The following is a 62,920-nucleotide window of genomic DNA, read 5'->3' on the forward strand; positions in this document are numbered from 1 at the left end:
CCATAGGGATGGGACACAACTCTGGGATTCTCTGACCCTGGAGCCTGTATTCTCTTCTTTATACTGTCCATGTTCCCCATTTTGCTAATAGAGTCTGAGTAGTTCTCCAGTTTCAAAGTGCATAGAAGTCACCTGGAAAAATTGCTTAAAAAAAAAAAAAGATCCATCCTCAGTCCTACAAATTTTGATTCACTAGGTCCAGGGTGAGACTTGGACACCTTGAGGAAGACCTAGTCCTTCACAAATAACAGCCCTTCCTGCCACTCCAGGTACTGGGCTCTGAAAGTCAACTCTCAAGCATCGCCCTGTGTGTCAAATCTGTGTTGGCTTATTTCCTGGCCAAGCCAGCCCAAGTAAGGGCAGAGAGCCTCTTCTGGAGGGGAGAGGGAGACCTTTGGAGCCATCCTCAGCCTCTACCTCTTGCTGTTCCCGTGGCATTTTTTTAGCCCAGACCCTAAACTTCACCTCCTTCTGTGACCTCTAATTAGCTTTCCAGATCTGGCCGGAGGAAGCGGGAAAGCCCAGGCATGGATGTTGCAATGACAGATTATTTAACACGACTGAGTGCTCTCTGCATCATGAATTCCCCCACCGGAGACATGAGACATTCCTGGGCTGCCTGCCAGGTTGAGTCCCTAGCCAGGAGCGTTTTTACACAGAGATACAAATGGCTTTTTGCCCACCCGCTGTGGCTTGTCATGACTGCTTCCTCCCCACGGCAGAAGGATGCCACATCAAATGTTCGCCTTTAAAGACACTTACTTCACGGATCTGGGAGACTTCCCTATCTTCACCTGCCATCATGCAGGCCTGTTCCTTAGAGGCAACCCTTTTGGTCACGAGATAAAAAGGGAAAACTGCTTCTTCCTTCCTTTTCCGTATGTGAGTAATGACTGACTCTTTCTCGTGGTTCATATGTGGTGACAGGGTTTCTGCAGACAGAATCTAAATTTAATTAGAAGTTCAGGGGCTGTCTGTCTGCATTTTGTCTATTCCGTTGTGGAGAAACTGGACCAAAGGGTGTGTGTGACTTTAAACAAGATACCCAAGCCCTCCGAGGTCCAGTTCCTTCATAGTGAAATAAGGTTAACAATCCTGTCTCTTGGTTATTAAGCATCTGAATGAAGGCAGAGTGCAAAGGACCCAGAAAAATCGCAGACACGTAGTAGGGGTCTCTGGCTCTGTGTCTCTGCATGTGTTGTCATCACTTTCTCGGCATCTGGCTACATAAGGTGTGGTCCCCAAAGAAGCAGCACCTGCCTCCCCTGGGATCTTGATAGAAATGCAGGATCTCATACCCCACCCCAGACCTGTCCAATCAGAATCTGCATTTTGATAGGTTTAGGCATTGCAGCGAGGGGGGAGTGGTTAGCTCACTATCCGACAGGGTAAAGAGGCTGGGAAGGGGTATGGCAACAGATCTCTAACCATTTTCTATCTTTTTGCACTGTTCACCATCTCTGCTACGCTATGCCAGAATATATACTCCCCTGTGGGAGCGATCTCCTTCTATAGAACTCTGACCTCCTTGCCCTCCAAGTGTTGCCTAGGGATAAAAGACCAACTTCTTGGAGTGGCATTCAGGTCCCCCCTCAATCTGGACCAATCCAACCTTTCCGGCCATGGCTTCTGCAGACACTGTGTTCTATCCACCCTGGGCAATGTCTGTCATTTCTGAAGGGCAGACTTCACTTAGAGGCCTCGGCTCCTAATTCCAGAAATGATTCCCTATCCTCATGGGATACTGTCATTTCATTACCTTCACCCACTTACTCAAGCTCCAGCTCCTGGAATGCTCTTCTCCATCTCTTAAACCCTACCCAGTTTTCAAGGCTCAGGTCCATTGTAATTGTCAGAATATGTATAGGTCAAGGTCGTAAAGGGTGAGCATCTAACAGTCAAGAATGTGGGTTGTTCGTTCACCCACCAACAGCTATTTAAATCCCTTTGGGAAATTCTGAACTTCTGAGACGTGTGTACTCTGATCAACCCTGGTTGGGTAAAGAAGATAGTAAAGGTGTCAAATCAGAGAGTTGTGATGATTCCTTGGCAGGGGGTGGGGAGCTACTCTGCCTGGCCCAGTGATTGGCACATAGTAAATGTTCAACAGAACTTGAGCAAACCCACTATGGTGAAAAACCACTTCAGCATAAATTCTATTGAGATGAGCCTATGTATGGTTCCTTCACTACTGTAATCCTGGTACCTGGCCCAGCTTCTGATACACAGAAAATGTTCAATAAATATTTCCAAAAATAAACAAACATATAAATAAATTGTTAAATAATTGTAAAGCTCCGTACAAATAAATGTTGCTATTTTGTTTGTTTTTATTTGTTTTGTTTAGTTTATTTTATTTATTATTTATTCTTTTATTTATTTGTTTGTTATTATTTAGTTAACAGAATTTAGATAACCTGAGAGAGACGGAGATCCTGCATTTATTACTAATGTGACTGCTGACTTATGCTGTCTTCCAGGGCCATGGAAGTGGGCTATGGCTTCTTCACACACAATGCAAAGGTTATATACTGTGGGGTTTCCCCTCCTTATTTCAATGTCTTGTCCAATCTGCTTTCAATCTTTTGTCAGCGTAACATAACTGTACCCCTCCATAATAACTATTTGGAGCCACGATCGTCTCTAGACCGTTGGCATCACCAGTTAGGATGCGAAAGTTTCAACACTCAGACTGTGCCCACCTTTTCTAGGAGCCCATGTCTGTCCTAGATCATCATCCCTCAATCTCAAAAACAAAAAAGATGCTTTTTCTAAGAAATAATAGAGAGGTCTCAGCAAGATATGGACCACACACCTGAGTGAAGGACAGAGAGAAGGATAGCTCCAAAATGGCGCCCTCAATTGGAAGGTCAAGGACAGCCCAATAGGTTTGTGAGGTCATGCAGATCACAACTTCCCAGCATGATTGCCACCATCTGCTCTCTCCCAGGCCATCGGTGCTGGCCACACCCCTTCACACTCCACTCTTACCGTGTCTTCCTCAAATGCAGGGACTCCGGCTAACGAGGCCCCAGGTGGTCTCTCTTTGTATGCATATCTTGTCAAATGGCAGAATCACCTGCGGGTCCTGGGAAATTATGGATACTGAGTCAGTGGATCCTAGGTGGGGCCTGAGAGCCTGCATTTCTAGTAAGTCCAAGTGAGGAAAATGCTGGTGAGAGTGTCACACTTTGAATAAGAAGGGTGGACTCTGTTCCTGGACTATGGATTTCATCATTCTCCTAGGACCTTAGAAGCCCAGTCCTCTGCTAAATACATTTTAAGAAAAAAATTTCTTATAATTATATTTGTCAATTATACCTAAGTAGAACTGGGGGAAAAATGATTTCTATATATTGAAAAATACATTTGAAGTATGGAAAATTTCTTCTGTAGATCACATCATGCAAATTAATCATTGACAAATTGATGGATATGGAGTATTTTACATGAGAATAAAAGATGATGAGTTCCAATTATAATGTACATTGAATATTTACTACCCTGGTTTTTGCGATTGCTTAGTCCCTATCATAGAAATATAAGCTTCCCGATGTCAATAGCTTATTGACAACAGCTTATGAAGTACTTTGTTTGTTATCCTGAAGCCCCTTTTGTCTTTTTATGCTATCTTGCTACTAACACTGCTTTCATGATCTAAGGACTCTTCCTTCAGATAGCAATTAGGATAGATGATTAGTGGTTATCTGTCAGCGATGTTGATGGTGGTATATAAAATAACAGAAAACATTTACTGAGTATTTCCTAGGGGTCAGGCACAATGCTAAGTGCTTTATAAAAATTTACTTGACTTAATCCTCAAAATAACCTCATGGAGACACTGGTATCAATTACAACTATGAAAATAAGAAAATGAAGGTCAAGAAAAAGGAAGTAGACTTTCTTCTATTCCCCAGGGCTAGTAGGTTGTAGTGTGAGTACTTGAACCTGGGTCTGCATGGCTCCAAACCTCAGAGTGTTGACAGCTACAAAACATTAAAAAATAAAATAATGTCAAAAAATACAAAAACAATTTTTTAATTTTAAAGAAGTACAAGAAATTCAGACACTCTTTGGCTACCTATCCAATTAACAGTCCCCTTTAAGAAATATTGTGCTGGGGCACCTGGGTGACTCAGTGGGTTAAAGCTTCTGCCTTCGGCTCAGGTCATGATCTCAGGGCCCTGGGATTGAGCCCCGCATTGGTGTCTCCGCTCAGCAGGGATCCTGCTTCCCCTTCTCTCTCTGCCTGCCTCTGTGCCTACTCGTGATCTCTATCTGTCAAATAAATAAATAAAATCTTTAAAAAAATAAATATTATGCTAAAATTAAAAATTCACTTAAAATAATCCTGTTTCCTTTTGTGAACAGATGGCCAGAATTATATCCATGAAACTTTTTTTTTCTTTTTGTATTTTGGAAAAGTAGCATGCAATCATCGTAAGATGAGGCTTCCAAAAATTGCTCACATGCTGCATTGAACCAATTTAACAACATAACAAAGCAGTCAGGAGGATCAGATCTGGCTCTTATGGGCCAAATCAATCCTTCCCATATTTGTTTATTGGGCCTAAAACTTTGTTCATTTTTCATTCTGCACTTTCTAGTAAACCAAGTAAAATTTTCTCATTAGTTTAAAGCAGATGAAACCATCTTACGTAAATATTCTGAATTGTGATCAAAGCATTCACCAAGTCAAAAAAAATGTAAACATTGGTCATTTGGAAAGTATTGCTTTATGCAGGTAGGCAGACATTCAAATGTTGACAGATTTTATTACATAGTGTCAAATATTAGATTCACTAATCTCACCAGCAAAGTATTTTTAATTTATTTTTTTTCAAATCTTTTGTTTATTTACTCATGAGAGACAGAGAGAGAAGCAGAAGGAGAGGAAGAAGCAGACTCCCCGCTGAGTGGAGAGCCCGATGCGGGACTGGATCCCGGCACCCTGGGATCATGACTTGAGCGGAAAGCAGATGTCTAATGACAGAGCCACCATGCACCCATGAAACCTTTAAGTATTGGGAAACTATCAAGCTCACAGTGGTCAATACAAGTTTTTTTATGTTCTCATTTTGACGATAATTTTCCCCCAGTTTTCCTGAGATACAACTGATATGTAATCTTGTATTAGTTAAATTCGTAAGCATAATGATCTGATGTGTGCATGTATCACAAAATGATTGTCATGAGTCTACTCAACCTGTTTCATGTAGTTACAATTTCTCCCCGCCCTCACCCCTGTATGACAAACTTGTAATATCTACTTTCTTAGCAACTTTGAAACATACAATATTGCTAAGCATAGTGTCCACGGGGTCAGTGACAACCCCATAACATATTCATGTACTCACTGGAAGTTTGTAACCCTTTGACCACCCTCTGCTAAATACTTGTAACATTTATTGTATACCTACTGCGTGGCTGGTTACTAATAGACCTTCGACTGACTTAATCTGATGTCCTGTGTTCACATTCCCACTTTATAGAAGAAGAACGCAAGTTCCCAAGGGATGTGAGGAGTCTTCCAGTCCCGGGGACGGGGAATTGTGGGCTGGAGCAGCAGCTGGAGACCTTCCGTGCAGACAAGAACCTTCCGTGCGGATAAGAACCACCACCCTGAAAACACTAGATCGCTCTGGAGGTTTACTTTGTATATTTACATGTCTGCTCCCACGAGCCAGGCTCCACGATCTGTAAGTGGATTAGCACCCACCTGCTATTACCCACGCAGGTGTCTGTGGCTAAGTATTTCTCAAGAATATGGGCATCACGCCATCTTTGTTAGAGTTGCCAAGGATGCTTGTAGCAAATAACATGTATGTCCCCATCCCAGATAGTGGCTGGGTCTGGCTAACTTTTCACCAAGATCCCTTTCCCTTCTGGGCATTAGACTCTATTTCCCCGGGGCGCAGCATGGAGGTGTGGAACTAGTTCTCACGAATGGGAGGTGAATGGAAGTAACACGGTCACCTCTTTGCTGCAGAAATTAAGAGCAGGTGTGTCCTCTCTGCACCCCTTCATTTCATGCTCTTATCTGAGGACTCTGAAGCTACAAGGAAGGGTAGAAGCCAAGATGGAGGAGTCTGGGGTCCCAGAATAACCAGGAGAAGAATATGTCCAGATCAACTCCAGAGAACTCCACCCCACTAACTTATACTGGATTGTGGCTTGAGAAATGAATCATTATCTCGTTCAGGCATTGACACGGTGGGATGGCTGGTGTAAAATTTGTTTTCCCTGCTGCATATATCTACTGGATCTTGGCAGGAAGAGCCCAGAAATCTGCATTTTCAGAAAGCCTCCGGGTCATTCTGGAAAACCAGAGTTTCATGAAAGGGGTCAGTCTTGAGGGAGGATGGCAGTGCACCAGGGTGGCCCAGAGAGTTGTGTCAAAAACAACGATACCAGTTATGGTTTCTATCACACCTTGTCCTCCGTCAACCCCCTTTCTCATCCCTTCCTCTCTCATGGAACACTGACGTCAAAGCACATTCCTGAGAGGCTCTCGCGGTAACATGTTTTTTCTTGCAGATAGATAGGTTAATTTCTGGAACGTGAGCTTGTCCTGAGAGCAACCTGATGGGTTGGTTGCAAACAGCAGTCACAGATGGGAGCCTGCATGCACAGCAGGTATTTTATCGATCAAAAAAGCAAAATTTGAGGATGACTCATCTTTATTTTCGTATCTGTCATGTTGTCTGTCATTTCGAGTCAGAGACCAAGGCCTGGGGCTGTGTGGAGGTTGTGGGTAAGTGAAAGCAAATAATAACATACCCATTTTAGGGCATGGGAACGTTTGTATGGGTCCAGAAATTTCTCTCAACAGTTGGCCATACTCAAAAGCGCATACCTGCCCACCCAAAGACCTGGTCTCCAATGACTCTTGTTTCTCTGCTTTCTTCGGGAATCTACTGCAACAACAGCATGGTAGCTCTTTCCACTCCAACACACATGTGCACACACAGGTACAGAATATTCACATCAGACACCCAACAAAGGAGAGGGTCCCCTTCCTTCTATTCGTGCCTGGGGTAGCTACTGGCTGAACTGGGAACTGGTGGGGAGAACAGTTATTGTTGAGAAGAAATTAATCTCCCCCATACCCTTCATGGTGCAGAATGGGCTCCCATTCTGTTAACCATTCATGGTTCTCCTAGTTCCTGGTGAACTGCCCTTTCTCCAGAACTGTGTGAGACTCTATCAGACTCTGGGAGGGAGACAACAGGGCCTGGAGAAGGGATGGTCCCTGTCCAGCTCTGAGATCACAACATCAAACCTCTGGTACACACCATAGGCCAGATAGCCCCAAGGTGGCCTTAAAATCTGAGACAAGAAATCTGGAAATTCTGCTGTACTTGGAGCTCCAGACTAAAGGAAATTGGCCTCTGTCCCTTCTGAAGCCCAGTTGGCTTCCCTTTTTTTTTACCCCCTTCAACCACTTTATTGGAAAATCCTTCGTGATTTAACATCATGGTTCTTTCCTGTGCAGGTAAATGATCTGATGGGGCCTAGACATACTAGAAGTACCATCACAAGGCCCAAAAAGGCAGCCACAGCCACCACTGTCTTAAAGGCGACATCTCCAACAGTCCCAGGCCCCAAGTTCCCAACATCTCTGAGGGAGGAGCCAGGTGAGTCCCGGGAGACCTGTTACCCTGTTCTCTTCATCAGTGGGCTTCAGCTCAAGACAAAAGATCACCCCCTTTCCTGCTTCACCTGTCCCAACTGCCTACCTGTTTCTGGCTGGGCTGCAGTGGTCCCCTGAGACCATCTTGGCTCTACAGAAAAGAACTAGATCCTAGAGTAAACCCCTCTTCCATCGCAAAGGCCGTATCCAGGCTCTGAACATTTGTAACTGAAGTTTTCCTCCTTTGGCAGATTTGGATGCGGGGTTCTATGCAAACTTTCATTGCAGTAGGTGTAATGTTGGGATTTGCCAAGTCATTTGGGGGTCTGTAGACCCTGAACACCCTCCCTGAGGGCAGGGAGTTTTCCTCATTCCTCACAATAAGGGCAGGAGCATAATATGCATTCCAATAAATGTAAGAAGGAAGAAGGAAAGAAGGAAGGTCGGTCAAATGTTCCATTTTCTACATGCAGTTTATAAAACACAGCCCGATCAGAAAAGAACCATCTCCAAGAGAGGAAAAGACCCAATAACTAGACTCCTTGGCTCTAGAAGGCCCCAAACCCAACTTTGACTCAATACATGAATCATCAGTGTAAAAAGAGGTCACGTCCTACAGACCCAATGATCTGGTTTGAGGTTAAATTTACTCCTATGACCTGGCTCTTGTAAGTGGTTTCTGGAACTAAGTAGACCAAGCCACACCCAGTGACTTGGAGACATGGAAAAAGTAATAGATGCGTGCGTTGTATGAAAGGCTGCTATATACAGCTTACTACTTGTATTTCCAAATCAGGAAGTAGGGAAAAGTAAAAAGTAGGACATAGGCTTTGAATTGAAGCTGTTTTTCTGAGGCTGGGTGGTAGCCACCCAAACATGAGACAGGGCATTCTACACTTCTTTTCCAATCATATAGTCCCCTTCCTTAAGCTGCTCAGGTCTCCTTCTTCTGAGTTGACTGAAAGACTTACTCTCGATGCTTCGATGGCTCTGAGGTAGCCTTCACTAAAATGGAATGGAGAGTCGCCGCTGTAGAATGCTCTGGTGAAGGGATCAGTGTGCAGACGGTCTTGGGAGGAAGAGTGGAGGAGGGAACACAACTCTGGACTTTGCAGTCAAGCAGTCTTGGGGCACACTGCAAATAGGTCAGGTGTGAACCTGATCACCTCAGGCAAGTCACTGTGGCTCACTGACCATCAGGTTTAGCCTAATGAACAAAAGCAGAACACACTGACCGTGAACATTGCAAGGATTCAATGCGATGCCCCTTGCTAAGATGACACAGGCCAATCAGCTCGAGTCCTTCCCTCTTCACTCCTTTTCATCCCCAACCCTCCTCATCTCACTTCTTCTCTCTTCCCTCTGCTCCTTGTGAACACTTCACCCCATCCCTGATTGTCTTGTAGAGACTAAGGTGAGGATCAGTGAGTCTAAACGCATCCCACTGAACACAGTCAAAGTCAGTTCCCAACCTGGTCAGTTCCCTCCTCTTGAAGCCTGGGCTCCAATCCGTGGTTCAGCCCCGCTCAGTGTTGAGAAACCCTGGTCTGCACCAGGTACTCGAGGAAACTTCGAGAGTGGCCTTGCCTGGGTCCCAGGGCTGGTTCCGGTCATTGACAGTCTGGACAAAGGCTTAGGGGAAGAGAGAGATGCCCAAGCTGATCTTTGCAGTGTTTTGTACGTGGGACCCCCCTTCCTCTCTCGGTGGGCAAACCTCCATCTCATCACCATCTCTCTCCACACTGGCCACTGTACGTGGGATGAGGGGGTCCCCTTTGGGACACACAGCACCTCCCACGGGTGGTTCACAGCCTGTCACAGAGAATAGGTACTAGCGCGTTTGTCTTATCCTCCGCCCCCGCCCCCCACATGCACACACACACAGGAAGGTGACCGGCCGCCCCAAGACATTCTTCAGGTCATGCGGAACAGTGTTGTGACCCTGGACAGGCCCCTCACCGGCTGGGCAGACTCAAACCCTTAACCACCAACATTTCACTCTCGGCAGCTGCAGAAAGGATTTCTTGCAGGTACTGGGAGGAATAAAAAGAAAAGCAAATAGTGATCTTTTTTTTTCTTTGAACATTTTTTGCACCTTGTAGCCTCATACCAAGTGCCAGGAGCCCATTCCAGCTCGTCGTCCCTCACCCTGCACAGTGGGTGCAAGCCCAAACTTGGAAAGCACTGACAGGCTATCTGTCACCACCCGCTGTCCTCATCGGGTGCCTGGGCCCCCGCTCTGCACTAGAGTCCTTCCAGTTACCCATGCGGGGACTGTCCTGGCTGAGCTGCCCTGCACCCCCTCCCGGGAGCTGCAATTACACCCCTGCCCCCCCAGGCTGCCTAGCTCCCCACTGCCTCCCTCTGCCTCCCATCAGACCCCAAGAACTGAGACCCTGCGAACTCCAGATCAGGATTTTTGCCATAGATCACCCAGTATACCCAATATACCCAGACCCACTGCGGGGGAGCTCCAACACTCACATTTTGATGACCCTATCTTAATAAAGGGCAACATGCTGTTTCTATCATGGGAGCCCCTGGACACCGACTCCCACTGCATGTGCGTCACTGCCACTGGGGAGATGACAATATGGGAAGGGGATCCCCCGGGGAAGGTCATGGGACTGGGGTCTTCTAGGGTCATTTCCCACAAACGCCCTTGGCTCGGTTCTCTGCAGGGGGACAGAATGAAAGCGAGGCAACACCAGGGCCAAGATGCAGCCATACACTCGCGGCCCTACAGAGCCAGGGACGGAAGCTCAACCACAAGAGTGAGCTTCCTGACATTTCCTGCCCTGCTGCCCTCTCCTCATTGATTCCCAAAGAAGCCGGGGCCAGGCATCCAAGCCAAGCCCCAATTCCTCTGTGCATGTCCCTTACCCCTCGGCCCCTCGCCTCTCCCGATGTCCCCACTTCCAAAGGGCCAGAGTCCCTCTGTTTTCTCAGCCTTCAACAGAAAGTCTGGAATTTCCTCCCAGACCCTGAAATTGGGAAACTCCCATCTATGTTTATCATCCCTAAAAAGGAGAATCATCCCCATGAATAAGCCTGTCCTTTGAGCCTGAAGGCAGATCATGACCTTGGACTTTTTCCAGCCCCACTAGTGGAGCTGCCCAGTGGCCCAAGGTGAGGCCACCCAGCTACCCTGTCCCTCTTCCCAGCTGCCATCCAGGCCACCTGTTCTTTATGGCTTCTCCCCACCCAGAGCAGAGGATGAAGCCACTGCAGGCACTCTGATGGTCGGGGCCAGAGGGACCTCTGTGCATGAACACAACTTCACAGTTTCTGTCGCTTTGCCCCAGAAAGGGGGAGAGGAGTAGCTTCACAGAATGAAGGTAAAATGCATCAGGGCGTGGGCAGCGCAGGTCTGAGGGGTGGGGGTTGACCGTGATCTTATGCTTGTTAGAGGCACAGCCTCACCTTGTCCACAGTCCAGCTGTTCTTCAGAGGGAGGCCAGACCCCGTGCACATCAAGCCGGGTCTACGTTCCCAACCTGGAGGCTCAAGGTCTCTCCCCAGCTGTGTGATCTTCGGCGGTGCGGACTCTCTGGGCCTCCATTTCTTCCTGGGTTCACTAGAGATGATGAAATGGTGAGGTTAACAGGAGAGAATGCTTGTCTTACCCTCGCCTCCATGCCCAGCAAGTGGGGTTCCGTTGGCGTGTGCTGGCGTCTCCCCTCCCTGTGCTGCACGCGGACACCCCTTCTACCCACCGTGCTTGGCGGCCCTTCTTCTTCTTTTTTTTTTTTTTTAGATTTTATTTATTTATTTGACAGGCAGAGATCACAAGCAGGCAGAGAGAGGGGAAGGGAAGCAGGCTCCCTGCTGAGCAGAGAGCCCGATGCGGGGCTCGATCCCAGGACCCTGGGATCATGACCTGAGCCGAAGGCAGAGGCTTTAACCCACTGAGCCACCCAGGTGCCCCTTGGCGGCCCTTCTTCACCTCCCCTGCCCCACCGTCAGCATATCTCCTGTGGTTTTTCTGGGAAGTTTCCCTTCTCTTTTGTGAAATGCAGAGCAACTAGGGGCTGTTCTGTCCATTAGAAGAGGAAGTCCTTCAGCCCTGGGGCCTTTCCCCAAGGTTCACGTGAGGAGCTCTGTGCAGCCACCCAGAGGGCCTTTGGCCAGACTTTGCTTTCCCCAAGTCCCCTTCTAGGGGACAGCAGCCAGTTCCCCCCACTCTGATCCCCCAGAGTCCCCCTGGAGCCACAGCTGGGCAAATCGGATGGAGCCAAGTCTCCCTTGGGGCTTCCCCATCACCCATTAGCATCACCTCATCTCTCCAAGGACACCCTGCCCTCAGCCCACTTGTCCCCACACTCCACCTGGCCATTCGCCCTGGTGAGACCCAGTCAGGTGGCTCTACCCCATGGGGCCTCAGGAAGATGTGTGGGTCCTCAGTAGACCCCACTGTCAGGATATCAGCTCTGCGAGCCCCATGCTGTGTCCATGAGTGAGAGTCACTCTGCTAACTAGCCCAGGTGAGCCCCGAGGCAGGCAGGACTCCTGACCCACCGTTTTCTTAGACCAGAGCTTTCAAGAGCAGCAAGGCTCTCGTAGGGAAAGACATTCCCTTTTCAGCTGTCTTTTAACATTTTTGATCTGGTCAAGGAGAAAGCCTCAGCACTTACCAACCTCCTCCCCCTTCTCTCTGTCTCCCTCTCCCTCTCTTCAACAAGAGAGTAAGCTCAGAGCTCCGACATCAGGCAGGCAAGTGCATCCAGCTCCAATCGAAAAACAATGTTTATTTTGATGGCAAGAATAGCAAACAATATTGGTTTCACATTTATAGCAGTCATAAAATGTTTCCTTTCAAAACGCATGTATTTAAGTAAAAAAAAAATGTGAGTCATTTTAAAGAAAATCACTAGGTCTGTCAGAGAACGGTTTTACAAAGACATGTGAAAACATCGCAAAGGTAGAATGCCAAAACTCAGGATGAGCTTTAGCTGAATGACACACCCTAACAAGGAGAATTCCGGGCCCTTGGGATCCACTGATGGGTGAGGAGCTTGGATCCCAGCGTTTGGTCATGTGCACACAAACATCAGCGGCAAAGGTAGATTGTACCCCTAGGATGAATGCCCTCTTTTTCCTTCTGTCTATTCAGGTAAGGATGTTAAAAAAAAAAAAAAAAAAAATTCAAAACCCAAAGACTAAGATGAAATTTTTCTGAACACGGGGTCTCATCCAGCATCAGGTATGGACTCTGGGAGGTGAAGCTGGGGGGAGGAAGAGGGGGTGGCCAGGCCAAATCCCCAGAATTACAGGTTGGCTGGGGTCTGGGTTCACAGCTGGAGGTGGGCCAAGGTACACACGGGACTCCTGGGTTCCGGTAGCAAAGTTGCTTCTGGCGCACATGAGACATGTTTCGGAGTCAGGGTGATGTGCCCAGACATGTCTGCACAGTGTTAGACAGCTAGATAGTGAGAGCACAGGCTGTCACTTATCAAGACGGTGCCCAAGGCAGACCACACACGAGTCAGAAGCCCTAGATTCTAATTTCAGTTCTGATTTCAGCTGATTGTGTGACCTTGACCAAGTCGCTTTACCCCGCCAGCCCAGTTTTTTCATCTGCAGAGAGAACTAACAGAGGTGAACTTCACCAAGGCAGGAAGTACCCCTGTTTAATGGGTCCATATAGACCCAGTATCTATTCTGGTGGGACATTCTGATTATTTTCATGAATTAAGATGTAAAGCATCCAGCGGAAATATCCTACCTCTTCTAACTTCCTCGGAAGTGGTAGGCCTGCTGATAACTGTCATTCTCTCTACAGCACTTTTCTGCAAGGAGAATGAATCCATGGCAGGGCAGCAAGAAGGAAGTTGAAGAACTCACTGGCTCTCTCTAGATTCCAAGACATGTAACAGGTGGCAAGTCCACGGATCTCAGCTCCTGGGGCCAGCAAGACACCTGTGCACAGGGCTAGTTCTGCAAGCTCCAGCCCTAGAGTGGGAAGAACGGAATCATCCTAGATTGAAACTGTGGCCGTGGAGCAGAGAGCAAAAAATGCTGGCTAGCAAGAGGAAAAGGTCAAATAGCTTGTTATTTTCCTCTTGAAATCTGTCCAAGGACCTATGTTGTAGCGAAAAACCACAGGAAAGTGTGCGGACTTTCCCAGTTACAATGATTAACAGCTGCTCCTTCTTTTTGCCACATCTGTGGGCTTGAAAGTAACCCTTTTGTTCTCCAGAAAATCACAGACACATTCCTTCCTTCTGAGCTCCAGACACCCTGGAGGGTGGACCAAGTTGGCTGCATTTTGCAAGTGGTTTTAGAGCAGGGAGGATAAATAAGTTTCTGTCTTTGGAATTTCCCTTGTGTTCGTTCAGTAGAACATTATTAAGCACTGTCTTTGTCCAGGCATTATCTATGTCTTGGGGAACCACGGTCTCCCAGATAAATGGGGAGGGGGAGACTAGCAAGACCAAGAGAATAGATAAACTCTGAAATACATTTCTAAATGCTGTAGAAATGTAGAATACTGGCGTCTTTTCTAGCCTTGGCTTCCAGGAGGAAAGGGCCTCTGAACTGGGTTTTGCAGAATGAGTAGAAGTTGGCTGGTGAAGAAGGGTAAGAGTCTCCAGAAAGAGCAAATGGCTTATGTGCAAAGACCCAGAAGTGTGATCTTGGTAGAGGAGGGAGTGGGGGGAGTCCCTGAAAACCACTTTGGCTTTTCTGGAGCCTGAGTGCCTGAAGTTTGAAGGGAAGCTAGAGAGAGAGGAAGGGACTGAGCCACGACCAAGTTCCGGATAGACATGCTGATGGGCTTGGACTTTACCCTGAGGACTCAGAGGGACCATTGAGAGATTCTCAGCATGGAAGAGACCCAATGGATTGGCATCTCAGTCCTTCGGCATTGGGGTGGAGGATGGCTGAGAGCCCAGCCAGGAGCCTTTTTGTACCCAGGAAAAATGTTTTAAGAACCCAAAGAAGAGGATGGCAAAGAAGGGGCTGGAAGGGGATGATTTTAGCTAGAAGAGCTCAGGACAACTGACAGTTTTTTATTCAACCTGCTGGACCAACACTCAACTCCTTGAAGTCCTGTGCCATGTTCTACCAACCCCAGACCCCCAAACAGCGAGCAGTGTCTCTCGCAGAATAGATCACTATAGAGCTTTGTTAAAGGATGCAGGGATGAATGAATGAGTGAGTGCATGAGTGAATGAATGAAAGCAGTCTTCCTTTAAGAGCCCTGCTGTCCAATCCTCACTGGCTATCCACTCCTGGCTTAGCTTCCCTCTCCAGAGAGCGGAGGTCCTGAAGAATCCTGAAGAGGTGAGGGGGACAGGAAACCCCAGGCTGCTCCGACAGAAGGCCTCTCTGTTTCTCTTAGAGGCCCAGCGGGACTCAGCAGAGAGAAAGAGACCTCTGGGCAGGAAGTCCCAGCCTGGCCCGTCGGCCTGGAGGGCTCCCGATTTCTCCTCCAGGCTGCGGGCTTGGGCAAGCCCGGGCCACAGAACGTGCCCCGAATGTGCAGCCCACTTTAGCTACTTCACCACTGACCCTCGGGGAGGGGGGACTTCACCAGCTTGCTGGGAGGGCCTGAGAAAACCTGGTTGTGGGAGATGCTCAGGACGGATGAGCTTTAGGACTATGAATTTGTGTGGGAGAGCAGGACAGCCCAAAAGCCCCAGATTCAGAGCTTTGGTTCTGGCAGGTTCTAGCTACAGGGCCCCGTATGAGGTGCTTAACTCCTCTGAACCTTGAGTTCTCACTTGGCAAAGGGGAACATGGAGTGTCTATCCCCCTGGGTGGTTGTGAAGGTGGGAAATGAGAGATGATAGGCAAACAGCCTTGACCAGTCTTGACCAGCTGTGAGGTGCGGCATCCCTCCACCACAGTCATGGGAGTGGCAACCCTGAGGACGGCTCTTCCTTGGGGATGGATCCCCTGCCGGCTTCAGAGCATCCTCCACTCTGTGACACAAGCAGGTGACTGTGTGTTTTGGGGACAGACATGTGGATGACCAACAGTTAAGAGGTCCTTGCCTCGGTTTCCCTCACCAGCACCTCAGAGGGCCGAAATCACACAAGTAAAGACTCTGTGGCCAGCATGTGACCCAACGATATGACCCCCTCCAGGCAATGTCATCAAGCTCAAAGGCATGAAGTAAGTGACCGTGAGGGATTGATTCAGAATCCATTCTACAGTTCACTTACCAGAGCCCCCTGATGCTCCAAGAACCCTGTGGGAGAGGAAAGACCCCCTCCCAGGAGAGGAATCAGAGACTGAGGTGGCAGCCCCAATTAGCTGTCACTGATTTGTGACTTTGAGTAAGTCGCTGCTTCCTCTGGCTGTAGGAGCCTCAGTCTCCAAGATGGGGAGTGGGTGCTGAACGTCCCCTTGGCGCCTTTCTGTTTTCAACCCAGAGCTGCAGTGCACCCATCGAACGGCCCCTTCACCTGGGGCTGCACCCACCGGAGACAGGGTGGTCTCCTACATTCACAGGGAGTTAGCTGCTCTGAGCTCTGGTTGGCTTGCAGGAAAGCTCTAGAGTCAGAGCTGCCTCTTGGTTTCCCTGTGGGCCTGGTTGAGAAGCCAGCAGGGGCTTGGGCAGGTGCGGTTCCTTTGTTTTGCCAGATGCAAATAACGGAAGAGAGAGGGGGTTTTATGACTTTCTTTTTCTTAGAAGGCTTACAGACTCAAGCACTCCCGGAAAAACTTACGTCATCCTTCAAAACGGGATGTCTCATTAGGATGATGCGTCCCAAGGACACAAAAATGAAATGAGAGAGAAGAGAGAAATGGAGAACTAGCAAAAACCACTGGAAGGAAAACTGAGCAGCAGACGCGGATGTCTAGAAAGGGAAGCAGGATCTTGATGTTTGGCCCAGAGCAAGGAAGAGAAGAAGAATGGCATTGCAAAACCCATCCGAGAGACAGGAATGGGGGGGATGCAGTGTGGGCCAAGATGGGACAGCAGAGCCTAGCCTAGACCACACTGGGTTTCTAATCTGGGTGTCCAGACCCACTTTCTCACCAGGATGCCTGCCAGAGCAGTGAGGGGGGTGGGGGGAGTTCAAGCCGGCTCGGAACACAGAGACGGGAGACCTGCTTCCTTCCAATCTTGCTCGGGTAGCTTCTCACATTTGACCTTAGGCAGGTAGGTCATTTGACCTCTCCCTGTGATGGCATGATTGTCCCCAGACCTGCCCATCCCGCAGGGTTGCTATGGGTAAGAGGTGCAATGATGCTAATTCTGACCTGTGGGCATGAAGCCAAACGGCCCATCCGATGGGGGAATTTCCAGAACTGAGAGACTTCCTTCCTCCGCAGCTGCCCTCGAAGAGAAGCAATGGAGCAAAGGAACCTCGGCATTACACAGGGGGTCAGAATTTTACCATTTCCCTTCTACGGCTGAGGACCCACATAGCAAACCCCTTAGCCAAGGTATCACACTGAGTCAGTGGGAGGTGTCCATTGGGCCAATGCCCAGGACAGCTCAGACCCAGTCAAAATACAGTCAAAACATCAGAGTCAGATTTCTTTCAGGTTTTAACTCCCTTAATAGCTGAGGTCTCGTCACACCCAAGCTCTCCATTCATGCGTTCAGCAAACCTGGGCCTCGTACAGAGCTCCTGTCTAGCATGGACAAAGCATTTAATTACCACTTGTTAAGTAAATGAATAAATGAATGGTGAATGAATGAATGAATGAATGAATGTCAGGCCCTCTCCTATATGCTGGGATAAAGTCAGAGAACAGATAGATCCTGCCTATCCTTGCTTACAGCATCGTGCCGTAGATAAACAGATAAAGAACCTTTAAAATACAAGGTGCTCCCAACATCATAGAAAGAAAAGTGTAACATACGGGATCACAAAGGCTCACAAGTCAAAAGGAGTCTGGAAAGACTTCTTGGAGAAGGCCCAGCAACCATTCCAGCAGAGGAAACAATGAGAGCCTGGGCTGGATTCTTCGAGAATGAGCCATTAGGTGTTAACTAGAGCCTAGAGTAACTGAAAGAAATAACTCATGAGATGTGGTCTGGAAGGTAAGCCATGGCCAGGCACTCGGTCTGATGGCTAGATGGAAGGAGGTAGCTCCAGGAATGGCTCTAAGAACGAGTTGAACTCTGTCAAGTCAAAACAGAGAGCTGCTGAAACTCTCTTGGTAGACCAGATTGATGGCTTGGGGTAGATCGATTTGCTATCAGTACAAAGCATGGACCAGATGGTGGAGCTTCTGTTTGGCAGGAAATCATATTCAATTGTTTTAATAGGATTTAAACGAAGGCGGGTCCTTTGGGACAAGGAAGAGGAAATGCTTGCTAAAGATGCCTCAGTAGTGCAACGGACAGGGCTTGGAGGCCAAATGGATGTAGCAGGAGGTGAGCGTAGAAATCTAAGCCCTGCTTTCAAGCTTGGCCATCTCTGGGAGCAGATGGGTGAATTCTTAGTGGGCGAGGCTGGTCTGGGAGTGGCATGAGACCAGGGGCTGAGGATGTCTCTGTCTTCCTCACACTCAGCACTGTACCTGGAAGCAGAGGCAAACGGAGATAGCATCAAGGCATGGTTTGGGGAACTTAAAACCCCTCCTCAAAAATTCTCCATAGACGAGAGAGAGAGAGAGATGCAAACCAAGAAACAGACTCTTCACTATAGAGAGCAAACCTATGGTTACCAGAAGGGAGGTGGGAGGTGGGGATGGGTTAAACAGGTGATGGGGATTACGGTGCGTACCTGTTGTGGTGAGTACAGGGTGATGTATGGAATTGTTGAATCAATGTATTGTATGCCTGAAACTAACATCACACTGTATGGTAACTAACGAGGATTGAAATAAAAACTTAAAAAAAAATTCTCCATAGACTTTCTGCCCAAAGCCACCCCAAAGGAATAAACTAAGGAAAAAGATTTTCTCGTAGGCACGCCCAACCCCAACACAGTCCTCTACCGTATCTCCTAACCAAACGGATTCCCTGAAGCCCTCTTGGGTAGAGAGGTCTCATCTGTCACAGGGGTTTAATGCTTCTTGGTTGAAAGAAGGAAAGGAAGGGAGAGAGGCAGGGAAAAGAGAGGGAGGGAAAGGGGAGATACCAAGAAGGAAGGATGTCCCATTGGAAGTAGGGAACACCCAGGTGTACAGGCCCAGGAGGTGGAGAGAAGTACAAGTCTAGAGCTTGCCTGCAGAGTTCTGCCGGATAATGAGAGTTTGAATATGGGAGTCCAGAGGAAAGAGAGTCTAGACCCAGGGTAACGCATTTAGCTACCACGGGGGCCAGGTAGAGAAGACACATGAGTGGAAGAAGGCCAGCAGCAAGCAACAGAGCAGCCGTGGGGGTGGGAGGGCCATCTCCAGGGAAGCCAAGAGCCGGTGCTCCATCCAAAGGGACAGCTGTCACTCCGTTGTCATGGGTTTCTGCCACATGGGATTGGGGGTTGGTGCTGCCAGATCCGATTCTACCAAGACAAACCAGATGCCCCCAATTTTAAGTGAGAAACCGCCTGATTTTACACGTTAGCAATTAATCGTCTTCTTTTCTTTTTAAGATTTTATGTATTTATTTGACAGAGAGGGAGAGATCACAAGTAGGCAGAGCAGCAGGCGGGTGGCGGGGGGTGGGGGAGCAGGCTCCCCGCTGAGCAGGGAGCCCGATATGGGGCTCGATCCCAGGACCCTGGGATCATGACCAGAGCCAAAGGCTGAGGCTTAACCCACTGAGCCACTCAGGCACCCCAACTGTCTTCTTTTTATTCACCATGCAAACAGAACCAAGCCATGGGTCACCAGTTTGCTCACGCCAGTGGGAGTTGAAGCACGAGCGCCTTGCAAACAGCAATATCCAAGGAGGCACAGAGCAGAGAAGCAAGGGAGCACAGTATCCAAGGGAGCAGCAGGGAGGAACGCGAAAAGAGAACAGAGCCTTGGACACAAGAGTGGGCAGCATTTCCCGGAAGAGCAAGCTGCAGATGGTGTTAACGGGGCAGTGGTCCCTGGGATCAGAGTTGTCAAGACTCCCCTGCAGGAAGAGATAAGAAGGTCCCTGATGAGACCCTAAGGATTTCAGCTCAAGCGATGGATGTAGAAAGTATATGGCAACTGCTTAAGGACTTCATTGTAGGTGAGAATACAGAGACCACACATAGAGATCAGTTATTCAAGGACTTTTTCCCAGGTTGGGGTACCTGGGGGGGGACTTAGTCGTTAAGTATCTGCCTTCATCTCAGGTCATGATCCCAGGGTCCCGGGATCGAGCCCCGCATCGGGCTCCCTACTCAGTGGGGAGCCTGCTTCTCCCTCTCCCTCTGCCTCTCCCCTTGCTCATGCTTGCACTCTCTCTCTCTCTCTCTCTGTCTCTGTCTCTCTCAAGTAAGTAAATAAAATCTTTAAAAAAAAAAGAAAGAAAGAATTTTTCCCAGGAAACGGAGGAAAGAGAGCACGGCATTGCTTGAGGGAAGGCAGGAATAAGGGAAATATGTTTTTTTGAACAATGAAGACCTGAGCATTGCTGGCTGGGGAAAGGGAAGGAAGAGTAGAAAGAGAGAGCCAGGAATCGCACAGAGGAAAGGAGAATGCCAGGTTCTGGAAAAGTCTGCAACAGCTCATGGATGTAGATGGAGCAGTGCCCCTTGACATGAGGGACGAGCTCTTCTACAGCAGGAGAGAAGAGAGGCAATAGCATGAGAATGGGGGTGTGGGCACGGGGGAATTCTAACCACTGCACAGCCTCTGCTTCCCCAAGAGGTATTTTGTGTCCTGAACCTGGAGCCTGAGATGTGAGGGCCTGGTGACGGGTACTGTGCCTGTGCGGGGTTCAGAGGATGGAGGGAACGAGGCACGTGGGGACAGCGTGGCTGGTGTGGTCATTAGGATGGCGAGACTCCAGCCAGCCTGATAGCCCGAGGGTCAGGAATTAGGGGGCCTTTGCATGGCCCGCAATGGGGCACTGGCTCATGGTGGGGAGACAGGACGGACCCCTGCGGAAATGAGAGATGAGCAAGCCGGGAAGGAAAGGAAGCCAGGTAGGGTCGGAGGGCCCTGGACCTGCTGACACAGGGCCTGTGGAATTGCTGAAGGGGAAGGAAGCAGAAGGCTGCGGTCAAAGAAATGGATTACTAAGATGAACTTCATGAAATGCAGAAGTTCAGGGAGATGACAAAGTCCAGAGAGTGGCCAGGCGGCAGAGGCTAAAATGATGTGATGAGTTCGCTTGAACAGGGACCTGTTGGAGGACTTCCCTATCTGTGCCTCTATACCCCTGCTCTTCACCTTCCCCTGACCCACCCACCACCTCCTTTCCAAAGCTTCCGTGGACAGGGTGGACAGAGGTGAGCTTTAGGGGGAAGGGAGAGGGCGATAAGCAGAAGGGAAGGACTGGAAAGGCATGGGGAAGACTGGCCTTGGGGTGGGAACACCCGGGTTTCAGTCCTAGCCCTGCTGCTTCTCAGCTACCTTGTCCCTGAGCAAGTCAACCTCCGAGCCTCAGTGTCCACATCTGTAACATGGGAATGATGATCCCAGCCTCATGTACACTGCAATGCTCTTGTTAGAGTCACAGCATTCTATGAATCATAAAACACATGCAAAGAATTAGAGTCACGGGTGCCTCGTGGCCCACAGTTTTGAAATCATTCCTTGTTAACCACACAGGAGTTCTAGAAGGCGTTCGGTAAACACTTAAAACCAATGGTAATCATGGTCACAAAATCAGAATCGTGTCACGGCCCAGCATGTCATTGCTTGGGGATAGAAGTACGTTTTATATTGGGAGCTTGTGAGATGCTGAAACGGTGAACTTTCCACAGCAAAGAAATGTGTGTGTAGCTGACATGGTCCTTTTTTTGTCATCTTGGGGTGCAAATGGTTCTCAGTTCCTTTATGATGTTCAGTTCATCACCAGAACCCCAAGTCGTCCTGATTAGGAGGAAATTGCACAGTCTGGGCTTAAGCGTCCCCTCCCAACTTTGTCATAGTTCCCAAGAAACGTGGGGACCCGTTGGCTCCAGCTGCCAAGTCCTGCTGTGGTATTTCAACCACAGTGGCCAGGGCTCTTGGCTGCCATCACTTCCAGCACTGCCAGTGACCGTGGATTACTGTCCCCGCACCACCCAAAGTCTGTCCCTCTTTCTCGCTCTCACTGTGCCCCCTCCAGTCTTGGCCGTCGGGCCGCCCTGGGGCTCCCAACGCGGCAGCACATCCATATACCCTGGCAGGTTTGGACACAGCCTTAAAGCATGATGACCGCCTCAACAGAGAGAGTGTCTGATCACGTTGGACTCAAAGAGGTGGCCTCAGTTCCTCTCCCCTTAAGATGTTCTTTGTCCTTAAGATGTATCCATTTTCTCCCCCATGCCCAGCTCTGCAGAGCAAGGGGTTTGGGAGGGGCAGTCTCTCCCTTTGACCACCCAACATTTCCCCCGCCCTTGCCCCAGGACCTTGAGTGACTCTCCATAATGCAACGAATGCCTACTTCTCTAGCCTCAGGAAGATTTCTCCAAACAAAGAAGCAAAAAACGTAGCTGGCAGTCTCGCTGGAAAAGTTAAGATCTGTGTCACCAGGCACTTCCCACAGCACACACGGGCATCTGCACGGCTCTTCTGCACTGATCTGGGAGGGCACCGAAATCCTGGGCAACTTTCTTTTCCCCAGTTTAAATGAACCTCAGCAGGGATTCTCAGGGAGGAATCTCGACGGCACCAGCAGTCCTGATTTCCCCCGAATTCATTCATTCATTTATCCCACCGGTGGTGGTGTGGCCAAGGCTAGGCTTTAATGCAAGAGTGAACGCAAGAGTGAACACACATCTGAGTTCCCGTGCGCCAGTGTGTCTGTCCCCTGCTTGCTTGCCATCCCCACCGCGTTACCAAGAGCTCCGAGAGCAGCGTGCTTGTGACGTTTCTCTCGTCCCCTTGGCTCTATTTTTGAGCAACATGGACGTTGCAAAGTTGAATGATTTGGTAACGCTTTGTTTTAAATCCTTGATTTAAGTCAGAAAAAAAAAAATGGGTGTGCTTTGCGCAACCGTCCCCCTCAACTCCGTCCCTCCCCTAGGCAGATCCCATCTGCGCGTTCGTGCAGACTCTTCTCGGGCTCTGCCTTACAGTAAATGCAGAAGAAGCTCATGAATAGAGCCAAAGCTTTGCCAGCTGGGGCTGCACCAGCGCACCAGCGCGCCAGCTGAAACCATTAACAAAGAAGGAGGTTTTTGTGGCCGGGGAAGTTTCGCTTTTCCGGAGGCGGCATTTTGCAACTAAAAGAGAGAAGCTGTTCGTCCCCAAAGAAGGATCCATGTGGCCCCTAAAAATCACTCTTGCCTAGTGCCTCTTTGCTGGCCCCCCAACCCTTGCCACTACCTCTTCCCCCAAATAGAAGCCAGGGGCAACTCGGGAAACCAGCAGTCTTGTTTCTCTACTCGTTTCCCTGTCTGACACTAGACCATCCTCCAATTCAGGTACCTGGGGAAACCATTCGAGATTCCCGGACGGGCTGTAGGTTCAAACAGTATTTCGGGAGAACTTAACTGCATGGATGCATCGGGGGCTGGGATCCAGCCCAGGCGAGAGCCTCGAGGCGGGCTGGGGCACAGAGGGCTCTGGAAGCAGAGGCGGAGGCCGAGAGAGGCACGCGAGCTTCGAGGGCAGACAGGGGCCTGTCGGGACGTGAGCTCTCCAGCGAGAGCTGGCTGTGTGACAAGCCAGGGCCCGAACGTGATTCTGGGGCTGTTCCGTCCTAACAGCTTTTTTCGGTTGCCCAAGGCTCTCCCTCTGTCCAAGAAGACAAGAGAACATGGATGAGAGAAAACTTGGGAAATCGAAACCTCACCTCATTGTAACACGCATGCCCAATGGACTTCCACAGCCCGACCTGAAGGCGGAGGGAGGCGCACCTGCTTCCCCGGGCCGGCATGGGCGCCCCAGGCTGCCCGCCCTCTGTAGTTTGCTCAGGTCCTCAGAGTGACACAGCTCTTTACACGGTGCTTACAAAGCACCCTTGGCTTATTATTTCATGCAAGTCTCATGACAACGTTGGAAGCAGCTGTCTTACTAATCACAATTTACAGAAGAGGCTCAGAGGGGTCAAGTGACTTATGCAAGGCCACACAGCCAGACAGAGGCAGACTCGGGCCTCTGGCCCTGGGGTTCTGACACTGCCCAGGATTCTCTCCATGAGTACAGGGGGCCTCTTCTTCCTTGCCCTTCACTCACTCTTTCTCCTCTTGTTTCTTTGCCCTTTTCTACCTGTGCCTCATTCTGCTGGGGCCGCCCAACCTGGCCAGCACCGCCCCTATTTTGTGTACCTCATGCTTTAGGCCAGGGTTGTCCAAACATGGCTGGGAGGGGTGGGAGGGACAGCTTAGGGAAAAAATATAGGTTTACATCATAAAATTACAGATTGTGATTCAGCGGGTCTGGGGTGAAGACCAGAACTCTGTATTTGTGATAGGTTCCTTGGTACTTAGTTTTATTTGGTCACAGATGCCTTTGCTAATCTGATGGAAGCTATGGTCGCTCTCTCTAGAGAAATACACAACACATACGTGTGGAAGACAATTTCAGATGGTTCTCAAAGCCTAGCCAAGAGCCAAGAGCCTAGCCAAGAGCCAAGAGCCCCAGATAAGAACCACAGACTGAACAGCATGAACTGCTCGCTATTCCCCATACCTGACCAGCATTTCCCACACTCGATCCTTTTAAGGTTGTTCTAGTAGGACCCTGGCCCAGTATCATCAGTATCTCCTGGTTCGAAATGCAGGATCTCGGGCCCACCCAAGACCCAGAGATCAGAACTGGCTCTTTAACAAAATCCCAAGGGGGCGTGCCAGGGTTTTAAATTTGCAGTGGCTGCAAGTCACCTCCAAAATGCGCCCCTCCCCCATCGAAAAATCCCCCAAACCTGCTAACCCAACCCGGGTGCCCATATTGAGAGAGCCACCACGTAGCCTTCTGGAGCCCTTAGCAGGGACTCCCAGCCCCCTGTCTGTCCAGTCTGCAATTGCGGCTTGTCTCCAGACTCCCTGAAAGCAAAAATTCAGTAAGGTTGTAAAATGTTTCTCTGTTTCTATCTGCCTGCTTTTCATGACCTCCGTGTTTCTAAGGTCCACCCCCCACGTCAGCACCTTCACACGGGCATCTCAAGTGTGCTCACCAGCCACCCCCCACACCCCCACACTGCTCAGGCCACCTCGGGCAATGAGATCCCCAACTGAGGAAAGTGACTTCTTCCCTACTCTGCTCCTCTTGGCTACTGTCTTTCGGAGGGGGGCTGCGGTGACTCGCGCTGTGACTATCCCAGCAGTTTCTTTCCACTCGCCGCCTGGCCCAGGGCAGCCCCTCACTGCAGGGCGCAGGTGCGGCTCCATGAGGGCTGGCCCAGAGGGGAGAGTCTAAGGGACCAGTTCCTGGTTCAGGTGGGACACCACCCCCTCCCCACGACCAACCCAGGCCACTGCAGGTGAATCTTCCCTTTCTCTTCCCAAGGCTATCTCCACCTCCCCGACTGCCCCCCACCACCACCCTGCACCCCTCCTCACTCCCCCAACCCCCAGGTAGTATCATGAGTCCTGCATGCAAATAAACCTGGGGCAGATCCAGCCCAGGACACTGAAAATGCCTACAGCTGGAAGCTTGGGGTGAACTTCACTCAGCCCCACTGCCCGTGGATACTTAACCCTTCTTTCTGGAAAACAAGCTTCAGGTCTGGTTGGCTTACCCCAGTCCCCCTCCTGGTGCTACCTACACGAATGCTCTGCTAGGGAGACAGCGCCGGCTATGAACAAGGGTGCGGCACTGGAAGCCTGGAAATGAACACACGCTATGCCATCCGCCTTCCATGCCAACCGGGCCTCCCACTGCCTCTTTCTCAGCCTCGCTTTCCTCATCAAGAAAACAGGGAGATGATCTCTAAGGTCCTGTGCTCATCTGGCATTCTGCACAAGAATAAAGGTTTCTAGTCCTTGAAAGGACAGGAGTCCCAGAGTTGGGCGCCCAGGAAAATTGGCTCTGGTATCCCTGGAGCTAAAAGCAAACCTGGAAGGAGGCCTGGAGAAGGTGTCTAGGAAGAACTTAACCAGTGCAGAGCCCACTGTGGGTCTCACTCAAAGGCCTAAGTGGCAGGGTTGGGGAGGGGAAGGGACACAGAAAGCACAGTCAAGGGGGCACTGTGCTAGATGAAGAGGGGCAAGCAAGAGACCTGCAGAAGAGAGCCGAGGCAGAGGGCCAGGTGCTGGTTTCTGATATTTCTAGAAAGCTCAGTCTTATTTCCTCTTTCCATCACCCCTGACAATGAGTGGGAGTCTGGGATGATGACAAAAGTCCACGCGGAGGATGCCTGTGGGGAACCAGCCCACTGGAAGGAAGGAAAAGAGATTATTCACCAAGAAGAACTTTTCCATTCCTCATCTCTGAGGGGATGGGCAGGGGCCCGGGGGGGAGGAGGGGTTGCATATTTCAGGGAGTTGCTAAATCTTGACCCTGCCTCCCTCAGTACCCTTCTTTGGGCCTTTCCCTTGTATGCTCCTGAGCAGCAACCCAACCCAGATCTTGTGCTGGGACGTTCCCAGCACAGCTCCACGTGAGATGGCCTTGGCTCCAGGCCCAGCAACTGGAATGCAGGCTCTAGCCAAACGCACTGTGTTCCATGGGATCCGGGAACTTCCAGAGCTGCCTCAGAGTGGGAATTTCCACTTGTTTCTCCTCCGTGCCTGACCTTCCAGCGGAGGCAAGCCTCTCTGCTTGACAGGGGAGGTGGGAGGAGGATAGCTATCAAGACACTTTCTCTCCTATTCCCACCCCCCCCATCTTGGATCTGTTTACTGTCTCACACTCGGCAGAGACCAAGTCACTTTCCAAAACTGATGATCCTTCTTGGAAGTAGAGACTTAGTTTCAAAGCATTAGAGGTCCATCTAAATACTCTGAAAAGCCAAGAAGATTTCCTGTGGGACCCTGGTCAGTTGCCCACACCTCCCCCCACCCCCACCCTCTGGAATACGGTTTCCTCACATGGAAGAGAAGATGTGGGAGCTTGTCATCTCTCCGGAGTTTTTGGCTCCAGGTTCCAGGGTTCTAGGCTTGACTGGGACATGGCTGACCCAGGATCTCAGCGTCTTTAAACCTGTTCACCTGGACAGAACCCAAAGAATGGGTGGGTTCCTCGGGGAAATGGGATCCAACCCTCTCAGCCCATGGCAGGGAAAACTGCATGATTAGGGAAGGGTTTGCATTACTATGAGGGCAAACTTCTGGGAAGTTAAGGTGAGGTGGTCTGGGAAGACATGGATGAAACTGCACAGTCTACATTCCGAAACATGCTTTATTCATCTAAGAAGAATGAACTGGCAGAGTACTGAGCCAAATGCAGAGGGCTTTCAGTGAGGGCAGGGGGTTAGAGGACTAGCAAGACAGAATGAAAATAAGGCTCCAGGAGGGGTGCAAGCCAAGCAGCACACGTATTGACTTGTTTTCTTTATTCTGTGTTTTTGCAATTATACCCAAGAGTCTAGAATGGTCTCTCTGCAGAGTCTCTGATCTCAGATTCTCTAGGAAACCAGCATCCATCAGGAGACAAGCCTAGCACCTGGGAGTAAGGATTCTGGAGTCAGAGCATCCTGGGTGGGAAGCCTGTCTCCACCTGCTCTTACCTGTGAGATCCTGGACAAATTATTTAGCTCCGGTCTACACCCAAGGAAGATGGGGGGTGTGGGGGACTGACGCAATGCTGGGAAGGCCCTCAGCACAGGGCCCGGCTGCTGGGACGCATTCCAAACCAGCGGCTCTCCCTTTCCCTTGCCATTGCTGACCACCAACTGTGGACCAGACACGGTCACGCTCAGGAGGACCCATTTCTTATCCCACAGGTAGTGACTGGCAAGTATTTCTTCTGGGAAGCTCTGTGCCTTTTCAGAGGGTTCGTCTCCACAGTCCTTTAAGAAAGTAGAGTCACTAGATCCTTCCATGGCTGACTGGGCAAAAGTGAGCTCAGAAGCAAGAAGCCCTGGAAGGAGAGAGTTGAGACTGCAAGTTCTAGTCTCAGGCTTGACTCAGCCGCTAAGGGGCCTCACGGAATCCTATCGTATTTGCAAAAGAAAGGAATTTGCTGAAATCAGTGTGAAGGTCTTTAGGGTTTTATGATGGTGATTTGGGGGTTTCTGGGGATAGTGCTAAGGCAGGCATTTGAATTCTGTAATACTGTTCCTCTGCTCACTCCGGCTCCCTGGGAAACAGAAAGGACCTGGGATACCAGCCCCCCACAACAGGGATGCCCTTGGTGCCTGCTGCTGCCTGTGCTGTTAACCACAGACTCCAAATCCCACAGCGACTTAAACCACAAGGCATGTTCTTCGGTTTGCCTTTCGATGCCTGCTAATTGGGCAGATGTGGAGGACAGAGGACGCCCAGGTGTATCAACAGACAGCCAGCTGGATGATGAGTCACAGACACTGTGCCCTGGGAACCCTGGCAGGTTATTTAACCCCTCTGTGCCACGGTTGTCTAATCCATAAAATGGGAATTAACAATACCTACCTACCAGGTGGGATTGGAGAATTGAAAGACCTGGCATTTGTAAAGGGCTTAGAGTCTTCCCAGCACAAAGTAAGCCCTGTCTGAGTATGACATGGAAATTTCTTTGTAGCCCTATATGATCTATATGGCTTCTTCCAAGTCTTAAACCCAGCGATCCTTAGAACTTGGTTCTATGGTTACAAAATCCTATAGTTCTGCTAAGCTTCGATTGTGCTGGATTTTAAGAAGCAAACGGATTTAGTACGCTGCTGGGGAACCCAGCAAGAAGGCATCAGGACCCATTCCTGGCTTGGAAACCTCAAGGGCTGTTGCCTAAAGACAGGCGAGTGAGGGGGAGCCTGAGATGCTGTCCTCTCCTGTGACCTCTCTTTCCTTGTTTCCTCTTTTACTGCAGAGTTTTCACTTCAGAGAAAGTGGAATTCCTCAGAATAATCTGCTTTGTTCACATCTGTAGTCGCTCTGGACATAACTGTTCACCGCCCACCTCCACTTCTGCTCGTCTTAGCAGCAGATGGAAAAAGTGTCCCGCCCGGACTCACTGCTTCCTCCTACTTCCTGGAAACCTCCCAAGGGCCCCACACTTGCTCAGCACATTTTTGATTCCTCTTCGTCATTCATTGAGAATAATGCTGCCCTGGGCCAGACTTTCTCTCTTAGCTCCACCCTCTCTTAGCCTCAATAAAAGGCGGGCAGAGCAGCCCCAGGAGCCAGAGGAGCAGAGAAGCTGAGATCAACCCAGAAACCTCCAGCTCTCACGCCCAAGCTCCCTGCTCCCCGCCAACATGAAGGTCTCTGCCACACTTCTCTGCCTGCTGCTCACGGCTGCCGCCATCAGCATCCAGGTGCTCGCCCAGCCAGGTAAGCCCCTCTTGCTTTCCCTCCAAAGCCCATCACCACACCTCTGGGTTCTCATGGGCCACAAGAGCAGGAGGACCACCCACCATCTCCCATCCATGACTGCTTTCCAAGATCAGGAGAGTCAGAGAAGGACAAGGAGTGAAACTGATCACTCGGTTGCTCCCGGGAATTCCAGCCATGGACCCCAAATCCAGTCCTTCCAGGTCTCCAGCTCTACCATCATCCCCTCAGTGCCCCTGCTCCTTGTAGCCATGTTTGGGGGGGACTGAGGTGATCAAAAAGGGGGGGACTGGTGGTGGGTGTGCCTGGCATTTCCAAAGGTGGTAGAGGGGAAAGGAGGAGACCCAGAATCTGGACTGTGCTTTGCTCAGTCCAGCATCCAGAGACAGGGCTCTGCAGAGGCCATGGGGGTCAGGGAAACTCATAACTTGGAGCCTGGAGGGGGACCCTCAGCTGATCTTCCCTGACCCTGGATATTTGGATTATCTGTTCTTCCCAGGACTGATGATTAAGGACACTCCTAGGAATTATCCAGTTTTAACAACTCCCGCTTCCCTCCGTTCATTATCAATGCTATGCACCCATTATAAAGTAGAGGAAACTGAGTTCGTATGACATTCAAGCTCTGAAGCATAGGCAGAAATATTGGGATGTATGGGTCCTACCTCCACTCCTCACTTCCCTTTGCCTTCCCCTTACTGCTCCTTTCTGCTACGATTAAGATCAGAAGAATCTAGTCCATCCTAAAATGTTTTTTCTTTGTGGTCTTATTTCCAGATGCAATTAATTCTCCGGTCACCTGCTGCTATACATTCACCAATAAGAAGATCTCAGTGCAGAGGCTGGTGAGCTATAAGAGAGTCACCAGCAGCAAGTGTCCCAAAGAAGCTGTGATGTAAGTTGAGCACCTCAGCCCTCCCTGGTCCATGTCTTCTTCTGGGAGTGAGAAGAAAGCCTTACAAACTTAGAGTCAGAGATGTGGGTCATCTAATCTAATATCCAACGGTGCATAATGGGAATATTGAGGCCACAAGGTCAAAACAGACCCCCACCATCACTCTCTATCTGGGAGCTTATACACATCCTCCCAATTTCCCCAGCAGGAAGTCAGGATGGCTAAAACTGGGACAGTTGCCTAGGTGCCCTCTTTCCACCTGCCTTCCTCTTCTCATTCCCATGGCAGCAGCTCAGGGCAGAATGGGCTGGAGTCTGAGGCAGAGATCTCAGGGGGACTCTATCTAACTCCATCCTCTCTCCTCTGCAGCCTCAAGACATTCCTTAACAAGGAGATCTGCGCTGACCCCAGTCAGAAGTGGGTCCGGGATTCCATGGCACACCTGGACAAGAAAACCCAGACCCAAACTGCAAAGCCATGAATACTCACTCTGAAAACCGAAGAATCTGAAACTAATTTATTTTCTTCTAACTTACCCTAAATGCCCTCTGATATTTTATTACAGTTGCAAAGGTTATGAACCATATTGATATGCACACGATGCCTTAAGTAATGTTAATCTTATTTAAGTTATTGATGTTTTAAATTTATCTCCCATGAATACTAGTGTGTGTTTTTTGTTTGTTTGTTTTGATTTGATTTAATATGGAGACTTGGAAACAAACTACTTTCCTCTGGGGGCCCCAGTTCCAACCCCTGGGCTGGTGTGAAGATCCTTGCAGGGATCATTAAGGCAAGACTACGTTTTAAATTCCAAAGATTGCTTACAATGGTATTGTGGAAATGTATATTCTGTAACTATTCATCAATATACATATATATATATATTTTTATACAAAATCTGACTTCTGGTGTTTTCTTGAAGGAAATTAAAAAGCTGAGCATAATCTTGGTGAGGAAGAAGGAATATGGTTACAGAGGGTGGGTTTGTGTTGGGAGGAATGACACTGTGGATTGGCCCTGGTCTTTTCCACTGGGTAGGCTCCTCTGAGTAACTATAGAAGAACCTTTAAGGCCAGACTCAGTCAGGCATTCCAGTCCTACCACTCCAATCCCTGAGACCAACTGCCTAGATCCTAGTTATCCTTGTACTCTGTTTAATAACACCCCTATCTCCTTTCTCACAGCCCTTGACCCCTGCCCTCAATCTTTCCCATAACCTAAGGCTACTGCCCCTGAACTGGGATACTTGCCCCCAGTCTCTCTTCCTCCAAGTCATCTCCAACTCAGAGTAATATAGATACTGCAAACTTTGGGAAATCCTGGAGTCATTAAATGACCATTGATAAAATGGTTATGTTAAGGTTTCATAAAGAAGATATGACTTCAACTTATCTTTGATGAATGCACAAGATTTTTCTAGAAAAATAATACAGTATCATTTAGAAGAAAAAGAAGAACTTTCTCTGTCCCAAATAAATAAAATCTTAAAAATGGGGGAAGTCTGGGTGGCTCAGTTGGTTGAACGTTGTCCAACAGTTGATTTTACCTCTGATCATGATCTCAGAATTATGAGATTGAGCTCTGCCTTGGCTCTGTGCTCAGCATGGAGTTTCTTTTGTCTCTCTGCTCCCTTCCCATCTCCACCCTCACACTTGCTCACGCATTCTCCCTCTCTCATTTCCGAATAAATAAATAAAACCTTAGAAGAGGAGAAAGAAGAGTGGAAGCCAACACCTTGAGTTAGAAATGATGATGACATGTACATAAAAGAGGGTGAAAACCCATCAGATGGGAGTAGGGGCCCATATCTGTGTCAAGGGATGGGGAAGTTTAGGAAAGAATGTTGAGTCAAAGGTTCTGAATTTCAGTGTGGTAAGTCAGTACTCAACCTCACAGGTTAAAAGGAGATGTTGAAAATGTCTGCACCAATGTGTAAGGACATGTCATGTTTGGATGCTCAGAAGTGAGCCAGTAACTTACTGGCTTCTGAAAAGCCTAGAGAAGTATGGACAAGGGAGAGGCTACTGCCATGATTGAGACAAGAGGTGATGTGTTCCTGAATATGAAACCCAAGAAGCAACTTTGAAGAAGAATAAACTAGGTAGAGTGAAATGCTGTGCATTGTAGATGGAGAAGGAACCATCACATAAGACATAGAAGTCCCTTCTACAACCCACATTCTAAGGAGACAATTTCCCTGAAATCAGAATGTACTTCTGTCCACCACTGTCCCTATTTCAATTCAAGGAGCTTGGGATCATCCATTTATATGGATAAGCCTCTTTTTCCTGAATGTCGCTTAAGGTCTATACTCCCTTGGATGGCATTTGACCTTACCTGGAAGGTATTTGATCCCTCTAGGTACAGACAGCCTTTTCACTAAGGAAAGTAGATATCTTGCCCTATTTTTAAAAAGATTTTATTTATTTATTTATTTGTTTGTTTGTTTGTTTGTTTATTTGAGAGAGAGAGAGAAAGCATGGTGCACAAGCCCCTCTGCATGGAGTGGCAGAGGGAGAAGGAGAAGCAGACACCCCGTTGAGCAGGGAGCCCAATGTGGGGCTCTATCCCAGGACCCTGAGATTATGACCTGAGCTCAAGGCAGCTGTCCAATAGACTGAGCCACAAAGGTGCCCCAATATCTTGTCCTACTGAATAAATTCTGTGTGGTAAATGTGCAGATTCATCAGGTCAATCTGGTGGGGAGATGGCTGGTGTATCAAGCTAGACCGGGCAATGTCTTCTGTAGCTGGGGAAAACGCTGGCTGGCAGAGACACTCAAGTTCTCATCCCAGCACTGGGATTGACTCACTCTGTCATTCAGTGCAGATTGAGTCTTCTGAGTCCCCACCAGCAAAGTGGGGATGATAATGTGTTACAAATAGGAACTCCACAGAACCAAGGTTCAAGGATCTGCGAATGCATGTCTTGGCAAACTTCCATTTCTACCAGTTGGAGCTGAAGAGGAAATAATGGGATTCTGTTTCTCCATCCCCAAGCCAGTCCAGGTAACTGGTTTGGGCTGAGGGATTCCATCAAAGCTCCAAGTAACACTCCCCAAAGTCCACTGAAACATCAGTCAGCAGACGATTTATTGGCTGTTTTCTACAGAGCTCACTGACCCAAATGCCCTGTCCACCAGCCCTCCCTGCCTCTCCTCTACCTCTCCAATCTGCAGCCTTGTTTGCCAACTGGGACTAAATCCCTCATGGCAGTGGATGCCAGGAGGCGGAAGGGAATGCAGGGCAAGCAAATGGTACATCCCCGTATAGTTTACTGAGCGTGAGACCCTCTGAAGCCAGGTAGATTTGAGATGGGGGGGTTTCAAAGGAAGGGGAAGCTGTGAGAGGGTCTGTCTATGAGCTCAAGCCCAAAAGAAATCTGCTCACATTCCCTTTCCAAACCTTTTTTTTTTTTTTTCAATCTTCAATCCATTTTTTTTCCTGCAGCTAAGCATGGGAGTCCTTGCTTTCCGTGTGACAAAACTATTAGCACGAATCCCTGGCAAGAGGCCCTGGTTTAAGAAGGAATGCCAAGTGCGGTGTATTCATTTCCTGCAGCTGCCAACGATCTTTTCCAGGAAATCTATGCTTTTTCTATTGTACTCAAGATCCTTCCAGCCTCTGCTGGATTCCAGAATTGTTTCTACATTATTATTATTATTATTTTTTTAGTATTCATTACAGCAACATCCCTCTTCCAAGTATCAAAGTCTCTATTAGTTTCTTATTGCTACTGTAACAATATATCATAAACTTAATGGCTTAAAACAATGCAAATATATTACCTTATAGTTCTGGAGTTCAGAAGTTTGCAATGACTCAGCAGGGCTGCACTCCTTCTGGAGGCTCTGGGGGAGAATCTGTTTTCTCACTTTTTCTAACTTTTAGAGTCCACCTGCATTCTTTAGCTCATGACACTTTTCTCCATCCATCAAAGCTTTAAAGTGGGGAGGGGTGGAGCTATAAAGGATCAAAACTTTCATACTGTTGAAATTAGGATGGCATTAATCTTAACCAGGTTGTGATACATGATAATGTTACTCTTCAGAGTGATCACTAAGAAAATAACTAAAAATGCATATATAATAAAAGAAAAAAAAAACAGAATAAAAGGGTGTCTAATAAAATGGTACTCTCTGTGCATCACAAAACGATAATAGAAAGAGGACTGAAGTCAGTAAGATGGCCAAATAAGAAGTCCCTTGCTCATATCTCCCCCTAAACAATTTTGCACCTATCCGTGGACAAAAGTTACTTTGGGGGCTGTGGGATCTAGCACCATGCACCAAGGAAGGAGCCACTCACCCATTCATCGGGTCAAAATCATATAGATACCAGTCTTGGCTGTAGAACCTGCAGGGACTGCTCTTGGCTGTGGTCTGGGAGCCCCTCAGAAAGCACTGCCCTAGGCAATCTCTTACAAATAAGAGAACATCTGTGGAAGCCCAGGTTTTAGGCAGAGAAGTTCCAGCACACTCTCGGAAAAACAACAACAAGAAGTCCAGTTTGCATGCATTGGAGAGGGTAAGAAGAACAGTTTGACATTACCTGCATCCCCCTGTCCCCAAAGAGACACCAACCAGAGCCAAGAGAGACCCTCTCAAACTGATTTCTCCCGTGGTGGGAAGCAAGAGCACTGGGGGGAGCTTCCCCAGCTCCTGAGCTAAGACAAAGCTGCCAAAGAGACCCATTTGCCTCCTGCCTCCTCTGAAGCACTGATTCATTGAGCTGCATGACTGAGTGGGCAAAAGGGAGCTGGCCAAACACAGATAAGACTCTGACGGGGTTCAAGGGACATGGATCCCACTAATGACACCACAGACTCCATTAAGAAGCCTGCCTACAAGCCACTGGAGATGTCAAAGCAGCAGATCCCCCTTAAACGGCCATGGGAACCCCCATACTCCATGACCCTCACCTAAACACCCCCTCCAACCTATGGCTAGCCTCCTGTGAGTGTTCCTAACAAGGAAAAGGGCAAGCTTTGATAGACAGCTTGGGGGTCTGGCACAGAAACCACCTGCAGCCATAATCCAGGGTGAGACCACAAACATGGACTTTAGCTCCACCCTTGGGAAAGCATGACAGACTGTTGGCACTTAGCCGGGTGTACTGCAGGACTGAGAGAAGGCATGCAAGCTTAAGAATTCTGTCACAAGGGGCGCCTGGGTGGCTCAGTGGGTTAAGCCACTGCCTTCGGCTCAGGTCATGATCTCAGGGTTCTGGGATCGAGCCCCGCATCAGGCTCTCTGCTCCACAGGGAGCCTGCTTCTCTCTCTCTCTCTCTCTCTCTCTCTCTCTCTCTGCCTTCCTCTCTGCCTACATGTGATCTCTGTCTGTCAAATAAATAAATAAAAAATCTTAAAAAAAAAAAAATTCTGTCACAAGAGGAAGCAGGAAGCATGGAACAGTCCTAACTATAGAACTTCTGAGAAAGCTTCAAAATCACTAGCAGAGCTGATGGAAGGAAGTTGCCTCCCAAAGTTGGTCAGTGAAAACCAGAAGAGGTGACTACTGCTTCTGCTTTAAATTCAAAGAAACAAAACAGGGCTTCAAGGAGCATGAAAAATCAAGGAAACATGACACCACCAAAGGCTTACAATAGTTTTCCAGGGACTGACCCCGAAGGCATGGAGATCCAGGACGTATTGGAAAAAGAATTTCAAATAGACATTTTTAAGGAAGCTCAGTGAGATACAAGAGAACCTTTTTAATAAAGACCTTTTAATAAAATCAGGAAAACAAAACAGAAACCAAATAAGCTTAATAAAGAGAGAGGAACCATTAAAAAGAAGATCTGGAGTGGAAGGTGGGATGAAGGAAATGCAAAACACAATAGATATCATCAAGAGCAGAGTGGACCACGGAGAGGAAAGAACTTGTGAAGAAGCGCCCAGAAATGTTCTAGTCAGAGAAGAACAAAGAAAAAAGAATAAAGAAGGCTGAAGAAAGCCTATATGATCTATGGGATATCATCAAAAGAAGCAGTCTTTGGAGTCCCAGAAGGACAGGGAGGGGGAAGGGAGCAGAAAGCTTACTTTCTTTCATTAGAGAAGTAATGTCTGAGAAACATCCCAAATCTGGGGGGAGATTTCAATATCCGAGTTCATGAAATTCATAGGTCTTCAAACAAACTCAACTGTAAGAGCTCTTCTCCAAAGACATATTGGAATGAAATTGTCAAAAACCAAAGGCAAAAAGAATCTTAAAAGCAGAAAGAGAAAAGAAACTTGTTACTTACAAAGGAAGCCTGGGACGGTAATCAGGATTTACCAGCAGAAACCTTACAGTGGGGAGACAGTGGGATGACGTAGTGAAACCTCTAAGAGAAGAAAATTGCCAATCAAAACACTACCTGGAAAAGTTGTGCTACAGAAATGAAGGATATCTGGAGACTTTCCCAGACAAACAAAAACTGGAAGTCTTCATTACCACTAGACCTGCCTTACAAGAAATGCTGAAAGGAGTTTTTCAAGCTGAAAGGGCAGAATGCTCATTAGTAACATGAAAACATATACATCACACTAGGAAAACTAAGTAAATAGTCAAATTCAGAACACTCAAATACACTTAACTTTACTATAAAGGGTAAAGGACAAAAAGTATAAAAAATAACTATAACTATAATAATTTGTTTATGGTTACACAATATAAAAAAGAGGTAAAGTTGTAACATAAACATAAAAGGAGGGATAAAAGGGTAAAAGTTTTTTTAGAAAAGATTTTATTTATTTATTTGACAGAGAAAGACACAGCGAGAGAGGGAACACAGCAGGGAGAGTGGGAGAGGGAGAAGCAGGCTTCCTGCTGAGCAGAGAGCCCAATGCAGGACTCAATCCTTGGACCCTGGGATCATGACCTGAGCTGAAGTCAGATGATCAATGACTGAGCCACCCAGGTGCCCCTAAGGGTAAAGCTTTTGTATGCTGTCCAAGTTAAGCAACAAGAATAAAATAGACTATTAAATCTGTAAGATGTATTATGTGAATCTCATGGTAACCTCAAATAAACATCTATAATACATAAGCAAAAGATAAATAGAAAAGAGTCAAAGCATACCACTATGGAAAATAATCAATTCACAAATGAAGGCAGCGAAAGAGGGAGAAAGGAACAAGGGAACTACAAAATAGAAAACAGTAAGATGGCATTACCAAGTCCTTACCTATGGATACTCACCAAATGTGAATGGATAACATTCTCCAGAAAAGGCATATGTAGATTGGAAAAAAAAAAAAAAAAGACCCAAATATATGCTTCCTATAGGAGACTCACTTCAACTTGAAGGACACATATAGGCTCAAAGTGAAGGGATGGAAAAGATATTCCATGGAAATGAAAAGCAGAACAGAACAGGAGTGGGGCACCAGGGTGACTGAGTCATTTAAGCGTCTGCCTTCGGCTCAGGTCAAGATCCCAGGGTCCTGGAATAGAGCCCCGCATTGGGCTCTCTGCTCAGCAGGGAGCCTGTTTCCCCCTCTCCCTCTGTCCCATAACCCCCAACCCCAGCTCGTTCTCTCTCTTACACTCTCTCTCTCAAATAAATAAATAAAATCTTTTTAAAAAATAATACAAAACAAAACAAAAGAGAACAGGAGTAGCCGTACTTACAGTGGACAAAAGAGACTTTAAGCCAAAAGCTGTAAGAGACAAAGAAGAAAAAAGAAAGATCTCAAATAAAAAACCTAACTTTATACTTCAAAAAACCAGGGAAAGGGTAACCTTAGCCCAAAGTTAGCAGAGGGGAGGAAATAAGGAAGATCAGAGCAGAAATAAATAAAGACTAAAAAACAGTAGAAAAGATGGACAAAGCTAAGAGCTTCCCATCAAGCCCCTTCTTCATTGATATCATAAGCAATTGGCTGATGAGCTTGTAGTGTGTGTGTTTAGGGAGGGGCAGCTTGAGATGGGCAGTCAGACTACTGGTTTTCAAAATCCAGTCTTTGGATCCTTAAAATATATGTGGGGGAAAGGATGTGAAGACTCCTGTCTCTGCTTCAAACTGAGTAGGTATACTTTGATTGTGTTCATAAATTTGGCTTTCCCTCCTTTGCTTTACTTGGAAAGATATTTTCCTAGCTAATCACATATTTTAAAAATCATGGCGTTCCATGATTTTATTATGTGCCTTGTAGCCTATGGAACAGGTAGTGGTTTAAAAACCTGCCTGCAAATTCTTGTATGTTCATTGAATTAAGAGATGTGGTCTGTGTTCTCTAACTCTGAACTTGGGAGACTTAAACCATCATGTAAAATATCCACATCCAGCTATGGAGAGGGGCCCCCGGAGAGATGGGGGTTGGAAGGGAGAGAAGATTCCTTTGGATTCAACCCTCAGCTGTTTAAGACCTGCCAGCTCAGACACCTGACATTGAGTGAAGGTCTTGAGACGACCCCAATCCCAGCCATCACCCAGCTGCAAAGATGTAAAAACAAAACAAAACAAAACAAAACAAAAAAAATGAGGAAGAACTGCCTTGGCTTATTCAAGAACAAAATCAATGATTGCTCTTGCTTTCAGTCACTGTTTTCTGATGGGTGGTTAGAGGGAAGTTGATTATGACAATAGATGCTACAATTTTAGGTATTATTCTAAGAATACTGAAACCTGCTTTTCTGCTTATGTTCTATTATTGTGTTTTTTGGATTTAAGAAAAGCCCGCAGGGTTTAAAACAGGAAAGGATTTCTGGAACCAGGTGTCCTAGAGATGCTATCTGAAAAGGAAAATTTGGGGAAATCCCTTACATCTCTTTGATTTGGTAACCCTACTTCCTTTCATTTTCTACATGAAGCGTTTTATTTCAAAAAAGCAGAACCCTTAGTGAGAGTCATAGATCACATGCCGCCTGGGCATAGCCCACACCTTGCATACCAGCCCTGAATTCAGTGGAAGTCAGGCCAACATCAATCATGTCTTCTCTCTCGTTTTCTAGCATCTTTCCCAGGGTGGGGCAATGGGTCAGCACATGTACCATTCCATCTTATGATTCATTCCAAAATGAAGTCCTGCCTATCACCCACTCACTTTCTTTCCATTCCTGTCTGCTCCTATAAAAGGAGAGCAGAACCACCAGAGGAGCAGAGAGGCTAAGACCAACCCAGAAACCTCCAGCTCTCACGCCTAAGCTCCCTGCTCCCCGCCGACATGAAGGTCTCCGCCACACTTCTCTGCCTGCTGCTCATAGCTGCTGCCTTCTGCCTCCAGGTGCTTACCCAGCCAGGTAAGGCCCTCTCGCTTTCCCCCTGAAGCCCATCACCACACCTCTGGGTTTTCATGGGCCACCAGAGCAGGAGGACCACCCACCATCTCCCATCCATGACTGCTTTCCAAGATCAGGAGAGTCAGAGAAGGACAAGGAGTGAAAATGATCACTCGGTTGCTCCCGGGAATTCCAGCCGTGGACCCCAAATCCAGTCCTTCCAGGTCTCTAGCTCTACCATCATCCCCTCAGTGCCCCTGCTCCTTGTAGCCATGTTTGGGGGAACTGGGGTGATCAAAAAGAGGGGGACTCTAGTGGAGGGTGCACAAGGTATTTCCAGAGGGGGTAGAGGGGAAAGGAGGAGACCCAGAATCTGGACTGTGCTTTGTTCAGTCCAGCATCAAGAGATAGGGCTCCACAGAGGCATCGGGGATCAGGGAAACTCACAACCAGGCCTAGATTGCTCAGAGACCAGAGGGGGACCCACAGCTGCAGTCCCCCATCCTAAGGAATTGGGCTTTCCTATGAGTCCCGCTAACAACACCCAGAGTTGTCGCCACTTCCTCTTCCCCTCTCAGTTTGCGATGGTATCCTTCCATTTCACAGTCCGTGCCGATGAGACCAGAGACACAGCACTTAGAGTGGCCAGGATCCCTTTCCTTCGACTCTCCTCCTTACCGTTCCCTACCTTACAAATAGGAAGTCCCAGCACACACCCTAAATAACCCTTGTTGTTTCAACAGACGGGATTAATAGCTCAGCCACCTGTTGCTATAGATTTGCCACTAAGAAGATCCACATCCAGAAGCTGAAGAGCTACAGAAGAATCACCAGCAGCTACTGTCCCCGGGAAGCTGTGATGTGAGTGACCCCATGATCACCCGTGCTCAACCCTTGACCTTGAGTTCTGCTCCCAGACAGTGGATAGAGTTATTATAAGACGAGTTGGAATTTAACCCCCAGATGCTTAGATCAGCTCTAATCTAATCCCAGAAATTTTTTGTGGGAAAAGGGAATTGGAGAACATAGAGACTTATCATTCCCAGCTCCCTGTCTAGCTGTTAGTTCAGATGTTGGTTCCTTCATCCAGGACACAGGCTGGTTTCTCCCCTGGCAAGCAAAAGTAGCTGCTTCCCCTGAGTTCCTTCCATCATCCTGAAGGAGCAGGAGGCTGGCTGAGGACAAAGCAAAAGCTGGCGCCTTGCACCCCCCCCTTCACCCACTCCCCTCCATATGTGTAGCATTCCTCAGGCACCCCTGACTGCCATAAAACGATAAATAGTTAACTTGCAGAGATCACAGTCCTGCAAGGTAGGAGTCTCCCTTGGTTTGCAAATATCCTTGAGATTTACAACAAAGAAGTTACCTTATCAATAGCCCTAATGTCACCCTTCCCTCCATAAAACACCGAAGGAGGCGGAGGTAGAAGAAAAAGTAAATAAAGTTAAATTTCTTCTAAACCTAAATCTCATTAACAAGGATGCTTGATAGCAGGAATGTAACATTCCACCTGGAGACTCCCAATTGTCTTTACTTGATAAGTAACCAGGCCTTCAATATCCTGGTAGTGCTTTTTTCGCATGCGTGGGCTAACCGGCCAGTTCTGCTTCTGTAAGATTGCTTTGTCTGCTTTCGCACACGGGTACCCTGACCCAATCCACTGACGCCAAGTATGCCTGTTCAAACTATCAATCAATCAGCTCAGCCCCACCCGAAACTTGTTTGTATCTGTCTATAAAAATCCTGCACCGACCCAGCTCCGGACCTCTCGGCCTTATCGGCAACGAGCGGCGCAGAAGTCCGAGCGGCGCAGAAGTCCAGGTTCGAACCTGCAATAAACGACCCTTGCTGATTGGCTTTGACTCACGTCTCTGGTGGTCTTTTAAGGTGGGGGTAATACTCTATTGGCATTTCAATCCTTCTGCATCACCCCAGGCTAATGGGACAGGCCAATTTCCCACAGAGTGAGTTACACTCCCAGGTTGAATCTTCAGTGCACTCTAAGTAACGGCCCTCTCTTCCCACAGCTTCAAGACCAAACTGGCCAGGGAGGTCTGTGCCGACCCCAAGCAGAAGTGGGTTCGGGATCTCATGGAGTACCTGGACAAGAAAACCCAAACCCGAAAGCCTTGAACATTCATGCCCACAGTGAAGCCAAGGCAGTACCCAGGAAACGATTCATTTATGTTCCTTATCTTTTCCAACATACCTTCTGAGATTGTTCTATTATAATTCTAAGGAATATGAGATTTGTGTAATAATGTGAATCATAGTTTTTCTTAAGTAATTCTTTATGTCTTCTAAGTTGTTAATATTTTAATTTAATGTGCTCTGGAATTGAATGTAATTTAAATGTAAGCCCTCGGACATATCCCATGACTTCAGCCCCCTAAAAACGGCCGGATGCTCCCTTCCTCTCTACCTCATTGTAACGTTGTGAAGATCTTTGCATGAATCAAAGCAAATACACATATACTTAATTTTTAAGAGGAGATGTCCCTATGAAACCATAAGATTATTCTAGAAATGAGTATTTTTATATGTATAACTCTTGAACTTTTACATAAAATATACTTTTGGATAAAACTTGACTTTGATGACTTTTTAAAGGACAAGATAAAGCTGGTGGGAGTACCAGGGAGAGAAGGGCTGGTTTCAGAAGGTGGGACTAGTGTTCTGGGGGAATGAGCATAGGATGGACTCTGGGCTTATCCCCAGGCTGGGCTAACCTGCACAGAAAGGAGTCAGGTTGCCTAGGGCCAGATTTGGCCAACTCCACAGCTCTAACTGACATCAGCTTCAGCCATTCATTCAAATACCTTCTTCCTTTCTGAAATTATTTCCTTTCTCACCATCCCACATCCTTCCCAAGAGCCTCTCCCCTCAGCTGTTGCATTAGTCTTACAGCTGGCTGGTATTCTTTCTTCTAACCCTTGAATCTAGAATAATACAAGTATCACCTGCATTGAGGAACCAAGGAAGGACTCAACAGAGGGCCTCAGACGTTCCCTTCCACATCTGGGAACCACATGTCATAGAAAGATCTCTAACTCTATATGTTGAGGAAGAGCAAGGAGGGTCAGAGGGGTATGAGCAAGGAGGGCATGACAAGGCAACATGCTGAAAAACCCTTGATAACTTTAAGCTGAGCTTCTTGGAGAAAGAGGGTTGCTCAAATCTCCCATAGAAATTTCAAGGTACCAGGAGAAATTGGACACTTTGGTGGCAAGCAGACAATTCATAGATGACTCGTGGATGCTCAGGCCAGGTCCAACAGCCCTTTCCTCCCTACCTCCCAATTGTCCTCAACCCCAAACATCTCAAATGCCAGTGGGGGACAACAGTAGCCCGACCAGGCAAAAGAAGGATACTCTAGTGCGATGAAACACAGCAAGCCCCGTGGTCCAGGCAAATATCAAGTAGTGTCAGGTCATAGAACGAGCAAGAAGAGATGGGTTCCATGTGCCCAGGGCCTAAAGGAATCTGATTACACTCTCCCTGCCAAGACTGTCTTTTCATTTTCAAGGAATTCTGAACTCATTGTCCTCATTGGGCCTCTTTGGACACAGAGCGTTAAAGTGAAATTCCAAACCACAACCAGGAACAGAAGCTGATCCATAACTGGGCATGGAGTTTAATGGGACTCAAAAATCAGTCTGGGTGTAAAACCAATGTGCCTAGTAAATTAGGGCAAGTTATTTTTCGTGACTGGGCCCCCATCTGTGGAGATTTATGGCTCTCATATTAGCATCAACATCTCTTAGACATTAATGAAAACTCAGAATTCCAAGTACCATCACCAAAGATTCTAATACAGAGTGTTGGGTGGACAAAGTGCCCCTTCCAACTTTTTAACTGGTTTCCACCCCTGTCTCCAGAAGAGTGAAGGGTACACCCTGATGTCCTCTTTCAGGTCAGTGCAGTCTCTGGGCCTGATCTGTGCCTCTGGCTTAGACATGAAGAGTGACTTTGGTCTGAACTTTCCTACCTCCTAGACTTGGCTATTGGACATGCACCAGCTTTGAAAGAGCTGAAGTTGTAAATGCCCACCTAATGCTCATGTGCTCTTCAGCATTTTCCAGCCTACCTTGCATTTATTTAGGGCCATATGACTGGATTCCAACCAACCAAGTGAGGACCAAAATGATGTAAGCCACTTCCCCATAACAGCTCATACTTCTGGGCTTCTCTTCCTCTGTCATGCTGATCTTGGAGTCAATGTACTCCAAATTATCTCAGACTTTGGATGGAGGCATCCCATGCCCTTAAGCCACTGGAGGAGAGCCACTTGGCCTACCCTATTCTGTGACAGACAAAATAAATAATCCTTTGTTATATTAAGTCATGAAGTTGGGAGCTTAGCTTAACCCCAATTAATAGAGGAATTGGTGTCATGAACGTGTGTAGCCAGTAGAAACCTAAAATGTGTAGCATTGACTTGACATTTGGCAGCCAACAGTGAGGAAACTATCTCAGGTTGAAATGATGGAGAATCTTATTACAAAGTGTCAGAGCTGTCGGGTCCTCTCTGCTGAAATTACAGCTCCAAAGAGAGAGTTTTTAAAATATACATTAGTAATGCATTGGTTGATTTTGTTTGTATTGGTCAGGGTGTTGAGAGAAAGAGATGAACTCAAGAAAGCATTGACTTGTTTTAAAGCAACAATGAAACAGAATCTTACATTGTTGGAAAAGCCATCTGTATTCATTTGTAGGTCCCAAACACTAAGAAAAGGCTTAATTTAAGGAGAAAAAAGTAAAAAGATTTCAGTAACAAAAATCCAGGAAAAAAAACCTGAGTTGGATGAAGTGAATAAAGGCAAAAATCAGATTAAAGTTGTCACCCTGACATTTCAAGCCTCATTAAGAGGAAGGAGGAGAGAGGAAAAGGCAGAAAAATAATTTGAGAAATGTATCTAGAAAGAAATGGGCTGTGACTACTGGCAGATAGATTTGGCTGGGTGGAAAGAGATCAGAAGCCTGCTAAGTTCTCAAGAGAACTAGACTATATTGCCAATAAAACCATGAAATCCCACACTAAAAACACATAGCCATTGACCATTCAAAAGGAAAACAAACTTCAAGCAAGCCATCTTCCAAGGCTGCAGAGTCCTGTAGGAGAATATGCTCCTTCCATGCCCACTTCAGAGGTGGCCAGGAGAAATAATGTAGAAGGAAAGACCTCACAAAAGCAATCAGGACCCAGGATCAAAAAGACAAAAGAGCTTCCCCAGATTGCAGAATCAAGACTAACCTAAGGTAAGGGACTTAGACAACATCTGCCTAAAGGACTGCAGGGTCTCTACAGAGCACTGGCCACTGATGTGCCATCTTGCCCTCCACCAATGAAGGTGTTGGTTGCAAGTACCTGTCCTCCTCAAACTTGATATATTATGTCAGGGGCAAATTCAGAGGTCACTGAACAAAGTAGATCCATGCCCTCACCTGACAGAGAGGACCACTTGCCATCCAGAGATCCCGGGCATTTATTTTGGTGCAATGACTTTATAGGACTTTGGGTTGGTCTCTCTTCTGGATTGGTTGATTTCATTAAGCTATTTTAAGAAGCAGTGAGCAAAGGACAGACTGCACAGAAACTATTAGTTCTTAGCAAGTCTTCATGTGTTCCTCTTCATTTCTCAGCCTTCCTTGCACTTGGAGCCATAGGATGACTTAGGACCACAAGGTGGAGACACATGTGGTAGAAGTTGCTTCCATGCCTGGTTCTTTAAAGCCCCCTGTACATTCTATCAGCCTTCTCTCCCTTGCCTCAGTGAACATGGGGCAACCCAGCTACTTGTAAATCACAGACAGCATCTGGAACATGAACTTCCATGTCCCAGATGCTGGCTATCATTTATAAGAAGCTGGATCGTTGAGTTACTTCTTTGAAAAGAGTGCCTTGGGTAAGCTGCCTGACCAATGTCAGGCGGTGAAATGAACAACAAAGAAATACCTTTTGCAGTGAGATGCTGAGATTTCCATGCTTGTTGTGGAAGCATAGGCTGGTGTTGTTGTGACTAACTGATGCCTGGAAGTACTTCCACCAACCTGTCCCATTTTAATCGTCGGGCAAAGGACTCAAGTTGGTTGCCCCAAGAGTATCATACAAGATAATGTGATAAACAGTAAGAAAATTTTTAAAAAGAGAACTTTGGTTTTTCTCAGGGCAGCTCTGAAAAGCAGGCTTCACTTTTATAAATGACTTCATGAAAGAGGTAGTTGCTTACCTTCCCTAAGCCTTGCTGTCTCATCTTTAAAATGAACCTAATTAGAATTCCTACTTTGTAGGTTTGTTGGAGTATTTAAATAAGTGAACCCGCAGGAAATGAAGCAATGTACTGCTTGTGTACGTTGAGTAAGTTGGCATCATTACTGAGAACTTGCTAATTGCTAGACACATGGTTAGAATTTTTTATTAACATATAATGTACTAATTGTTTCAGGGGTACGGGTCTGTGAATCATCAGTCTTACACAATTCACAGAGCTCACCATAGCACATACCCTCCCCAGTGTCCATCACCCAGTCACCCCATCCCTCCTACCCCTCCCCTCCAACAACGCTCAGTTTGTTTCCCGAGATTAAGAGTCTCTTATGGCTTGTCTCCCTCTCTGGTTTCATCTTGTTTCATTCTTCCCTCCCTTCCCCTATGATCCTCTGCCTTGTTTCTCAAATTCCTCACATCAGTGAAAGCATATAATAATTGTCTTTCTCTGATTGACTTATTTCGCTCAGCATAATACCGTCTAGTTCCGTCCATGTCATTGCAAATGGCAAGATTTCTGGCAGGGGGGGGTGTTGATGGCTGCATAGTATTCCATTGTATATATATACACTACATCTTCTTTATCCATCTGTTGATGGACATCTAGGTTCTTTCCATATTTTGGGTATCGTGGACATTGCTGCTGTAAACATTGGGGTGCCTGTGCCCCTTCGGATCACTACATTTGTATCTTTAGGGTAAATACCCAGTAGTGCGATTGCTGGGTCATAGGGGAGCTCTAGTTTCAACTTTTTGAGGAACCTCCATACTGTTTTCCAGAGTGGCTGCACCAGCTTGCATTCCCACCAACAGTGTAGGAGGGCTCCTTTCTCCGCATCCTCTCCAAAATCTGTCGTTTCATGACTCATTGATTTTAGCCATTCTGACTGGTGTCAAGTGGTTTCTCACTGTGGTTTTGATTTGTATTTCCCTGATGCCGAGTGATGTGGAGCACTTTTTCAGGTGTCTATTGGCCATCTGGATGTCTTCTTTGCAGAAATGTCTGTTCAGACACAGGGTTAGAATTTTTATGCTAACATATATTTGGGGTAATCTTCCTCCCAAAGTAATAAGAAACTGCAGACGTGGTCTCAGTGACCCTTGAGAGGAAGAGAGGTAGCGCACCCTACTTGGTTCCGTTTTGCACAAGGGAAAAGGGGTCCAGGGGCTATGATGTGGTAAAAGTTTCACAACATGGGGAGTCACAAGACAGAGGTCTAGAATCAGGCTCAGCACATCATGTTGCCTTAGTGATTATGTTGCTGGTTGCCAGGTCTCTCTCTTTTTTTTTTTTTTTTTTTTTTTTTTTTTAGCATCGGGCTAAGTGGTACCTGGGTGGCTCAGTTAGTTGAGTTCCCTACTTCTGATTTCGACTCAGGCTGGGATCTCAGGATCCTAGGATCAAGCCCCATATTGGGCTCCACGCTCAGCTCAGCGTGTTTGAGATTCCCTGTGCTCACCCCTCTGCTGCTCTCTCTCTAAAAATAAATAAAAACTTTAAAAAAACAGATAGGGTTAGAATGAATTTAAAATTAATACCTCTTCAATTCTGTGTATAACTTCACATTATTAGAGGAAATCTAGAACACAGCTGCCAAAAAAAAAAAAAAAAAAATTGCCCGATTCCTGGGATCCTTTTCCACTGATCATTCATCCTTCTTTGGAAAACACTCAGAAAGCTAAGATTCTGTTTTCACAATGAGGAACTCATTTCCTTCCCATCACTCAGTCATTCCCCCACCAACGCCCTACATATTTCAGACACCAGACCAGAGAAAGTAGTGGATCCAGCCTAGGTCACTTCTGGGTAAGAAGCCGCCCCCACTTATGGAGACAGCCAGGCAGCTGGACGGGGCAGTTACTGAACTTGGACATCTAAGTTTCAGTTTGTTTATTCCCGCTGAGGTATCTGTGGTCCATGTCAAATCCAAAGTTCAGGAAGGAAAACACAAAAATGGAAAGTCACTTGCTGATAAGGCCCTCTAATCACCCAGCAGTTGTGAAATTACATCTACCAAGGAAACATACTTGCTCAACCACAGCAGCCAAAAACCTGGAGACCCCGCATCTCCCACAAGTGCAACCCAGGCATTTCTGGAAACCCTCAGGAGCAGGGGTTAGATGAGGGGAATGAGGTCTCAGTAGAATCTCAGGGTGACATGTTTGATTCCGCTCAGGAATGTGGTCTAGGTATTTGTATCATGACTCATTTCTCCATCCTCTGATGACTTAGGTTTATTACACGTGTCAATCCAAGTGAGATAATGCATCTTGTGGTAGCAAACAATCTTAAATTACCAGTGGCTTAGAACAGCAAAGGTTAGTACCACATATCACTGTACCAAATATCTATCATGTATGGGCTAGAGCTTTAACCTCATAGACTCGGGATTCCTTTTTTTTTTTTTTTAATTATTTTTAAAGATTTTTAGTTATTTGACAGACAGAGATCACAAGTAGGCAGAGAGGCAGGCAGAGAGAAAGAGTGTGTGTGGTAAGCAGGCTTACCACTGAGCAGAGAGTCCGGTGCAGGGCTCGATATGGAGCCACCCAGGCGCCCCTAGACTTGGGATTCTTGATTGAGGAGCAGCTGTTCTTGGAAATATCACTGCTTATTGTGATAAAGGAAAAGAATGTTCTTGGGAGGGGCGCCTGGGTGGCTCAGTGGGTTAAGCCGCTGCCTTCGGCTCAGGTCATGATCTCAGGGTCCTGGGATCAAGTCCCACATCGGGCTCTCTGCTCAGCAGGGAGTCTGCTTCCCTTCCTCACTCTCTGCCTGCCTCTCCGTCTACTTGTGATTTCTCTCTGTCAAATAAATAAATAAAATCTTTTAAAAAAAAATAATGTTCTTGGGATTTTTGCATGGGCAATTTCAAACTCTGGCTCAGAAATGAGGCTTGCCACTTTATCTCCTCACTTACTGGTCAAAACTAGTTAATGGTCCCAATCAACCAAAAGCGACCAAGAAATGAAAATCTACCAACTATCCAGAAAGCAGAGAATGGAGACTATTTGGTGAACAGTACTGGGACTATCACACAGCCACATAGCTCCTCATAGTGACAGAAATAGAGCTTGTTGCATTGACCAAGATCTTCCCATACCCTTGCTGGTGGGGATGGATCCCAGCTGGGGACATTGAGTCGAAGGCAGAGACACAGGACCTCAGAACAGATGGGTTTACCTCCACCTCTTAATTTCCTTACCGTCTCTGAAATACCCTTCTTTTCTTACAAGGTCATGCTTTTAAGTATTTACATATCATTAGTGGCTCATCCTTTCTATTAAGTTCTCCCCCAGATTCAGCTTCTAGCCCAACAATCTGCTGCTTTAAGGTGGCCAGTAGGAAGTCTTTCACTCATACAGAACTACAGAAGAATCACCAGCAGCAGAAAACTGTGATATAAGTAAAAAAAAAAACCTCACCCTCTCTTAGTCCCAAAATTCGTCTCCCAGGGGCAGAGTCAGACATAGGATTGTGTCAAAGTTACTTGGGACCGTGGACTCTGAGAGTTCGACATCTGTAATCCAATCTATGAATTTCCACAACAGGAAATCTTCACTCCTAGTTCTTTGCCTGGAGACTTGTTCAGTTTACACTAGTTTCTTTGAGTCATGAGCAAGGATGGTTTTACTGGGCCATCAGGAGGGACAGCTAACCCCCAGTTTTCCCTCCTTCCTCTGTCCCCTTCCTCCTCTCCCATGGCAACCCATTTACCCCATGGCAGGTGGTCCTGGAATTTTTAGGGTTAGATGGACACAACTTTTGAAGAGGATCCGTCTCATTGTTTTCCCTCTTTCCCACCAAACAGGCCAAGGGAAATGGTCCCAGGGAGAAGTGTTTCTAGGATGCCATGAGGTACTTGGCCCAAGACCCCAATCAAAGTCATAAACATTTACCTTCTTGAAACCAAACCAGAGCCTGAGAAATGCCTGACTCATTTTCCCTGGTCTTCCTAAGATTCATTCTGAGATCATCTCATCATCATTCCAAAAGGAAAAGCTTTTGTTTAATCATTTTAATAAAATATACTGCATTTAAGTTACTGACATCTTAAAACTTCTTTGCCACGAGTATCAGTCATTTTTAAAATATCAAGCTTGGGTTAGGTCCCTTTTGCTCTGTGAGCCCCACCTCAACCCTTGCAAAGTATGAGTAATGTGACTTCTCAGCTCCCTATCTCCCTAGAATTTTGCAGAAGTCCCGGCAAGGATCATCCCCATGAAGATGTTTTGTTTTTTTAAGAAAACACTGCTCTTATAAACCAAGGATATGATTCATAAAATTCAATGAAAGTAAATGTTATTTTAAGAATATATAAGAATAGATATTTTTCATCACGGTTCACACTTGTAATGTTTGTGGGGAATCTATATTGAGCTGGTGGGGAGAGAAAGACGGAAGGAGGGGTGAGTGGTATGGTTGTGGGGTGAGTGGAAGGGACTGTGTTCCTGATAAATGGCCTTTGGCCCTACTGGTCTTCAATGAGATTCAGGGTAAGTCTGAGAGGAGCAGACACACCTTTTCCATCCTTCTGATTGTGGCCCCCAAGAATGGTCTTCCAGACCCCAAGTACTTGAGCCACTCAACTCAGAAGGACCCCCATCACAAAGCCTTTCTTAGTCAACCTCATGCTTGTCCCAAGCCTCTCCACCAGCCTATTGCTACAACCTGCGGTGTTCTCCCTACGCCTGACCTTCCACCCTGATTGCTCTCCAGTCGCAAATACTCAGACAATACAAACATTGGGAAATCAGAGGAAGTCTAGATGGCCCTTGACGAGAGGTTTACAGAGACTAAGGCTTTACAGGCACTGAGAGAGGCTACATCCTGGGACTTCAGCCAGGTTTTGATGGATGGACAAGTGCAGGGGTTTTTTTTAAAGGTATTTCTGGCTTGGTAGAAAGGACACAGATACAGCTTGAGCAAAGGCCTAGAATGTGATGTGTTCATCAAATTGGGTGGAAGCCCACTGGGAAGGTGTTAGGGTCAGGGTCAAAGTGCGGCAGTGGGGGAATCTGGGAAGGAAGGCTGAGGTCAGTCAGTCTAGGAAGGTGAGGAGTTTGTGCTCCACTCCTATAGTAATAAGATGAACGTGTCATAGCAACATGTCATTTTAATCACCCCCAATTAAGACAGTTTTGAGAATAAAATTAACTATTTTTAATAATAAAATTATAATTAATTTTATATAATATATAAATATTTAATGTATATTATATTAATATAGTTAAAATTATATTAATTATAATTTTATATTAATTAATTAATTAATTAATTAATTAAAATTAATTAAGAATTATGCTGGAACAAAATATGTAAATTAACACCTTCCCAAAGCATCTGGTCATCCTAGCAGGAAAGGGTCACAGGTGCCCTACTGGTGTAACCTCATATGGTCTGAGGCTACCAGTCTGGAGGCCCGATGGCCCCCTTCCTGCATTCCATCCAGCAGGCTCACTGCTTTCCATAGCTCCAAGGGCCACCACTCACACCGAAACCAACCTTGGATCACTATGTGTAGTGGCTGTGACACGAGGCGATGTAAATGGCGGCATGAGACACTCGGAAGAACACTGACCAGGGGGACAGGTGAATTCCATTTTATCCCTAGAGCCTGTGTCTCTCACTATGTTACCCTGGGCCTCGACTAACCCCGTCCATCATTTGAGAATCACTGAGTTTCAGGGAGGGAACTAAGAACTCTGACAAAGGACCTCACAAAATCTGCCCTGAGAGCGCTTTTCTTGGAACACATGACTATCTCCACCCACTGGAGCAGGGAAGGCTGGGCAAAGGTTCTGTACGCGCGCTCCCAAGTCAGGCAGGCCGAGGTCCCTGGCACGCCCCCCCTCTTTCTGACTGAGCCTTTCTCAGAAGCTTCTCTTTGAGAGACTCAGGTAGAAGTACAGATGCCAGGAGCCAGCAGAGAAGTTCTAGGGAATGGCGCTTATTCAGAGAAATCACTGGAGTTCCTTTCAGGGGCAGCAAGCCTCCGGACCTCTCCTGCTACCTAGCGGACTTCAGCCCGGAAAGCGGATCAGGGAGTCACCTCCCAGCATCTGGAGGCAGATGCCAACAGACCACCAGCAGGGTGACCACATGACAGTTCACTGGGGTCAGCAGCTCTGCTGGTCCCAGACAAGTCTTGAAGAGGGGAGCAAGACCCGAGAGCAGATGGGAAGGAAAGTACCTTCCATTTGCAAAAAACTAAATAGAATTTGCTCACATCCCTGATGCCAAACGCTTTATCTGTTCTTTCAAGGAATCCTAAACCTAACTCCCTTTTAAGTGGCGCAGCATCACCTGCCCCTGGAGCACCGAAGTGTGGGCATGAAATATTGGCGGGGTGGGGGAGGAGCGGGTCTTAAAGTCTTCTGATAGCACACAGATGCCCAACCCAGAACCAGGGATATCATCAAAAGGTTTCTCTGGGGAGCAGACCCTTTGATGGCAATTGTCATGCAGAGACTACTGGAGGGTAAAGAAGCAAGACCCAACAGAGAGAAAATGTGTTGTAGAAGTCACAATGCAGGTCTTGGCCAATCCCACAGGAAGCTTTAGAACTGGGCAGGAAGACCCAGGCTTTCATACTCCATATCGATCTGTCACTGGGGCTAGCTGCTCCCGGAAAAGGTCATGACTCCAGGCAATACAGCCCTCATCAGCCAAAGGCAGTTTGAACAGTTCAGAGCATTTGGCTGCCCAGGCACACGCTCAGTAGCTGGGGAAGGAGCACAGCGGTTCTGGGTGGGAGGATCTGGCTGCCCACCAGGGAATCCATCACGCCCCAGCCCTTGTGCTGGGTGCACACCCACTCAGTGATACAATAGGTCCTAGAAAACTCCTCTGGGAATCTGATGGGACACTTCTTCTCACGAAACTTGTAAGAGGAGGGCTAGTAGGGTGAACGAGGCCCCCTCCTCACTGCCGCAGCTGGTCTTGAGGCTGTAAATAATACTGGGATATTCTGATTTATAATAAGACATGTATGTTTGAGGTTCAACCTTATTTTTGGCACCGACCTCCTAAAACCCTCAGAATTTCCTGTAATGAGAGCTTTAACGAGGCCTTTTCTTATGTTAATGTGATGGCTTTTGGAAAACACCCAAGAATGAGCTGGTTGCTAGAGGAGTCAACCATGTGATTAGAGGGTTGGAAACTTCCACACCCCCAACCTCCAAGGAGGGGAGAGGGACTCTGGAGACTGATGGAGGCATCACCAACGGCCAGTGGCTTCATCCATCACGGCTATGTAATGAAGCCTCCATAAAACTTCAGAAGGACAGGGTTCAGCCAGCTTCTGGTTGTTGAGTCCATGGAAATTTGAGGAGAGTGGTGCCCTTCAAGACAGCATGGAGCCCCATGCCCTTTCCCCACACCATGCCCTATGACTCTCTTCCATCTGGCTCTTCCTGAGTGAAATCTTTTACAATAAACCAGTAATCTCATAAGTAAAAGTGTTTCTCTGAATTCTGTGAGCCTCTCTAGCACATCAATCAAACCCAAAGAGGTGGGTCGTGGGAACCTCCACGCTACAGCCAGTCCCTCAGAAGCACAGGGGACAAACCTCATCTTGCCCTAGGCGTGGGCAGTCTCTTAGGAATGCGTCCTTGCCCCGTGAGGTCTGATGCTATCTCCAGGTAGATCTTGTCAGAAGTAAGTTGAATTGTAGAACACCCAGCATGTGTCAGAGAACCGCTTGGAACTCGTACACACATACACACTGAAACTAAGATCAGAATCGTAGATACTTACTACTCCTTCCTCCATCACTCCTTCTAGATTTCCCTCCACCTCAGCTAATACCTCTCCTGGCCCAGGTGGCGTGACTTCAGGGCTGACTCCTCCTTCTTGAGGAGTTCAGTCCCTGGTCATCTGTTCTTCTCAGACATTCACCTGTCCATCAAAATTGGATGAAGGTGTATCAATAGGTATTCGGCCAAGTGGATCACATGGAAGCCAAGCAGGTCTCCTCTGCCCTCATCAGGTAAAACCAGCTCTACCTCCTTTTCCTGGCCTGGGGTAATTACCCCACCACGATGGTCACTCCTTCCTGTCCTTGCCTTTGGGTCTCTTAGCCAGCAAGTCGAATGAGACAGGGTATAGCTTGAGGTTTAATGAGACTCCTGCTGGAAAGCCCGGTTTTTCTTTAGGGAACCAGGACTTCTGAACCCACAGAGTAGGAATAGGGATAGGAAACACAATGTCCCCCAAGTGAGTCTTTGGGAGTGACGGTAAGTAGGGTCATTCCTATTGATACCTGGATCTGTGATTTTTAGCTATTGGGCATATACAGTACTAATGAGTTGATCGAGGGCATATATCTTCCCCCAAAGGCTCTAGTTCCATGGGCTAGGGTTGGGGCTGGGGAGACTTGGGACCGCTATGGTACTCCCTGGACATGCTTTAGCTCTGGTTTGCCCCAGACTGGCTTAATTTTGCTGGTAAAGAAGAGACTGACATGCCCACCAGTATCATTTGAGATACTGGTGAGACAGCACTGTGACAAAGGCATGTGGGTGTGTGTTCAGCGTAGTTCAAAGTCATGTCTGCACAAAGAGGCAGCTCTCACTTTCAGGGAGTTCTGTCTCACATGAGGAAAGCATTTAGCTTCTCTAAGCCTCATTCTTTTTATCCTTCTAATGAGCGGAGTTAGAGTCCTCATCTCAGAAGTTGATCTGGAGGATTAAATCAGAGAACACGCGCACACTACCCAGGCCTTGGCACGCGGAGCACGGATGTACCAGAAACAGCCACAATTGTTTATTATTTAACCCAAGGTGGCTGCAGGCTGAACTCTACAGGAAAATGAGTTTGTAGAATGTTCCTTCCAAGGACTTCCAAGCAACTTCGGGAAAGGCCGGGAGCAAATGCCCGCTGGTTCTCTTCTGTAGAGGGAGAACGGAGGCCCTGGCATGGGGAGAACACATACTGCAGATGACACGGGCTCTGGGACCCGAGGCCTCTCCTACCCTGCGTGGCCTGAAGGATTTTGCTTCTGTCCTTGGGCCTTGGTTTTTCCATCTGAAAAGGAGAGGGTGAAAGACAGCTTGTTCTGAGGTCCTACTCAGTTCCTCTAGTTGTGTGGTCTCAGGGGAAATTGGAGTCAGAGCCCTAAAACGAAGGTGGGAGCCTGGATTCCCGGGGGACACAACCCACCTAATCATTCTTGCTCTTTAGGGACCAGGTAGGGAGCCAGGGGCTCTGTTTCCAAAGGGGACAGAGGACTCATCTCCCACCGGAGTCACTCCCGATCACAGGCTTCCATCTGTCCACGCACCAGCAGCAATGCCAAGGACATCTGCCTTAGGTGAGTGCTGGCTGGGAGGTCACTGAGAGAGAACACAGAAGGAAGCCAGACAGCGCCTCCTTGCAGAAAGCAGCTGAACCAAACGGAACAGCTGCCGACCCCAGATGGTGGGAGAGATAGGGTTAATATTTCACACAGAAGCTCCCCAGACAGCAGAGAGCTCAAGTCTGGGGGCAGGTGCCGCAAAATGCAAATAACCGCCCACCTGGCTGGCATCACTGAGTACTCACCCAGCTGTGACGCCGGGCATCACTCCATCCCCAGACTCCTCTAGGACTCCCCCGCCCCCCACCCCCTCTACCTGGCATTCCTCCTGGTTCCTTTTCCAAAGCACAGGTATTCCTGGAAAACCATGCCCATGGCAACAGGTCTGATTTGAAACCCTGAGTCAGGTTTAGGGAGGAATATGAGAATTCCATTGTCTTACACTTTGAACCCCTTCCCAGCAACTTCTTCTGAGGTCCCTCAAAGTCGTGACTGATACAATTATCAGGAACTTCCTTGGGGCCCCTGAGTGGCTCAGTGGGTTCAGTGCCGGACTCTTGATTTCAACTCAGGTCATGATCTCAGGGTCCTGGAATGGAGCCCTGCCTCAGGCTCCACACTCTGGGGAGTCAGCTGAGATTGTCTTTCCTCTCCCTCTGCCCCGCCCCTTTCTGCCTCTCTATCTCTCTCTCAAATAAATAAATAAATCTTAAAACAAAACAAAACTTAATCTCCCTCGTGGCCCACAAGACTCTGTAGAAGACCATCCTTCTGGACCAGGGGGGACCACAGCCCAGCCTGCCTTCTCCGAGCGGAGGATTGGCTCCCTCTAGTGGAAGGTCGGTGCAAGGCGCGGAGAATCGGGGATGACAGAAGTCCCTCTTCAGAACACATTTCAGGCATCAATCCATTTAACCCTCCCAACTTGTTAACCCCATTTCCAGAAAGGGAATCTGAGCTCAAGATCCTTACTCCGCATCTTTTCCTACATCCCATGGTTGATGAGCACAGGCTTTCATCTAGTAGACAACAGTAGGCATTTCCTTTGGTCCCAGGACAGGAGTGTTCTGGGCCTTTACCCCGAGGACGACGCTCCTAGAGGGAAGGAGCTGCCTAATTTGAAGATCAAAGCCCTTGACCTATTGATGTGACATCCACAAGAGGTGTCTAGTCCCCCTGGGCAGAGCTCCTGTGCCGTTCCCACCTCCATGTATTTACATAGATCCTCAACAAAGACTGTCTGCTGGAGCAGAGGGACCCTAGTCAAAAGCAGGGCTGAGCACAGAATGCGGAGGCATCTGGGAAAACGTCCCTAAAATGCATCCAAGCCAGTGTTTGCTGCAGTGGTCCATTCCCCCAGGAGCACAGGATTTCCATAGTCTGCAGCAACCGTCCACTAGAGGGAACCTATCTTCGGCACCTAGGAAGCACGTGGGGCCTGTCTGCACAGTGGGTCCTTGACTATGGCCTTCTAAACCCTGTCTTGATGTGTGTTCAGGGGAAGAAGACTTTAACTAGATCAGTGCCTCTCATGCCTGGCTGTTTGTTGGAACTCTGGCTATGGGGGGCAGCAGTCTCCAAGGGACAGGGGCCTCCAATGTCAGCATCATGCAGACCACTCCATTTGCCCTGGCTGACAGACAGCTTGGGATTCCCCCTGCAGTCTCACTTGGGGAAATGCTTTGTCAACTATAAGGAACTTGGAAAACCACATCACTCTGTCTGAAATCTTTATCTGCTACCCAGGTTGATAGCCTCTGATGCTGAGATCCAAGACCCTTATAACTAGGGTTCCGGAAATCCTTCATCCAGCCTAAGTTCTAACTTGTCACTGTCCTGGGTTCTAGCAGAGTCGGCCGGGTTTGTCTCACACCTCTGCTTGACACATCCAGGCACAGCGCTGAGCCCCTGGCAGGAGCGGCTCCCCTCTCTTGTGACCACTTTCCCTTCTTCCTCTTTTCTGGAGCACGGGCTTTTCAGTGAAGAGGAAGTGGAACCCTGAAGATGCCCCAACACCAAACATCTCCCGGTCTTAGATTGGGGCTGACTACACTCCCCTTTTCATCACCCATCCCTGCCCGGCACTGGGTGGAAAATGTGTGTCTTCGTCCCAGCCCACTGCTTCCCTTTCTTACATCCCAGAGGCCCTCCCGGGGCCCAGTGCCTACTCTGCGATTTCAGATCTCATTTCATCATTCCGCGACGGTGACCCTGCCGAGGGAAAGGCTTCCCCTACCTCCCCTTAACTCTCCACTTCCTTATAGAATAATGGATCGCAACTCTATAAAAATTGGGCAGAGCCCCCAGAGGAGCAGAGAGGTTGAGACAAACCCAGACACCTTCATGGGTTTAGGAAATGGGGACCATGCTCTGATGAGTGGCTTTTTGTTGTGGCCAGTCTCCACACAAGGAGTGTGCAGGAGAGGCAGGAGAGGCAGGGCTGGTCTAACACCAAGCGCCAGCTCACACTCATCCCTTGCCTCAGCTGCCTGCCTCTTCTCCCTCCTGCCAGCCAGAGTCTCCCATTCAATTGCCTGCAATAGCCTTAGGAATGTGCTTCTTACCTCTACTTGTCCCCTCCATCTATCTTTAGCCCCAGAGAAATGCTGATCCTCTGTGAACTGCGATCTCAGAGGAAGTCTAAGGGACGATGTATTTAATGAACAAGTGACACTTTTCACTGAAAAAGGCATAAGAGGGTCTGTCTTAAGGAGGGATGAAGGGAGAGGAGAATGTGCTTCAGCATTGGCTCAAGAGGGCCAACGAGAAGAGGAGGGGAGAAACAGAACTTGGCTGGGATTTGGTCCAGGATTGGAGAAAGCTCTAGAAAGTCTAGGATGCAAGCCTAGAGTCTTGTTTTAGAGGATCTTAGAGGAAAGTCAAGATGGACAGTTTAAGTGCAGTTCTGCAGGCGAGAGAAAGACACTGAGGGTGTTTGACCCACAGGGAAGGGAAATGCCCTTATCAGAAGTGTGTCTGAGCAGGAAGAGCGGGGGCGGCTGTGGGCAGGAGGGGGTACGGAAGGGAGGGTCCAAGTGTGGGTCTCGGTCATGATTCAGGCAAGAAGTAATGGGGAGGGTGGAAGAGAGGAGGCAGTTTCAGGAAGGATGGGAAACGCTGATACTTACTGAAGATACTCAGTAGGGGACAGAGAGGGAAGGCCAGGGATTCAGGTATCCAGCTCCCCACTATCATAAAGTGGCCTGTAGGAACATACTCTGCCCTCACCATTGAGAAAACCCCAACTACAGAGGTTCAGGGACATTTTAGGGACAGCGTCTGCCCTTCTTCGGGGGTCCCCTAAGATTCCAACTTAGTCCATGAACTTTGCCAGCTCCTCTTTCCAAAACGGGACTGACTTGTATGGAAACCAGGACCCTCCCCAAAGGTAGAGACCAACTAGCCAGGTTCATGCCCGCCAGTCTCGGGGAAAGATGGCTGCCACGGCACACTTAGCAGCCTGGGGCACTGGGAAAGTCCCAGCCTGGCCGCAGGAGACATCAGTGCTGATTACACAAGCCGCCCAGACTCCTCCATGCACTGAAGCCTGTCAAGGTCCCCTTCCAGGACTCAGTTTTCCTGTCCATTAAATGGACGACGATGCTGTGTCCCAGGCAGGAAGTGAGGGAATGCGGCCCGTGACCTCACAATTCCCCTCCCCCAGCTCAAAATCCGTGTCTCTGGGCAAAACATTGTCACATGCCTTGGCTGGGGAAGAGAGGGAAGGAAACGTGTTTCAAATTTACCCTCAGGGCCTGGGCTACCGTGAACCCATTCCTAATGCAGCCGTCGCCAGCCCCGGCAGAGTTTTTATCAAAGCCCCCACCCCCACCCAAAGACATCCAAAGTCCTGGGAGCACTCAGCAACCAGATTAACTTCTTTCATTCTCCTGCTGAGTCCCATGGCTCTGTGTGCCTGCTGCCACCAGGATCTCATCAGGAGAGACTGGAAACGCCAGCAAAGTGTAGAAGCGCACAGTGGTTTGGAGTACAAGTGACTAAGACGTCACCACGTGTACTGATACTCAGAAATCACTCCGGCCCAGGGCAGAACGGAGGGCACTGTAAGGGCGGGGAGGGGTGAGGTGGGCTCCACGTGCACAAGCGCAGATAGAATTCACTTGCACCTGGTCTTATTCTGAGATACTGGGTCAGGACGTTGGCCTTTTGGAAATGTGCCTCGTTCAGGTTTTCCTGTTGTTTCCCTGGGGAGCTGTGGCACAGGCTGGTCTGGGACCGGGCACTGGAGGCTCCCTGGGATACCTTCCTGCTCTCACCTTTCGGTCCTGTCTACTCTGTGTTGAAATGGCATGGTAATCTTTGCAAGGACCTGTCTGAGTCACCCATTCACCACTGGTCATCCCTGCTCCTGACTCATCACGGACTAGTTTTGTAACCTTCCAAGAAGCATGTCACCTTTTTCTTTTACCGTCTCTCCCCATTGTTGCTCTGATGTTGCGATCTCTGGATAAATCTGGGGGAAAGCTATAAAAGGTAGCCAGGACCTTTAATTCCAGGACATTCTTCCACCTGACCTTGACCTTGACTTTCCCTGGGAAGCATTTACGAAGGTGGAGATGAGTTTCCACTGCAGGAGACTCCTTTCCTACGTTCACCAATCCCTGCCCACGACTGACCTATTTTCAAGACCGCAGTCTCATCGTCCAGCTCCTAGAGGAAAGCATGCCTTTGTGCTGGCTTCAGCTAACTACAAAGTAAGAGGACAGAGAGGGAGGGGGCAGGGTGACCACCTCCCTGGGGACAGAGCAGCAGCAGAAACTTGGACAATCCTGAGTTTCGTTTTAGCTTTTCACACTAAGATTTCCCAAATCCAATTTAAAACCAAAACCAAAGGAGGAAAATTGTGAAATCCAGGGAATTTGCTGACTTCAGCCTTTGATCTCTCTGCAGAACGTGGCCGTGGTGCCTCCTGGTGTCTCTTCTCCCTGGCGATCTGTCTCCGAGTCCAAAGTATTTTGTGCCTCTGGTTCATTTGGGGACCCAGGGCCCCCACTCTTCCCTATATCCAGGAGACTTGTTATTCCCTCATGGACAGCACAGGTCTTGCTGGGGGTCCACCTCTGTCCCCTATCCTCATCGAGAAACATGAAAACAGCCAAGGGAACACTTCGGTCTGGTACCCACACTGGGGGCCCCTCCTCTGATCATTGCACTCACTTGTTATGAACATGCTTAACAGCTAAATTATTAAATACCTACCATATGTCAACAACTCACTATTTGATGCCCTTTCCCTGGGTCAACTTGTTTCACTCACACTCATTTCACTGATAAGGAAACAGAGGCAAGAGGTGGAAATAAACATCCAAAACCTGGAGGTCTGGTTCCAGAGTTCAATACTGTGACCACCACCCTGCCTGTCCTAGAGCCAAGCAGCAAGGAACTCTTTCCAGCCAACTCCTGGATGTCCGAGTCTCAGACTGGGCCCATTGAAAGAAGATAATCACAGAAGAATATAATAGAGGGGAATGTCGTTATCTCCTGGACTAGAAATGGACCACATGTCCCCAAGCTGGGGTCATCCCTAACCCTGTGGCCAGGGAGGACTTCTGTAAAGACTCACATCACTATTCTCACAGAGCAAGGGGAGGCCTCACTGCATTTCCAACCACACTCTCGGGTTGACACTTGCACTGAGACCACTGAACTTCCCTGGTCTTATTATCCCCACATTGAATAGGTGAGGAAGGGTGGACATCACCGCATCTAGTCTGGTCACATAGCTCTTTGGGAGACAGGTGAGGGTTAGGCTTGCCACCCTCATAATGGACTTCCGCAGCCATCTCTCATTCTTGGCTTTTGTACCAAACCAGGTCTTTGGAGACTGAATACAGCTGGGACTTTTCAGCCAGCGGAGCGGTGGCCTTGCACCTCCTGTGTGGGTCAGTGCTGTGTGATGCAATCCACAGGGACAGTCCCAGAAGCATAAAAAAAAAAAGAAAAGCTGCCATCCTGAAGTTCTCAAGTTCTGTTTTCTTCGAAAAGGAAATCCTGAGGTCAGGGATATGTATCCTGTTCTGTGACTGCTGTGTCGTTGAGAGGGATGCCGTGTTCTCAGCACATGGAATCCAAAAAAGGTAGAAGTACCATGCTTCGTGTAAAGAAATAAGAAAAAGAATTGAACTCCTGAACTAAAGAGATGATCAGAGAATTCACGAGGTTAAAAATGAGTCACCGAGCGCACCCAGAAACATATCAACCAGCAATAAACACTTGAAGAGGCGGGTACTACAACAGCCTCCCTTCACTTCTTTCTTAATGAGGTCATACGTCCCTACCATGAAGTTCAATGAAGTTAACTTCATTTTTGTTAACTTCAATTTTGTACATGCAGACACTCCACATATCCACCTGCAGGTCAACATTTGTAGAACCTGTTCAAACCCCAGAGTCTTCGTAGTGCCCTTCTTCCCTGCCAGTTGATATCCAGTTGGTCGAAGGGAACCTCTAGGCTGAATCCTATCCCGATAGGTTAGTTTTTCTTGTACTTATGATAATAATTAACTAACAAAGCATCAGTCATTTTTAAAGGATAATGTGTTGCTTTTCTATTCTTGTTATAATCAATCAGCATAAAGGTAATGACTTTAGCAACATAAAATTATTATTTTACAGGGCTAGAGGTCAGAGGTCACCCATGGATCTCATCCCACCAAATCCAGCTGTGCTGCTTTCCAGAAGCTCTAGAGGAAGACCATTTTCCCGATCATTTGGGTGACTGGCAGAACTCAGTTCCTTTGGGTCATGGGACTGAGGTCCTTATTTTCTGATGGCTGTCAGATAAGGGCTGTTTCTCAGCTTCTAGAAGCTACTGTAATCCGTGGCTCAGAGCCCACTTCCTCCATCTTCATACCCAGAAGTCTGGGTCAAGTTCCCCTCGGTGTGAATCTCTTCTTCATTTTCCCATCACTGAAGCAGCAGGAAAGTGATGTCCACACTTTTAAGGACTCTTGTGAGTAAATCTAGTCCACCTGGAAAATTCAGGGTGCTTCCCCACCTCCCAGGTCCACACCTTGACTCATATCTGCAAAGACCCCTTGCCGAGTAAGGTGACATAATCCCAGGTTCTGGGGACTAGGAGTGGAGAATGGGGGTGGAGGGCGGTGCCCATCATTCTGCTTATTGCAAATAATAAATGTTGTCCAGGGTAAAACTTTCTAGAAAGCGATATGGCAATATGCAAATCTTCAGCATTTCATACCTTGCGGTATATTAATTCTACAGCTACAGAAATAAATAAAGATGTGGGTCAAGATTTTTAAATTGGCTTTTTCATCCTTATCTTAATTAAAATTATTTTAAAAGCAAGAGCACATAATATATATATGTACCCAACTATAATGAAATGCTTTACTGTGTATATATCACACACACATACATAACACCAGTATGAAGCCTTTAAAAGTTAAGCAACTGAAGGATATCTAATGACTTGGAAGAATATATGATCAATGTTAAGTGAAAAGGAGACTATTACATTATGTCTGTATATGTGTACATGGAAAAGTGGATATATGGGTATATGATATATATGAATATGTGTACATATATATTATATATAATATGTATACATATGCTTATATAATGTGCATATAAATATGTATATACATATGTATATACACCCACAGTGAAAGGAAGAAAGGAATAAAATGAGCAAGTTCAATCTTAATATTTATTATTTTTTTTCAGTCTCAGCATTTAAAACATAAAGTGGGGGGATGCCTGCATGGCTCAGTCGGTTAAGGGTGGGTGGGACTCTTGACTTTGGTTCAGGTTATGATCTCATTCAGGGTCATGGGATCAAGCCCAGAGTCATATGGGACTCTATGCTCAGCCGGGAGTGTGCTTGAGATTCTTTCCCCTCTGCCCCTCACCCATGTGTACACACACACACTCTCTCTCTCAAATAAACAAATAAATCCTAAAAAAAGAAAAGAGAAGAAAACCCGCACTAGGGTGACCAACTGTCCCTCCTGAGAGGGCACTGAGGGATTTCCAGGGACACTGGACTTGTAGTGCTAGAAAAGAGAAATTCTAGCCTGGTTTGGTCGATCAGGTTTGACCAGGACAAGCTGGTCACCCTAAATGCAGACACCATCCATCCTCTCTTTTAGGCACTTCTGTTTCTTTTTTTATTTTTATTTTTTCTGTTTCCTACAAAGAGTGGGCAACCACTGAAAACCATGAAAAGTCATTTGGTGTCGTCTTCTGAGTTGGGGAAGATGTCAGAGCTTGGGCCTGGGAAACATTCCAGAAGTCCTTCTTA

At 47.6% G+C, this 62,920-nt stretch overlaps 1 protein-coding gene and 2 long non-coding RNA genes across 9 annotated transcripts; 2 read left to right on the forward strand and 1 right to left on the reverse strand.

Moving 5' to 3' along the window:
- Positions 1-2,310: 2,310 nt before the first annotated feature.
- On the reverse strand, positions 2,311-36,186 carry LOC309851744. 5 transcript variants are annotated; one of them, XR_014304895.1, is made up of 6 exons: positions 36,107-36,186; positions 11,057-11,210; positions 9,593-9,666; positions 9,106-9,265; positions 8,605-8,840; positions 2,311-3,986 (listed from the first exon to the last, which is right to left on the reverse strand). It is a non-coding gene; the product is annotated as an uncharacterized lncRNA (long non-coding RNA). The 5 variants fall into 5 exon arrangements; XR_014304896.1 differs by lacking the exon at positions 2,311-3,986 and having other exon boundaries at positions 8,380-8,840; XR_014304897.1 differs by lacking the exons at positions 2,311-3,986; positions 36,107-36,186 and adding an exon at positions 33,651-33,843 and having other exon boundaries at positions 8,380-8,840.
- Positions 10,320-13,951, forward strand: LOC309851756. The gene is made up of 2 exons (XR_014304913.1): positions 10,320-10,971; positions 13,416-13,951. It is a non-coding gene; the product is annotated as an uncharacterized lncRNA (long non-coding RNA).
- LOC309851739 (C-C motif chemokine 2) lies at positions 28,725-41,652 on the forward strand. 3 transcript variants are annotated; one of them, XM_082707401.1, is made up of 3 exons: positions 28,725-28,965; positions 29,743-29,860; positions 30,230-30,760. In XM_082707401.1, the coding sequence occupies exons 1-3, from the start codon at positions 28,890-28,892 to the stop codon at positions 30,339-30,341; spliced, it is 306 nt and encodes a 101-aa protein (XP_082563527.1). In that variant the 5' UTR covers positions 28,725-28,889; the 3' UTR covers positions 30,342-30,760. The 3 variants fall into 3 exon arrangements, with proteins under 3 accessions (XP_082563527.1, XP_082563529.1, XP_082563528.1); XM_082707403.1 differs by lacking the exon at positions 30,230-30,760 and adding an exon at positions 41,094-41,652 and having other exon boundaries at positions 28,795-28,965; XM_082707402.1 differs by lacking the exons at positions 28,725-28,965; positions 29,743-29,860; positions 30,230-30,760 and adding exons at positions 38,735-39,087; positions 39,810-39,927; positions 41,094-41,652.
- The last annotated feature ends 21,268 nt before the right edge of the window (positions 41,653-62,920 follow it).

Source organism: Mustela nivalis (assembly GCF_964662115.1).
Source record: "Mustela nivalis genome assembly, chromosome: 17".
Taxonomy (NCBI): Eukaryota; Metazoa; Chordata; class Mammalia; order Carnivora; family Mustelidae; genus Mustela; species Mustela nivalis.

What these genes read in the sequence shown, in the direction of transcription:
- LOC309851739 (XM_082707401.1), top strand. Translation starts at nt 28,890, where the DNA reads ATGAAGGTCTCTGCCACACTTCTCTGCCTGCTGCTCACGGCTGCCGCC. An exon ending in CCAGGTGCTCGCCCAGCCAG is followed by an intron (nt 28,966 to 29,742) that starts GTAAGCCCCTCT and finishes TCTTATTTCCAG; the next exon opens with ATGCAATTAATTCTCCGGTC. An exon ending in TGTCCCAAAGAAGCTGTGAT is followed by an intron (nt 29,861 to 30,229) that starts GTAAGTTGAGCA and finishes TCTCCTCTGCAG; the next exon opens with CCTCAAGACATTCCTTAACA.